Below are 60,948 nucleotides of genomic sequence, written 5' to 3' on the forward strand. Positions count from 1 at the left end.
AGAGAGCTACCAAAATTACATCTGATAAAACATTGTATTTTCAACACTGTTTGCATAATGACCTAAGAAAAAAATATCATGACCGAGTGTATCCACTAACACTCCGAGTTCCAGGATATTTTACACGGAAAACTGTAACTGATAAAGATTTCAAATTCCTTTTAGACTGTTCACTGTGATGCTAAGTTTTAGTAGACACAACACAAAGAAAGAACAAAATTTCTTTTTAATAACTTTTGCTTGAAAGAGAAACAGTCAAGAACTTTCTCGGTGAGGCGGGCATTGACGCAAGACAGAGATGCTGACCCACGAGCGTAGCAGGTGCACGTAGCTTGGAAACAAACGGGATGCTTTGGCTGCCAGGGTGAGCAGGTGCCATCTCGTTCTACTTTCAGATTACCCGCAGATTTGGGGGAGATCTGTCAATGGACTGTAATAAATGAGACATGACAGTACAGGAGCCGCTCAGCGAATGTTACTTCAGCAGCTGCCGGGCCCGAGAAGTGTCTTGGGAGAATCTTGCACACCACACGTTTCCTGCAACACTCTTGCTATCAAAGTCTTGCCCGTGAGTGTCCTAGGTCGTTGACACAAAGGTGCCGCGTTGCGAGGTGAAGAGGCCCCGGCCCCGGCCCAGGGGAGGACGGGAGCTCGGGGCTCGCTCCGTGCTGGCCGCTGCTCACTGGGCGGGCGGCTGGGCCTGCAGGTGCTGTAGCAGCTGCTGGCAGAGGGCAGGAGAGCGGTGCTTGTGGATGACAGCCTCTGTCTCTCTAGCCAGGAGCTCAGGGAACAGGACACTGCCTGCTTTGAGGACCTCTGTAAAACAGCAAAACGCCATTAACACGCCAGAAATAAACACGAAACCAATTCCCGCTTATGAAAAGGGACTCAGCGGCCACACGCTACCTAACGACAAAGGGTCAGATCTCCACGCGACCAACGAGCCTGTGCACGTACGTGCCTAATAGCAGAGCGCCAAACCGCGTGAGGCAGGTCAATCCACACTGTGTCTAGAGACGTCCACACTCTCTGTCAGAGATGGACAGACCCGGCCAGCAGAGAACCAGCGAGGACGCGGCTTAACAACGGCACCACCCATCCCTGGCTACGACGGGTATGTGCAGACGACTCTGTCCAACGGCATCCGAATACAAGTCCTTCTCAAGGACTTGTGGCACACTCACCAGGACAGACCACGTTCCGGGCCATGAAAAGCACCGCAACAAATTAAAAAAACACCAGTCCTACGACGTCTGCTCTCAGAACACAACGGAGTTAAACCAGAAATCGATGAAAGAGACGTAAGCCGGAAAAATCCCCAAACACGTGGAGATTAAACAACACGTTTCTAAATAGCACAGCAGTCAAAGAAGAAATCTCAAAAGAAACGAAAGACTATCTGAACTAAACGAAAATGAAAACACAACTTAACCCAAAATCGTAGGACGTGGCGAAAGCAGTGCCTGGAGGGGACTCACAGCATCGAGTGCCTGCGTGAGGCACGCAGAAAGATCTACAAGTCGATACTCTCCTTTACCACCTTAGGAAACTAGAAAAAGAAAGGCAAATCCAAAGTAAGCAGAAGAAAGGAAGTAAGAATTCTAAAAGCAGAAACCAATGAAGAAAATCAACAGAACCAAAAGCTGGCGTCCTCTGACCAAGTCCTGGACCGCAGATGTGATGTGACCCCGACGGGGTGGACGAACCCCTTCCCTGAAAGACACTCACACAGGAATAGACAATCTCCACAGACCTACATGGATCCAAGAAACCATCAATAATTAATAACCTCCCCAAGCAGGAAGCACCAGCCCCAGATGGGTTCACTGGTTCACCAAGCTTTCAGGAAGAAATTACACCAACTGCCTACCATCTCTTCCAGAGGATAGAAGCTTCCGAACTCACTCTACGAGGCCAGCATGACCCGGATATAAAACCAGACAAAGACATCACAAGAAAAGGAAGCCACGGATGGTTACCTCTCATGGACACAGATGCAAAAATCCTCAACAAAATAGTAGCAAATCGAATCCAATAGTGTTTAAAAAGAATGATGCATGAAGCCCAAACGCAAGATGGTTCAATATCCCAAAATCAATTAATGTAATCCATAGCATCAATAGGCTGAAAAAGAAAATCATATGGTCACATAAATAGCATTCTGACAAACGCTGGTACCCATTCATGGTAAAAATTCTCAGCAAACTAGGAATAGAGGGGCACCTCCTCAACACGATAAAGAAAATCTATAAAAAACCTCAGAGCTAAAGTCATACTTAATGGCGAGAAACTCAAAGCTTTTCCACTAAGATCCCAAATTGCCACTCCTTTTCAACATCGTACAGGAAGTCCTACTGAGTACAATAAGAAAAAGAAGTAAAAACTAAACCAAAGGTAGTATATAAATGAAAGAAAAAAGAACAAAATAAAACAAATGGGACAGCCATTATGTGAATTTCACGTTCAAGGATAGGAAAGCTCAATATTGTCAAGATGTCAGTTCTCCCCAACTTGATCTATAGATTTAAGGCAATCACAATAAAAATGCCAGCAGGTCATGTTTCAGATACTGACTAAGTGAATGTAAAGTCCCAGAAGAGCCAACGCAACACTGAAGGAGAACGAAGTTGGAGAACTGACACATTCTGACTTTCAGAGTTTCTACAAAGCCAGAGTAGCGAAGACAGTGTGGTCCTGTTGAAGGAACAGATAGATTGATGGGCCAGGACAGAGACCCAGACGCAGACCTGGTCACCCAACAGGGCACAGAGGCTCCGTTCCAATAAGCGGAACCGGGACGAGTGGGCGTCCACGTGCCGGGGGAAGAAAGAATCTAGACACAGACTTTACGTCCTTCACAAAAGCTAACTCAAGACGGATCACGGACCTAAACGTGAAACTGGGCAAAGAATGAAAAAGTACAGGACCCCTGGAAGAGAACGCAGAAGAGAACCTAGGGGACCCTGGGTGTGGCGATGACTTTTGGACACAACACCGAAGGTAAGACCCACGGAAGAAGTAACTGATGGGCTGGACGTCATTACCTTCAACACTCGTGCTCCACAAAAGGCAGCGTCGAGAGACTGAGAAGGCAAAGCCTGGGGCCGGGAGACAGTTCACAGAAGGCACATCTGATAAAGGACTGTTATCTAGATGCACGAAGAACTCCAAACGCTCACCAACGTGAGAACAATCCAAGCAAGAAACGAGCCGAAGACCTAACGACACCCCAGCAGGGAGAGACACAGAGCGCAGACAGGCACCGGACACGAGGCTCCACGTTGCACGTCCTCTGGGAAACGTGGAACAAAACAGCAAGGGGACGCCAGCACGCGCCTGTCGCAAGGGCCACGGCCCACAACACGTCACAGCGGACGCTGGCGAGGACGCGGAGCAGCAGGAATCCCAGGCCCTGCCGGCGGCAACGCGGAACGGGGCAGCCGCCTTGCGAGACAGGTTGGCGAGACTTGTGACAGGACTAGTACGTTCTCACCACGCGACCCCGCAATCGTGCCACTTGCTATCTACCCGAAGGAGCTGAAGCCTTATGTGCACACGTATATTTACAGCAGCTTTGTCCGTAACCGTCCTTCAGCAGCCGGACGGGTGAATAACGGGGGTCCGTCTAGACAGTGGATTATTCAGTGCTGAGAAGAAGTGAGCTGTGAAGCCACGAAAAGACGCGGGAGCACCGTAAACGCGTTAGCAAGTGAACGAGCCGGTCTGGGAAGGCTTCATACTGTAGCACTCTGACTCTGTGACACTCTGGAAAAGGCCCACCTATGGAGACGGTGACAGACCAGTGGCTGTCGGGGTGGGAGGCTTCAGGCAGAGCACACACGGCACTGGGACTATTCTGTGTGGCTCTGGAATGGCGGGCCCGGGTCACACGTCCGTGCGCGGCCGCCTAGAGAGAGCCTCACGGAACCTGGTCTCTGGGTGGTGCTGGCCTGTCAGTGTGGGTCAACAGCCGTGAGGGACAGTGCACCGCCAGTGGGGAGGGTGATGCGTGTGCGGGGCAGCTGGTAAGTGGGAGAGTTCTGTACCTTCCTCTCAATTTAGCTGTGACCCTAAAACCACTCTAAAAAAAAACAAAGTTTTAAATAGAAAGTTGTTACAGCATTTAAATCCATCGGATGTTGCTGGGTCAGCATACAATGGTCCCAGTGTAGACAAACAGAACTTAAAAATAATCTTGGAGGGGCGCCTGGGTGGCTCAGTCGGTTGAGCGTCTGGATCTTGATTTCGGCCCAGGTCACGGTCTCACGGCGTAGTAGGTTCGAGCCCCGTGTCGGGCTCTGTGCTGGCAGGCAGGGCCTGCCTGAGGTTCTCTCTCTCTCTGGCCCTCCCGAGCTTGCACTCTCTGTCTCAAAATAAATATACTTAAAAAAAAAAAAATCTTGGAGTTGTTGGTGGACCACAAAAGTCCTCCAGAATCCCCAAGGGTGATTTATGTGTGTCATTTTGGCCTTAGAAACAGCAGTTACGTTAGTAGATAAACTGGCCCAGAGATACGGTCAACCCTGTCATCACACTGACTGACGCCGATTCATTCAACAAACACCTCCTGCAGGCCCGCTGTGTGCTGGGCTCCGTGGATACGGCAGGCAACAAACGTGTGTCCAGGGACCCTTCGCACTGTAGTCTGAGAGCAGCCTCTGAGAGTCAGAAGGAGGAGGGAAGCCGGGAGCAGCACGCGAGAGTCAGAAGGAAGAGGCAAAGCTGGGAGCACATGAGAGTCAGAAGGAGGGGACCAGCGCGCAAGAGTCCGAAGGAGGAGGGTCCAGCACAGAGTCAGGAGGAGGAGGAAGGCTCAGAACAGCTTGTGAGAGTCAGGAGGAGGAGGGAAGGTTCAGAACAGCTTGCGAGAGTCAGAAGGAGGGGAAGGCTGGGAGCAGCCCGCGAGTATCAGAAGGAGGAGGAAGCCAGGAGCAGCACACGAGAGTCAGAAGGAGGAGAAAGCGGTACATGAGAGTCAGAAAGAGGAGGGAAAGCTGGGAGCAGCACACGAGAGTCAGAAGGAGGAAGAAAGCACAGTGTTCCTGGTCACCACTACAATGGGCACGGTGGGGGGCTGGGGGGGGGACTCTGGTGGGAGGGGAGGTGGCAGGTGCCGTGGGCCGAGCACTGGAGTCATCCAAGCCATCTTGCAGGAGTGCCCTGGCAGATGCAGGCAGGGGTGGACGGAGACAAGCCGACTTAGCAGGTCATTGGACTTGGCTCCGAGGTTTCTGCCGTCAATCACGAGGAGGACGGAACATTGCTGGTGGTAATGGGGACGTGGTGGGGGAGCAGGGTGGCCAAGCGGGGGCAGTGGCCCCGGGGGTGGCCTGAACGTTACAGCTATTGTGCCCGGCAGACGCTCGTGTCCTCTGAGCACCTGGGTATGTGCGTGTCTAGATTCTGGGGCAGACGTCTGGCCCGGACTTCGGTTTGGGGGACCCCGGCACATGGGTAGCATCTGAAGCCAGGAGAGAGACAAGGTCACCAAGATGCCGTGTGCAGAAAGCAGAGGCCAGAGGGACGCAAGGCAACCCTGAGCCCTGGGGGTGGCGACCATGGTCCCGTCGAGTAATGCCATGCCAAAGAGTCCCGAGCAATGAGGCTCGGGCAGCAGGCTCTCGGCACCATACAACAATGGCTCTTGGGGGGGGGGGGGGGGTTAGGGACACGCGGGACCAGCCGTTGGAGTGGACATGGAGGAACTTCGCCTTGTCAGTGGGACAGAAGCACCATCATCGGTCAAGAGGTCCCCAGGCGTGAGGTGCTGAGGGGGCCGGCAGGGGGAGCCAGTCCTCCAGAGGGAGGCCGGCAGGGGGGAAGGCCAGTCCTCTGGAGGGAGGCGGGGAGGGGGAAGTCCAGTCCTCAGGAGGGAGGCCGGCAGGGGGAAGGCCAGTCCTCAGGAGGGGAGGCCGGCAGGGGGAAGGCCAGTCCTCTGGAGGGGCCGGGAGGGGGGACGGCCAGTCCTCCAGGGGAGGCTGGCAGGGGGAACCAGTCCTCTGAGGGGAGGCCGGCAGGGGGGAAGGCCAGTCTTCCAGGAGACGTGCCTGGTCTGCTGGAGCAGAGCAATTGGGGCGTTTGGAGCTCAGGACTCTAAACCGGCCGGCTGGCCGCCGGGACAGCAAGGGCGGGATGTGCTAAGTAAGAGCTGGCGTCGCATGAGCACCCAGGTTAGGGGCATGCCGAGGTCAGGTGCAGGAGCAGAGGAGCAGAGTGGTCGGCCTGCCCCAACGTCTCTGCCACTTCGAGTCCCACCAGCTCTGGCAGGCAGAGGACACGCACGGGGTACACGCTGGTCCCCTGGGTCCCGGACCCCTGGCCTCCGCAGCAACCAGGCTACAGGCCAGGAAACAGACACAGCTGTTCTCTCTCTCGCCGGCGGGGCGGTGGGGGTGGGGGGCAGAGAGGAGAGCGAGGTGGGGTCTGCGAGGACCCGGCCCGCCGGACCCAGCCCACGCACTGGGAACGGCCGCGGAGCCAGCCCGACACTGCCCAGCTGTCGCCCACACCCGCTGGGACGGCCCTCAGGGGTCTGGGAGTCAAAACTGTGTCCGGACTCCCCCGGACAAGGCCGCCCACTCGCGCTGCGCACCAAAGCAGGGCGGGCAGCTGTAGGGTCGGTGAACCTTCTGCTGCCAAGTTCCCTCAAGAATGTCCTCGATAAAGCAGTCGAGATTCTTCCGTTAGATCAGTTCTCAGGCAGCCCAGCTGAGTCGTGATCATCTCACTGACTTGACACTGTCTGCCTTTCACCTGGAACGGTCAGCTCGTTAACGTTCAACGAGACTTGCAGCAGAGGCTGCACCCGGTCTCTCTGTCTCCGGTTGGCCCTGTCTCTGTGTTCTTCCTGGCCTCCTTTCTTGACTTCCTTTGGGTTATTGGAGTATCGGTGGGAATTCCATTCAAATCTACTTCTTGGCACAACGCTGTTCGTGCTGCTCTGGGGACGACACCCGATGTCCCTGCTCTGCGGCATCTGCCGTCGGAGTGTCCTGTGTGGTGGGGCGGGGGCACGGCGGGGTGTGCCTGGGTCCCCAGGACGCCACTTCCACGACAGCACGAAGACTCAGGTTCCTCGCACTTGGGTACCAGGCAGGACACCGCCTCAAAAACGAACAGGGTGACGGTACTTGCGGCCAATGAGAAGATTTAAGCTTTCAAGCAGAAACCGCAATCACGGTAACTTGTTTCCAACACCGTCAGCTGAACGGCTTCCTGCAACTTTTCTTCCCGAGACTTTTCTGAGCTCGATGCCGACAAACGTGACTTCTGGACACGGCCTGACAAAACGGCAACGTGCAGGACCGACCAACAGGCGAGAACGTAGCCGGAGTCAACCCTGCAGGACCCTGGAACGACCGCCTGGGCAGGTCGGGGCGGTATGAAGGCATCTCTGTGGTTACACACAACGGGTACCCCCGCCTCCGACAGCGTACCCGTCCGGGGCCAGGTTCCTTCACACGCTTCCCTGGACAACATGCACCACGGCCCAGAACGCGGAAGCCGCAAACGCCCAGCTGCTTCTACCGAGACGCGCGGAAAGGCAAAGCGATGCTCCTCTGCCTGCGTGTTATTGTTTTAGAAACTACATCTTCCAGGGCACCTGGGGCTCTGTCGGTTTGGCTTCCGACTTCGGCTCAGGTCATGCTCTCACGGTTCGTGGGTTCAAGCCCTGCGTTGGGCTCTGTGCTGACAACTCAGAACCCGGAACCTGCTTTAGATTCGGGGTCTCCCTCTCTCTCTACTCCCTCCCCCGTGCCAGCTCTCTTTCTCAAAGAAAGACACTAAAGAATAGACACTAAAAAAGTTTTAAAAGAAGAAGAAAACCTACGTTTCAAAACCACACATTAATTATGTTAATATATGATGGATTTATAGTCATTCTAAACAATTAACAGACACCTAAGATTTTTCTCCACTGTAACTTCTACCGCGGTAAGTTTCAAGGGCTGTAACCCACCAGGAGGAGGCCAGTCCACAGAGGCCCTGAGGCCGTGGCCCTGCCCCCCGCCCTCATGTGGCCAGCCCGTGACTCGGCTGTGAGGAGCCGCGTCCACGCTCTGGGGACAGCCTTCACAACGCAGCACACGTGGTGGAGACTCCTACCTAAAACCGCATCCTGGACAGTGCCGTCCGGGTCATCGAGGTACACGAGGAGCTCTCTGTACAGGAACTGAAGGTGGCTCTGGTAGCAGGACTTCACGTCGTCGTCGCTTCTGACACACGCCAGCCACGTGACCAAGGCGGAGGTGGCCGCGAGCCTCACTTCGTGGGAGACGTCGTCCAGACGCTTCAGGAGCTCTGGAGGGAGGGCCGGATGGGACAGTGAGACAGAGGCCGGCACAGACGGAGCACTGGAGCTTCCAGAGTGGGGACCTGACCCCACCCCTGGGGCACCCGCCCTCGGGCCATGGTAAACCCATCCTGTGGGGAGACTGGTGCTCGCGTGCCAGGGGCTGGGGGCGGCTCCCGGTGTGCCGGACCCCCTGACTGCACTGGCCACAGGGTGGACCCTGGGCCGGGTGGGAGGAGGGGTGGGCAGGCCTGAGCTGCTCTCCCTGTCTCACCTGCCAGGTGCCCCGGGCTCTCTGTGGCTCCAAGATGCTCCGTCTGTCACCATGGGCATCACACCCTGGCTGCCCGTCCCCTGGATGTACACACCGCCCTCCCAACTGGGCTCTGGGGACAGAGCTCGGGGCCCAGTGACATGACCCCCACCACCTGTATCAGTGTTGTTTCTGCTGAGCTCTGGGGCCAGACCACTCGGCTGCTGAAAACAGGAACCACCTCTCCAGTCAGCAGAAACTCACCGTTCACCGGTGAGGTTTTTATCAAATGTATACTTTTCTCCCCCAAACTGTGAGAAATCCCTGGCCCTGTGGCCGGGTGTCTCTGGAGACTCAGCAGTCGCTCGGGCACTCCATGAACAGGGCAAGAGGTAGCCGGGGGTAGGGAGCAGGGCTGCAGCCCCAGGTGGTGGGAGGCCTGGCCCCCGGAAGTGAGCAGGCAGGACTGTGGGCTCGTGGCACTGCGGCCTCCTGCCGGGCACTAGCTCATGGCAGAAGGGCTTTCCTAAGGGTCTGGGCCTCACCCAGTCCTGGGACGGCAGCCTGGCGGGCACACCACCACCCGAGTCCCGCAGGGACTCCTCCCATGTCCTCACTCCCTCCGGCTCAGGCCGACTCTGGCATGGCGTGTTTTCCTCTGACGGTAATTCCCGAGTTTTAAGAAGTGGCCTGGAAATTCACTTTTGTGATTGGGGTCAGCCGTCACGTGCAACTGTGGGCTTGGAACAAAGGGTGGCTCTCTTGGGGCCCGTGCTGGGTGCACATGCATCCTCCACACGACAGACCTTGGGGCGTCCTGCCCTCTGCAAACACATCGCCACCCAGGGCCCTGAACTGGTCCCGAGAAAGGAGCCCGCGAGGAAATCCTTTTGCATGAAAACAACCCCCAAAGCCCAGATATGTGCAATCTTTTCGCTGGCTCTTTTTAGACACGAGCAAAATCCCAACGGACTCTGACAGTCACCAACTGACTTGGCGCAAACAGAACTGTAAGGGTCCCCGGGAGGAATACGGTGTTTGTTGTCACAAAAGTAAACACAAAAAGTGAAAAGACTTGCAAGAACGCGTGAGAAAGGGGACTTCAACTCTGGATTTCAGCAGCGGCTTCCTGCTCAGCATCAAGATGCACCACCTGCAGTTCCGGAATATTCTGAGCCACCACCTCTGCCGGTATCAGCCGTCCATCCCTCCCCCTGGAGCTGGGAGCGCTGGAGCCCCTCTCCCCGCAGACGCGTGTCTTCCTCTCACGGCGTCCCGAGTGGACTCCGCTCACGAATCCCGTCCCCACCACGCTCCGTCTTGTGCACCCAGTAGCTCCAGCTCTGAATTTCAGGGACTTTTCATTTCTGGGACTTCTGAAAACCACCTTTTAGGAATCGCTACATCAGCTAAATGCTGCGGCACAGAGGACAGCCCGGTGCGGCTATGACGGGCCGTGGAGACCAGCCACAGGTGCGCCCACAGACGCTGCACGCCCCACCTGAGGCTGACCGCCCCCCTCCTCCTCCTCCTCCTCCACCTCTCCTACCTCTTCCTCCTCCTCTTCCTCCTCCACAGGACCCTCCCTCCAGTTGGCGTGCGCAAGCCTAGAGCGTCTGCCGGGCTCCTTCTTATCTGCAGCTTCGTCCCGTTTGCGTTTTTGTCTGAGCTCTGAGCTGGGCTCTAGAACATCTATCCCTGCAGCGTTGGGATCCTTGTTCTCCTCCTCAACGCGGTTTTCTCTGTGTTCTTAGGAATCCTCTGCGTTTGCTACTCTGCTCGAGGCCGGGGTGGGGGTTGTTCCTCTGCTTCTGATCTGGGACTCGCCCGGTGCTGGGGCTCCAAAGAGGCGGAGACGCAGGACGGAAGGCACGGCCGCCGCAGAAGCTCTTGCCGCGCCCGTCCTCGCACCCTGGCCTGGCTGCAGCGCCTGCTCTGGGGTGGGGGTGCGGGGCCCCACTGCCTGGGCACGGGCTGCCTGCCTCGCTCTCTCTTCAGTGACGGCTCACCGGTCACGGCTGCGTCTGGACTCCTGGCACCAGGCCGACCGAAGTCCAAGTACCAGCTTCCATTTCCCTCTAGAAGAAACAGACCCACACAGTTTGGGAAAGAAAAGCATCGTACCAGGATAACCTTGATGAGCTTATCGGCATCAGCCACACCACCGGAGGTCTTTAGAAACGTGTTGATGATTTGGCACGAAATTAATCGAGTCATCTGGGAATCTTCTTCCAGGGGTTAGAATCTGCGGCATCAGTGTCTCCTGAACTTTCCGGATCTGTAATCGGAAGACAGAGGAGGGTCCTGATCGGCTCTGTCCCGGAGGTGACAGCGCTGGTCCCTCACTGTGCACACACTGCCCACGATGGAAGGAGCTTGGCTCTCGTACAGATATAAAGGAGTCTGGAATGTTTTTAAAATTTTTATATGAGAACTCAAACCTTGATTTTAAAATCTAGATGACTTAGGGCGCCTGGGGGGCTCAGTCGGTTAAGCGTCTCACTTCGACTTCAGTTCGTGTCACGATCTCGTGGTTTTCAAGTGTAAGCCCCACCTTGGGCTCTGTGCTGACAGCTCAGAGCCTGGAGCCTGCTTCTGATGCTGTGTCTCCCTCTCTCTCTGCCCCTCCCCTGCTCGCATTCTGTTCCTCTCTCTCAAAAATAAATAAACGCTAAAAAAGAAATAAAATCTAGATGAACAGTTGAACAGTTTTATTTAACTTGGTCAGTGGACAAGCCCATCGCTCACAAAGCCGTGGAGACAAGCCTACAGCCTGCTCCTTGCTAGCGTGGCTGCATGTTGTGTCCATACAATTTGGGGGACGTTTTAACTCAAATCATGGTGGTTCACGTTTGCAACAACGTGGATGGAACTAGACGTATCACGCTAAGCGAAATAAGGCAGTCAGAGAAAGACAAGTATCACACGATTTCACTCGTGTGGAATTTAAAAAACAAATGAACATAGAAGAAGGGAAGGAAAATAAGATAAAAACAGAGAGGGAGGCAAACTGTAAGAGACTCTTAAATACAGAGACAAACTGAGGGTTGCTGCGGGGTGTTGGTGGGGGGGATGGGCTAAATGGTGCGAGGGGACGTTAAGAGGGCACTTGGTTGGGACGAACACCGGGTGCGATACGTAAGTGATCAATCGCTAAGTTTATTCCTGAAATCACTATTACGCTACATGTTAACTAACTTGGATTTAAGTTTAATAAATAATAAACAAACCTACTTAAAAAAAACTCATGGCAGTTCAGTGGCCCAGGAGGTGGAGCTCACACACTAGACGAACACCTGGCCGGATGCCTGCAGACCTGGGACGAGCGCAGAGCAACAGCAAGGCCTTCGACCGCTGCCCCACGCCCCCAGTTTCCCCGATCTCGTTGCGCAGGTGGAGTTAACAGTAGCACAGAAACCCGAGATTGCCCAAGCTCAGGTAGAGTTCTGTGCATACGTTCTCTGCTCCGTAAAGAGCCACGTTCAATACATATCAATACATACACCTAATGGCAGCCCCAGGTGATCAAAACAAAATGCTACGGGTCACGATGGCCGGTGGTGCCCTGCCCTCGCCCGCGGCCCCCAGGCTCCCTCCCCTGTGGTTTTCGGAAAGCAGTGTTTGGTGGCTACACGTGTGTGTCCCCACCCCCCGCCCCCCGGCAGGTGTCCCTGGGAGCCCCACCTGCTCGTCCGCAGGACTCACTGCTTGATGAGCGCCCAGAGGCAGGACACGGCTGCCGTGCGGATGGCTGCAGCCGTCTTCCCTGCGTGCCACTGCAGATTGGGGACCAAGATGTCCTTCGTCACAGTGTCGAGGTAGTGGTGAAAGTGCCTGGGGTGGAGACACGAGACAGCAGGTGAAGGGGAGTGCGCGGGGCAGAGGGGAGCCGGGATAGGAGGACGGCTGCCTCCCTGGGACGGGAGCCCTCCCTGCAGGGGAGTGGTGCCCGGGGGAGAGCCAGCGGCCTTCCCAGCTCCCGCTGGCCTCTGCTGGGCCTGCAGCCTCCAGAGCACCCCTCCCCCCCCTGCAGGGGTGAGGCTGTAGGGGCCCCACCCATCTCTGCTGGGCTCTAAAAGAAGGAGACGTGAGGTCACCGGGCACGTCGACCAGGCCAGCAACGTCATTTGCACGTGTGGCCATCCTACGCACACACACCCGACACCCCCCCCCGTGGGCACGCTCCCCTCCGCACCCAGGGCCCGAGCGCCACGGTCACAGAGACGTGGACGTTCCTGCCAGCAGTCTGGGCACTTGGTCTGGATGCAAACTCACACATCCCGCTGTGCCGGGCGGCTCGTGCTGTGGAGCCACACTCTGAGCACCCCGTTGAGAGGCACCCAGAGAAAAGCCCACTGCGCTGCCACCGTTAGACCGAAACACGTCTGCTTGAACGAGTAATTCAACTTATTTCTGAACCTTATTCCAAAGTGTATTTCAAAGGTGGCTCACGTCTCAAATACCAGCTGTTCTGGAACACCGAAAAGGTGCAGTAGCCTCCAAGGCGAGGCCAGAGCTGCGTGGCACCGAGGCTCTCCCTGCACCCTGCCCTCCGGCCTCTGCTTCTGTCCCTCTCTGCTGCCTGGACCCTCACTCAGGGACCGTCCCTTCTGGGGAAGGCTCCACCTGCTTGCTTCCGGCAGGGGGCATCCAAGAGCCAGAGATGTAGGTACGCGGCAAATCTGGTTCTGGACTCGCACACACACGCACACACATGCTCGCTCACACACACCACACACACACACACAACACACAATTAGGTTTTTAACGTGCTTTAATTTTTACACAAAGGGCTGCTATTTCCCGCAAAATGATTTACAAGGGGGCTCTGTGGAAAGACCCAACAGTCCTGTCCTCTGAGGCGTCAGGTGAAGTGGCTGGAAAAGCGAGGACCGCGTGCCGGCCAGGCTGCCGCTCTGCCGGGGAGACGGGCAGCGACCCAGGGCCCGTCAGCACTGCGCTAAGGCCCAGCACCTGACTTTGTGGAGCAGCTCCATTGCGCAAAGCAAGGTCCCCGCCGGGGTCTGAAGACAGACCTCCTACCGCTGCTGGCGCCCCTCCCCCAGTCCCCGGTCGACCTCCAGGAGCGGGGCAGAGCCCAGGTGGTGGCCAGCAAGGTCGGTCGTGTCTCCAACAGACGCCCCGGGGAGCAGAGGCCACGTGATTGGGGGGTGCGAGGACTAGCAAGAGCAGTGACCAAACCCAGGACAGGTGGGGCCGGCACCAAGGGCCCACGCTGGGGCGCCCCGTGGAGGGAGCAACCCGTCCACGGAGGGTCCCCAAAACAGCACCTCCTCAAACTGAGGAGCCCGACTTGGCGCTTCAGTAGGACATCGTGAGGCAAGGACCCAGGGCAGCCGATCAGCGCCCGTGGTTCGGCCGCCTCGGCCTCAGGTCGGGACCCGCGGGCGGCCGGCGAACACGTTCTGGCAGAAGAGGGTCGGCGGTGCAATCCCCAGGGCTCCCCGTGCGCCGGGGGCTTGTTGAGGCCCCTCGCGAGGTCGTGGGGGAGCACAGGCTGCGAGGCGCCAGCTGGCCCGCGCCCTTGCGGCTTATCCACGGCAGCTCCCCTGCCGGGAGGCCTGCGGGCACCATCGTCTCTTTGTGGCCCTTGTAGGCTGGAAGCTCGGGCAGACGAGCAGCAGGCAGGATTCCCTGCCCGCGGACGGGCCGGCAGAGCCCGGGGAGAGGAAGGAGCCCCCGGGAAAGGTCCCAGCACACTCGTAGCATGGCAGGACGCGCTCCTTCCGAGGGGACAGGGTCCCCACACGCCTTACCGCCCACCCAGCCGCTGGGGGCCTGGGGGCGAGGTGCCCCACGCGCGCCCGACCAGCCAGGGTCTGCCGCCGGCCCGTCATGGGTTTTGCTGCCCTAAGTCCTTGCTGGCAACAGGGTTTTTTCCTCACGCTTTAGCCACTAAGGGCGATCCAGCACGTTCTCTGTTAGGTTTTCAAAGGTACCAGAGGCGTTAAAACTGAGGAACAGCTAACGTATAAACCATTAACAGTTAATGTTCCCTACAACCTCTTCGTTCGATGGAATTTTAACGGCCACGTGGAAACGACGTGAACTTCGTGTCTGTCCGGGCGGGTGCTCGCTCCCGCGGCCAGCGCCAGAGCCCGGGGGTGAACCCAGCTCCCACCTGAGAGCACCCGCAGAGGCTGGGAGGCCGGGCACACCTACCCCTGGGAGTCGACTGTCTGCGTTGCGCTCAGCAGCACCCGCGACAGGGAGGAGAAGAGCCGCAGGCGCATCTGCGGGTCCCGGGCGGGCTGGAGGCAGCTCCTGAGGACGGGCACCAGGTGGGGGAGCACTTCTCCCAGCGCCGGGCCTGGAAAACACACAGCTCACGGTTCCCACGGCTCCCTGCTCGTGGGACGACGCAGCCCCCACCCCGCCGCCGGGTCGGCGCCGGGTGCCGGGGAGGGGCCGTGGGCGCAGGGGCGGTTAGGGCCCGTCCACCACCTTCCTCTCCTTTCTGGATCGAGGGTGTCCCTGTAAAAGCAACACTTAACCCCCAAATCGTGCTAATTGTTCAATACGGCGACTTTCTGTTTCCTCATGTTTTCTCAGATTCTTAAAAAAAAAACGTGACAGTCAAGCAACACTTTAAAGATCAACCAAGGTAAATATCAGGACACGTACGGTGTTTAATATTTGCCCTACACTCGGCAGCCACCGCCCTTCCCGAGCTGCTGCTGGACAGGCGCCTGCGCGGCTTCCCCGGGACGTGGGCCTCACACACGGGCAACGAGCCTTAGTATCTGGAAGGGCATCGAGTCGTGATCGGAATAAAGAGTCCCTGGGGTGCAAACACGCTCTCGGGTTGCACGGACCCGGGTCACGGAGCACCCTCCCCTCCAGGCGGGCCCCCTCCCAACCACCCTGCTCACAACGCGCTTGCTCGTCCCACGGCAAGGCCCAGATGCATTGTCGCACACTCGGCGTCAAAGCTGCAAGACGGAAACGCGAGGCCGCGCGTTAATCTGAGGGCAGGTGTGGGTGTGGGGGAGAAAGAGAAACAAAGGCAGAAGGAGGACGTGGCCCAGGGGCAGGACACTGCCAGCACCGGTGGGCACCGGGTCTGCTCACACCCTCTGGGGTTGTTTTCCTTGGAGATCGCACGGAAGACGGAGCCCCGGACCTCTCACTGCAGGAGGAGGGGAGCGATCTTCCGGGAAGAGACCACGGTCTCCCGAGGCCGCGTTTTCACGGAAGACAGAGCGCACGAGCAAGAGGAGAGAGGGGTTTCAGGGAGCATCTTCCGGCCCCTCCTATAAAGACAACCTTCCGCTCACGCGCATCACTGTCCCCTCATGCTATCCAGGCTACCAAACGCCGTTTTTGAAACAAGTCCAGTCTGTTGAACTGCGCTCTATAAAAACAAAGTCTCCTCCAGACAGCAGAGTGTCTGTCACGGCTGATGGCTAACGAGACGCGTAAACGGGAGCGTCCTACGGGAAGAATGCCGACACCGAACAGACCCGTGGGCGCACAGCGGCGTGCTCTCAGTGGGACGGCGCTGCGTGGGGTGCAGGCACCTGGCGATGACGCCACCCGAGCACAGCGCGTGTGAAGCAGGACGCTTCCGGACACAGGACGGAGAAACACGTCATCGACACTCTGAGAAACCACTTGGAAAAGCGCACCGAGGCCGCGTCCCCTCTTCCTGATTGCCGGCCTCAAGGGTGCACAGGTTTTTGGTTCCGGAGCCTTGGGACACGGCCTCTGGCCGTTTTCTAAGCTGGGGAGGGAGCTGCTGTTCAGAGTCTAAGATCTTTTCTTTTTTTTTAAGACTCATCTTTAAAATGAAACCTGTCCGGTGAGACCCTCTACGGACGTCCCAAGGCAGGGAGAAGGCACGGGTCTGAGCATAAGCTCTGCCTAAGGAACGTTCTTTCACCCACCCCGTGGCCCGGTGGGGAAGGGCCTGGAGACACTGGACAGCAGAGGCCCACGCCACGTGTGAGGCTCTGCAGGGACACTGTGGACTGTGCAAAGAAACACACTGCGCCCGAGGGCCACAATAAGCACGCCTCCGAGGCTTAACGTAAACACCGTATGCCTGGCAGACTTTCTTTTCTTTACGTTTTTGTTTACTTCGGGGGGGAGGAGCAGAGACACACACACACACACACACACACACACACACACACGCACACAAGCCGAAGCAGCTCCAGGCTCTGAGCTGTCAGCACAGAGCCCGATGTGGGGCTCGAACTCACAAACCGTGAGATCATGACCTGAGCCACCCAGGTGCCCCTGCCGGGCAGACTTTCAAGGGCCACATTACACAGTTTCGGGAGCTCACCTGCGTGGTTGACCACCACGACGAACTGCAGAAGCTCTGCTGAGTGGACGGTCCAGTCATGGTGCGACGCGGCCAGCCACTCCACGAGGGGGCCCGCGTGCTCCCGGTACAGATCCTGGTGGCCGTCGATGTCCTGTGCCGCGGCCAGCGCGTCCATGGTCTCCTGGACCTGGAAATGCGAGTCACTGGCTGGGGAAACCCCACTCCTAAGGCTCAAAAGCCCAGGGGAGACCAATCGTCATCATCAGAGCGCGCTCTGTCACACGACGGGCTAGGACGACCCGGCCGCCGCGAGCGCTCCACCTCCACCGCGGAGGACGCGCGACACGACAGAGCCCCTGGAGCGCTCGCGGGGGCTAGGACTGCAGGGGCCCGTCTGACGGCTACTGTTCACGCTGGGTCGGCGCCATCTGGACGGCAAACAACAGACTTGCATTTATGAGAGATTCAGCCGCCGTGCCCCCAGGCTGCACAAGGCTTCTCCTGGGGTCCTCAGGCCCCCCTGCGGTGGGAGAGCTCGATCTGTGAGGAACAAGGGCACCTGGGGGCTGCAGGGCACTGAACTGAGGGACATAAACTATGCTTGCCCGAGGCCACCCTGTGACCAGGCCTTCCGGTGGTGACAGTGATGACAGAGGTGACAGCAGGCCAGGGGATAGGAGATGGGCCGGCAGCCACCTCCCAGCAGCCTGTGCCTACAACCTGGCGGCTGCTCGGTTTCCTTCCCGTGGGTCCCAGGCACGTGGATTCGGCTCTTGCTAGTGTGTGTGGCTTTAAGGTGACAAGCCGCCTGCTGAGGTATGTGCCCTTGGGAAAAGTGGAAAGGTGGTCTTTAAACGAAAGAAAACAAAATTCAGATGCCCAAGAAAGGAAGGGGAGGGGGGGGGCTTCCCGGACACGGGGCCTGTGGCTCTGTGAGCCTCCCCGGCACGCCTCCTCCATAGGTGAGCCCCAGAGATCTGTGCACGGCTGTAGGAGGAAGACACCCCCCCCAAAAGATCCCTGGAGCCCAAGGGGAACTGGACGTCAGTAGAGCATTTAAAGCCTACACCCAGAGCTCAGAGAACAGGAGTAGTTCTGTAAAGCTGGCCTGTGATTAAACAGGAAACACGATGCTATTTTCTCTCTAGACGGTCAGTCACCTACGTGTTTACCACAGACGGGGGGCGAGGTACACGTGTCCGTCTGGTCTGTCTGCAGCTGTCACCCTGAGACACACGACAGGCGCAGTTGGAGGGAATCTGAAGTTCCCTGCGTCCCCGAGGCTGCCTCACGAGCAACTCGTCCCACACGCCCTTCCACGCTTCCGGTCAGCCGAGCCATGCAAGCCCGAGGCTTCCGTTTCCACAGCAGGATTGTGGATGGTGGTCCCACCTGCTCAGGTACGAGCACCCTCCTCAGCATAAGCTCCGTCCCCCGCGCAGCCTCACCTTGTCGCCGAGGCTGTGGCACCCCAGAGCGCCTCTATGGTCACCAGCACCTCCAAGAGCTGTAAGCTGCACCGTCTGCAGTCTTCGCGGCACACGGAGACCAGAGTCCGCACGCACAGCAGCAGGTGCTCCCGTAAAGGGCTGCCAGGAGAGCAGGGAGCACCTGAGCCAGCTCTCCCCAGCCTGTGTGCTCCTGCCCCCTGCCGCGCCCCCAGGGCCCCCCTGCACCCCCAGCCCCGGCTCCCTCCCCGCTGCCCTTCTGCCCCCAGCCCCAGCCCACCGTCCTAGCCCTCTCCCCTTCTGCCCCTCCAGCTCCTGTCTCCCCCTGCCCAGCACCCACCCACAGGACACAGCACACTCTGGCCGCAGATTAGAACACACGGACCATAAGGAGGGCATTCTTCGACGGGAGAACTTTATGGCGTTCTTTTCCAGGGGAAACTGAACACAGCCCCGGAAAGAAATGCTTAACGGTCTCTGAGTTACACTTAAAGAAGTTCTCACGCGTCAGCAACACATCCCCTAGAATTCACAAGGGAAACTGATCTGCTTGCAAACACCCAGCCCCCATCAACCTGCCCCCCAAAGGTAAGAGAAACAGCGGAGGGAGGTGGACACACAGCAGAGTCCGAGCCCACGGCTGCTGAGGCTGTGTGGGGGTGCACGGGGTTTATTCTGTTCTTCTGCTGCTGTGTGTTTCCGAATCTTCTCATGCTACCGTTTTAACAAAAAGAAAGAAATTCCGTGGCTCGGGAAGTGCTTCCTGGTGGCCGGGGAGACAAGGGGATGCCTCGGCTGGTCCGTCCAGCCGCTCCCCTCCTGGCCTCCCAGCCTCGTCATCTGTGGGCCAGGAGCGAGTGTCCACGTCTGCTTCTAGTGCGTCCCTCCACACGTCTGCTTCACGCATTTCACGAGGGGCAGGAAGGATGGGGTCGCGGTCACGGAGCAGCGCACAGAACACGGGAAGCGTGCTCACCGTGCCGCTGGCGGGGGTGGGTCCAGAGTCCCTTCTGGGGCCCTGGGGCTCATGCACAAGTGACATAAGCCACCAAAGTTTAAACAGAACTCACACGGGATCACAAAGGAGCGTGGTCTGTGCACGTGGCTCGGGAGCAGGACAGGACGAGGCCTTGAGGGCTGGGTGTCCAGCTACCCCGGGAAGCCAGGCTGGTGACTTTGCTCAAATCCTCACGTGCCCTACAGCCCAATTCCTTCTGGTCCTGGACTGAGAGTAAATGAGTTTCTGAGGACGTGAGTTCAGCGAATTTCTTTTTCGTTGTAAATATTTACCAAGGGAGACAGCTAGAGCGCGTGTGAGACAGGGGAGGGGCAGAGAGAGCGAGAGACTGAGCGAGCGAGCATCCCAAGCAGGTTCTGTGTCTGTTGCGCAGAGCCTGACTCGGGGTCGACCCCGCGAACCTAAGCCGAAATCAAGAGTCGGCGGTCTACCCGACCCAGCCCCGCAGGCCGCCCTCAGCTAACTTCTGAAGTGACCTGGACCAGATGCTTCGGGAGCGATTCCGGAGGAGGAAGTTCCCTTCTGAAGGCGCAAGCTGTTCGATTCTGGGTGGTCCTGAGGCCGCGACTCCGTGCCGCGAGGCGTCACGTTCCCAGCGGCGCCGTCCGCTGGGCAGAGGCAGAAAGGGCGCAGGCCGCACGCGGACACCCAAAGTCATGTTTTAGCCTCTGCTCCTGAATGTGTCACCTGAGGCCGCCGACTTTACTGCGAGAAAGTGCCCGGGGCTGATGTTTCGGTAACGGCGCCGGCGCCCCCGCACCCCGGGTCTCCGCTGGTCCAACGGGACCGCGTGACTTCTCCTTATGCCATCAGGCAGTTTCCTCACCTAACCCTCGAGCTCCTGTCACAAAGCAAACATTTCAAAGGGAAGGATCCGATCCCTGGGCCCGGCCCCGGCCCTGGCCAGACGCAGGCACCTGCCGTGGGTCCCCCCACTCACCCCCGCCCCCAGGCCCCGCTGCTGGACGGACACGATCGTGTCCACCCCTCGGCTGGCTCTCGGGAAAAGGCCGCCTGGGGACGTCTGCGGGAAGCACGTGCCGTGTGTCCTGGGTCACCACAGGAGCACGAGACCCTCCCCGCCTGGGGGTGGGGGCGACAGGGCTGCGTCCCTGAGCAAAGGGGAGGAAGGCGGCTGGAGGGCGTCCAGAGGGACACTCAGCGACACGGGGCTTCCTCGGCGAGGCGTCTGTGTACAAACGTCGTTGCAGAAACGACTCCTCGAAAAAGCTGGACGCTTAATCCGAACCGCGTGGCTTAAGGGACTGGTTTTCCCATGGACGACACTGAGGCATGAAGGTCGTATCTTCTCTGCAGTAAAACGTGGAAGGTCTGTGTTGGAACACTTGTGCGGGGGCGCCTGGGGGGCTCGTCAGTTGAGGGTCCGACTTCGGCTCCGGTCTCTCAGTCGGTGACCCCGAGCCCCGCTCTGGGCTCTGCACCCTCTCTCTCTCTCTCCGCCCCTCGCTCACGCACGCCCTCTTTCTCGCTCTCAAAACAGATAAATAAGTAAAACGCTAACGAAAAACAGAAAAATAAACATCTATGCTCCTTCTCAACTAGTTTTCTGGGAGGAGGAAAGCTTCTGGCTCACACATCTATAGAGGAGTCAGAAACCGTTTCCAGACCCGCCTGCATACACGTGCACAATTCCGTGGATTCACTGACTCTGTGAAAACCAGGTTTGGGAAGAGGTGAATCGTCCTAGAAGCACCAAAAGCAGGTGGAGCGGCTCACGGGCCACCTCCCGCCGACACAGCCCTGCTCCCTCCGTTTAGACGGCCTTGCACGTGGATGTGTGACCGAGCCCAGACCACCTTGTCGCCTGTGGAGCGAGGTCGGGGAAGGGCCGCGAGGACCAGATGAGCCCGCGCAGAGCACCCATGGTGGCCTGTGCGGAAGGCGTGGCCGGGCCCCAACCCCCCCGAGCGCCCCAAGCGGGGTCCCCAGGCTGGCCAGCGGCGGGCAGGCCCTTGTTCCACACAGAGAAGAGGGAGGGCAGCGCCCAGGGCTGGGGACACAGGGCTGAAGCCTGTCACCGCCGCGCACAAAGTCCTCATTTTTTTTCTCAACGGGAAACGATTACGAATCATGCCACACGGCTAGGCCCCGAGCGTCCAGACCGCGTCGGGAGCAGAGGGGGCGGACGCCATCACCGCTTCCCAGCGTTGTTAGTAAAACATCCAGGGACGCGAGCAACGCCCCGGCTCCTAGGGACGGGCTGCGGGCCACGGCGGGGCGGGGAGAGGTGCCCCCATGCCTGGCCCCGCGGCCGTCCCCGGCGTGGACGTGTCCCGCTCCGTGCTGCCCCCCACAGAGGCCGCTGGGCAGGTGGGAGGAGGCCAGCGGTGCACTTTTCAAACATGTCTTTTTAAAAAACGTTTATTTTTGAGAAAAAGAGAAAGAGTGCAAATGGGGGAGGCTGGGAAAGAGAGGGAGACGCAGAATCCACGCAGGATCCAGGCTCCGAGCCGTCAGCACAGAGCCTGACGTGGGGCCTGAACCCACAAACCTTGAGATCGTGACCTGGGCCGAAGTCAGCCGCCCGACCAACCGAGCCACCCACGTACCCCCCAACGTGTTTAGTTTTACCATAACAGGCTACTGACTGGACACATCAGAACGTGGCAGTGGGCACAAGAGACCCCAGGCCCTGGCTGCCACTGTCAGGCGGAAGCGTCTGACGGCTGGGACCTGACGTCATAACCATCCGCAGCAATGCATGCCGGGACCTCATCTGATAACAATGTGCGGCGGTGCTTCCGGCCCGGCTATAACCATTCGTGGCACTACATCCGGGACCTGACGTCATAACCATCCGCGGCGATGCGTGCTGGACCCTCATCTGATAACCATCCGCGGCGGTGTGTCCGGTACCTCAACTGCTGGGATCTCATCTGATAAACCATCCGTGGGATGCGTGACGGCACCTGATGCAATAACTACCCGTGGCGGTGCGTGACGAGACCTCAATTGATAACCATCCGCGGTGGTACGTCCGGCCCTGACGTCATAACCATCCGCGGCGGTGCGTGCTGAGAGTTCATCTGATAACCATCCACGGCTGTGCATCCAGCCGGCTATAACCATTCGTGGCAGTAATCCGGGACCTGACGTCATAACCATCCGCGCGGCGATGCTGGCTGGACCTAACCTATCTGACAACCATCCGTGGCGGTGCGTTCTGAGGGCCTTATCTGATAACCATCCGCGGGGGGGTGCGTCCGGCCCTGACGTCATAACCATCCGCAGCGGTGCGTGCTAAGAGCTCATCTTATAACCATCCGCGGCGGTGCGTCCGGCCCGGGACCTGACATCCTAACGATCCGGGCGGTGATGCGTGGTTGGGACCATCTGATAACCATCCGCGGCGCAGTGTGCCGAGGGCCTAATCTGATAACCATCTGCGGGGATGCGTGCGGCCCTGACGTCAAAAGCCATCCGCGGCGTGCGTGCCAGGAACCTCACATGATAACCACCCACACGTTGCTTCCGGCCCGACGTAATAATCATCTGCGTGGTGTCTGCCGAGACCTGACGCAACAACCATCTGCGACAGTACATTCGGCCCTGACGTAATACCATCCGCGGCAGGGCGCCCGAGACCTGACGTAATAACTAGCCGCGGCTGTCTGTGCTGGGACTTGACGCAATAACCCCTGAATCGCTGCATCTCCGGTCCTGACATCATAACCATCCGCAGCAGTGCATCCGGGACCTGGACGCAGGAACCATCCGCGGGCGGTGCGTGCTGGGACCTCGTCTGATAACCATCCACGGGATGCGCCCAGCCCTAAGGTCTAACCAACGGCGGCGGTGCGTGCCGGCCCCTCACCGTGATAACGATCCGCAGCGGTGTGTCCGGCCCTGACGTAATAATCTGGGCGGTGTGTTCGAAGGACTGACGCAATAACCATCCGTGGCAGTACATCCGGCCCCTGACGTCATAACCATGCGCAGCACTGCGTCTGGAGCCTGACATAACCATCCGCGGCAGTACATCCGGGACCTGACGCAGAAACCATCCGCGGCGGTGCGTCCTGGCACCTGACACAGTAACCCCCGCCATGGCGGTGCCTCCTGGAACCTGACGTTATAACCATCCGCGGCACTACTTCCGGGACCGGATCTAATACCGTCCGCGGCAAAGCGCGGACAGTGTCCGCAGGGGGCGCTGTCCACCCCTGACGACGCGCTCCCCCCGCCTCCCTTCCTACAACTTACATTTTCAGAGCCTTGACAGATGTGGGGCCGGGCCAGCTCCGTAGCGATGAGCGTCAGGTGCGGCCGGAGGGCTTCCCTAGGGCAGCCTCTGACGATGGACGCAAGGATCAGGAGGCCCGAGGGGGAGGGCGACTTCTTCAGCGCGGGCAGGACCAGCTTCAGAAACACCTCCGGGCTGACGAACGCCCCGACCAGCTCGGCAGATCGGGTGCACTGTGCGAGAAGAAGAGCCGCTGGCGGGCTGCTCCCGGCCCTCCCGCGGCTCCCTGCAGGGCCTCCCGGGCCCTCCCGCGGCTCCCTGCAGGCCTCCCGGCCCTCCCGCGGCTCCCTGCAGGCCTCCAGGCCCAGCACAGACAGGGAGGTCTGTGCCTGGCGTGTGTGCCACAGTTAGTGCCCACCGGGTCCCACACCCCTTGGCTGCTGCCGGTGACCCAAGCTTGCTTCGAACAAACAGCCACTCGCTGGCACCACCGTGCCATGGGTGCCACTGGGCAGTCGGGACAGCGGGCCCTAGGGCATCGGGAGGAGTGAAAAAAGCCGACCTCTAAAGGGCACACTGCACGATCCCATCTACGCAGTATCCCCTGGTGACGGAATGGGACGACCACCAGACTGTCAGGTCACTGTTGCAGGCCCACATACGTCCGAAGTGAGGTCCACGTGGGCTGTGGCTTGGCAAGGTGGGCCAATCAGGACAAGGGAAGTAAACCTGAGGCTCGACTGGCTGCACACGGGGTGGCGCTAACCGCCAGCCGTCACAGGCCAGGCTGCACCCCTGCCTGGCTTTCCCTGCCTGGCTTTCCCTGCAGAGCCCGTGGGCGTGACGGCCATCAGGGCCAGGGAGGCGCCCTCCTGCCCAAGCTAGACTCTCAGGAACAAGCCCGTGGGCGGTGTCCCCCGCTCGCTGGTGGGATCCGTGCGTCCAGAGCCGTCGCCTGCACGTGCTGGGAGCGCAGCTGTGGGGAGCGGCAGGCTGGAGCCTGCTGAAGAGGGACCCTACGTGTCCCCCTCCGCGGGACCAGAAACCAGACATGGGTTGTGCAGGGGCTGTGAGCGAGGGCGCGGCTGCCCAGACCCCAGGGGATCTCAGGCGACGCGAACGTTATCTTGGCCCTCCCGTTTGGTAAAACCCACAGACCCGCGGCCTAACCAGGGCGAAGTTCGCAACCCGTAGCCACAGCTTCCGTGACCGGAAGAGGCAACTCACGCTGCGGACCACGGCCCTGTCGTCGTCGGCACAGGCCCGGTGCAGGGTTCGCAGGACGACCTCCAGGTGCTGCGTGACGTGGTCCTCGGCGTGCAGCAGCAGCACCGCCAGCAGCTGCGCGGCCTTCACCCTGGTCCCCGCCACCCAGTCAGTGACATCATGACAGATGGCGGGAAGGATCTTGGAGAGGTTTCTGAAGACGAGCTCCCGACAGCCCAACCCGGGGCGGTTGTCTGCAGGTGGAAAACACAAACTGCAATTCACAAAGCACGTCTCACGACTCCTAGGGAAGGTCATTCGTCACACGTCCCTTGTTTGAGGTGCGCCTGCAAGTCCCATTTCATCTCGAGATCGTAAAAACGCAGGCTGACTCTGAGGACGGAGATGGATTCGCGTGGCCTCACTTGGCTTAAAAGATTTGTATGGCGACCGAGGTCTAAGTGACACACGACCAAGTGCGCCGCGTGCCTAACCCGATGTGTTCTGGCACACGGATACACCTCCGCACCAGCGCTGCAAGCAGGATGCAGCTACCCGTCGCCCCAAAGCTTCCGGAACCCCTGTGGCGCTCCCGGGCTCCCCACTCCGCTTCCCGTCGCTGCACACGGGCCGTCTCTAAGCAGGACCGTGAGGCTCACACCGGCTTCGCCGGCTCCCGGCCCCCTTCCCCCATCCGTGTGGCCGTGTGCCTTCATCCCTCTGCCTGTCCGTCACCTGCCGGGACCTCGGGCTGCTTCCCGGGCTGGCTGTGGCCAAGAAGGTTGCGTGGACGCAGCGGCCGCTCCCCGGGGGCGGGGACCACGACAATACTCCACCGAACGGGCAGCGGCCTCACCCCTTCCAAAGTGGCCGCGCCGCTTCGCATCCTGCCCCTGGGCGTGTGGGGGGCCAGTGCTCAACGACAGCCACTTAGAGCGGTGTGGAGCCTGCTGTGGTTCCCCGTTGCTTCCTAAGGACGCGGCGCAGCTTCTTCATCTTCCGTGGTGAGGCGCTCTACAAAATCTGCCCACTAAAAAATCTGTTCTTGTATCATCGAGTTCTGAGCGTTGTTTCTGTATTCTGAATGCAGCCCTTCAATCTGCAATTTGCAAATCTTTTCCGTCTGTGGCTGTTGCTTCACTCTGTCAACCACGTCTTCCACGGAGCACAGGTCGTCGTTCTGGTGAAGCCCACTTCCGCCCACGACGCTTCCCCACGACGTGCGAGAGAACGCCCCAGCCCCGCTCACAGAGGTTTACAGGCTTAGGTGCTACATTTAGGTCCAGGATGCAATTCAGGTTAATTTTTGAAAATCACAGGAGGAACGGACCCAAATTCATACCCAATTATGTGCAAATCCAATTCTTCCAGCACCAATGCTGAAAGACCATCCTTTCTCCGCCAAATGGTCGCGGAACCTGTCAAAGATCAGCCGTCCACATGCGTGGGTGTCTACTTGTGGACACGTGACCCCGGCCCTGCCCCCCCCCCCCCCACCTGTGGGTTGGCCCCATGCAGTCTGGAGTTCTGTGCTCTCACTCTGCAGATTGTTCTGGAAAAGGAAGCGTTAGCCTTTCAACTTTGCTCTCCGTTGTCAACGTTCTGGCTGCCCTAGGTCCTCCGTATTTCCATGTGATCTTAGAGTAACTTTGTTAATTTCCACAAAAACAGGTTCAAAGATTCTGATTAGAAGTCTGATCTTAAAAATTTTAAACTCTGTTCTCAAACTATTCCGAAAGTAGAAGAGGAAGGAAAACTTCCAAACTCATTCTGTGAAGCCAGTACCACCGTGATACCACAAAAGAAAGAGAACTATAGGCCAGTATCCCTCATGAACACAGGTGCAAAAGTCCTCAACAGAATATTAGCAAACCGAATCTAACAGTACATTAAAAAACTCACTCACCACAATCAAGTAGGAAGGATTCCCGGGCTGCAAGCATGGTTCAATATTCAAAAATCAATCAACGTGATACATTCCATTAATAAAAGGACAGGTAAGAACCACATGATCATTTCAATAGATGCAGAAAAAACTTTTGACAAAGTACAACATCCATTCGTGATAAAAACCCTCAACAAAGTGGAAGTAGAAGGAACAAACCGCAACATAATAAAGGCCATATATGAAAACCCCAGGGAACATCATACTCCATGGGAAAAAAAACCGAGAGCTTTTCCCTAAGGTCAGGACCTAGACAAGGACGTCCACCCTCACCACTGTTGTTCAGCACGGTACCGGAAGTCCTAGCCTCAGCAATCAGACAACACAAAGGAATAAAAGGTATCCAGATTAGTAAAGAAGAAGTAAAATTTTCACTATTTGCAGATGACATGATACTATATATGGGAAACCGGAAAGACACCACCAAAAAAAACCCCTGCTGGAACTGATACATGAATTCAGTGAAGTTGCAGGATACAAACTCAATGTATAGGAATGTGTTGCGTTTCTATACACCAATAATGAAACAGCAGAAAGAAAAATTAAGAAAACAATCCCATTTACAATTGCACCAAAATACTAAGACACCCAGGAATAAACCTAACCAAGAAGGTAAAAAAAGACCTGTATCTGAAAACTATAAAACATTAACGAAAAAAACTGAAAAGGACACAAGGAAATGCAAAGACATTCCATGCTCATGGATTGAAAGAACAAATATTGTTGAAATGTCCATACTACCCAAACCAATCTACAGAATGAAGATTTTATTAAGTATTCTTGAGACCCAACATAGAGCCCAAACTCACACCTCGAGATCAAGAGTCGCACACTCCACTGACCGAGCCAGCCAGGGGCCCCAGCAATCTACACAGTTAATGCAATCCTATCAAGATACCAACAGTATTTTTCACAGAGCTAGAGCAAACAATCCTAAAATTTGTATGGAACCACAAAAGACCGCGAATAACCAAAGAGCCATCTTGAAAAACCAAAACAAAGCTGGAGGCATCACAATTCTGGACCTCAAGCTGTATTACGAAGCTATAGTGATCACAGCAGTATGGGATTGGCACAAAAACAGACACGCAGATCAATAGAACGGAAGAGAGAACCCAGAAATGAACCCACGATTATACGGTCGATTAATCCTCGACGAAGCAGAAGAAAATATCCAGTATGAAAAAGACGCTTCAACAAATGGTGCTGGGGAAACTGGACCACTTTCTTACACTATGCATAAAAATAAACTCAAAATGGATTAAAGACCTAAAAATCCTACAGTAGAACACAGGCACACAGGCAGTAACTTCTTTGACATTGGCTGTCCGTAGCAACTTTTTCCTAGATATGTCTCCTGAGTCCATGGAAATCAATAAACTACTGAGACTATATCAAAATAAAAAGCTTCTAAACGGTGAAGGAAACAATCAACAAAACTAAAAGGCAGCCTATGGAATGGGGGAAGATATTTGCAAATGACATATCTGATAAAGGGTTAATATCCAAAACATATAAAAAAAAAAACCATATCCAACTCAACACCTAAAAACCAAACAATCCAATTAAAAAAGGGGCAGAAGACATGAACAGGCACTTCTCCAAGGACGACATCCAGATGCCAACAGACTCGTGAGAAAGTGCTCGTCATCACTGATCATCAGGGAAATTACACATCAAAACTACAACGAGGTACCACCTCACAGAACAGCTAAAATGAACAACACAAGAAACAGCCAGTGTTGGCGAGGATAGAGAAAGGGGAACTCTCACGCACTGTTGGTGGGAATGCAAACTGGGGCAGCCACTCTGGAAGACACTACGGAGGTTCCTCAAAAATTAAAAATAGAACTTACTCTACGATTCAGTAATTGCACAAGAACACTAATTCAAAGGGGCACATGCCCCCCCACGTTATGGCAGCGCAATCAACAACGGCCAAGCTGTAAAGCAGCCCCAGTGTCCACCGACTGATGAACGGACACAGAAGATGTGGCGTCTGTGCAATGGAGTATTATTCAGCCATAAAAAAGAGTGAGATCTTGCCCTTTGCAACCACACGGATAGATCTAGGGAGTATTATGCTAAGAAGGTGAGTCGGTCAGAAAAAGACAAATACCAGATGACTTCACTCATGTGGAATTTAAGAAAACAAAACAAAAAAATGAACAAAGGCAAAAAGAGAGAGAGCGAGAGCGAGAGAGGCAAACTATGAAACAGACTCCTAACTAGAGAACACACGGCTGGTCACCGGGGGGTGGGGGGGGGGGGTGGGGGGGTGGGGATGGGGAACAGGCGACGGGGAAAAGGACACAGCTGTGATGGGCAGCAGGTGGTGTGTGCAGCGTGAATCACTACTCTGTACGCCTGAGAACGTTACGCTGCACGGTAACTAACCGCAATTCAAACGAAAACTTCACGAAAATTCAAAACTCTAAAGGCAGAAAGGAAACTGAGATCAAAGTGCAAAGGCTGTGTTTTGGAGAAGCAACAGTATGCGCCGTGAGGCCCCATTTCCAGGTCTTCCCGGGTACTTTTCTGTGCTCGTGCTGTATTAGGAAATTAGTTCCACGTGACTCCTTGTTGGCTGTTGAAATGAGCCTGCTGTAATTTTGCCAACAACAAATAAACGAGAAATACCTTTCTTCCTAATGATGCATCCAGTGTGGGAAGCCTGTCAGATGAGGGGACATGAAGCAGGGTGGCAGGTGACAAGGGGCCACGAGGCATTTTCGCAGAAACACGGGGCCTCACTACATCTGTGTTCTGAAGCCTACCTTCCTGTGCTGGTTAATGGAGCAGAAATGACCATACTCTTCCGGACCAGGGGTCCAGGAGCCACATGTGGTGTGCTGCCTCTTTCTTCAAATTGAGTGACAGCGGGGGACGCGGCTGCGCCTGCTCATTTACTATTGTCTAGGGCCGCTGTGACATCACCACAGCGAGTGGACCAGCTGTGGCACACACGTGGCCTCCCAAGCCTGATCTACCGACCGTACGGTCTTTCACAGAAAGAGTTGGCTGAACCCCATTCCAGACTCTAGAATGGCAATTTCCAGCCTGGTAGCTGCTAACCAACATGGCTGTTTGAAGTTTGTTAGGCTTAAATGAATTAAAATCCAGTTTCTCGGTCCCCGGAGAACATTTCAAGTGCTCAGTAGCCGCCCACAGCTGGCGGCCGCTGTCCCGGACGGCAGAGAACACCCCGTCTCGGTACAGTCCTCGTGCTCAGTGCTGCACTGGAAGACGCGAGGAGAACCCAGGCTGTGGTCTCAAGCAGCAGATGGAACAGAGCACCGTCATCTACGGACTGATCCTTGGTGACCTCGGTGTCCTCGATTTGCAAAACGAAACAGCCAATCGAGTAGCTGGGGAGAATGAACTAGGCGGCCCGGGGGGATGGCCAGGGACACGAAATGCACCAGGGCACACGCCTCTGTGCCTGGCTGTTCCCGGCGCTCTGGGACACACGCTCTCCCCACGGCACATGCAGGGCCGCTCTGGACACGCAGGTCTTCGTGGTGTGCTGTGTGCTCTCCAGCCCCAGGGCCATGGGCGGCTCCCGTCCGGTGGCTCTGCGAGCACCTGTGGGTGCAGGCATTCTAATCCCGGGAGAGCCTCTGGGTCTGGGGGCACAGGTGGTGTGTCCTTTCCTTACATTTAGGTCCAGGCTGTGCTTAGACAGAGACAGGGATACAGTGAGGCACATTCAAACAGCTGGCACCTAGAAGTTTCCATAGCTGTTATCTCCAAAACGATCACTTTGGCGGAAGTAAACCCTCCCACTCCCTCTGGGTGTGTGCATCCCCGTGTGGCCTCCTGGAGAATATATAAACGAAGTAAACAGGATGTGAGGGAGAAACGGGCCTGGGCGAGTGGCAGCCTGTGGCCGGGGCGGCCCCGGACCTGGCTCTACCCTCAGAGCGCCCACGTCCCAGATGTTCAACTCAGACCCGACCCCAAACTACAGCCCCTCCAGCAGTCCGCCGTCAGGGTGCTGGGCCTCCCCGGCACCTGCGTCCTCGGGTGCCGCGGCTCCAGAGTCCCATCACGCGAGGGCCATCCCCGGAGACCGAGCCCTGAGCGGGGCAAGAGGCCGTCGAGCCACCATCTTCTGGACCGTGGGGCGGGAGCCCCCAGTACATGCTCACTGGACCCACCGACAGCCTGCTAACCCTGACACGCCTTGCGGGCTTCGCGGCGCTGCCGAGCTGTGGTCTACCTGCCTTGGAAGCTACTCGCGGCCCTGTGCTCGGAGGGGCTCCCCCCAGTGGTACCCCCGCCCACAGAGCCCCGTGCTGCTGGCCGCCAGCCCCTCCCCTGCCCCGAGTCGGCTTTCCCCGCCTACCCTTCCACCTTTTCTAGAGGGCCCATGTGACCGAGCCTGTTCACTAAACACGACGTTTCTGAGTCATTCATGTCGTAGCACACGTCAGAACACTCCTCTTCGTGGCCAGGTGCTGCTCCACAGTGGCAGCAGACACGACTTGTGGACACGGGAACCAGCTGGTGGACCCTGGGTGCTCCCACTTTGGGGCTGTTCTAAACGATGCTGCTGTGAACACGCACGTCCGTGTCTTGTCGAGCATCCTCCTGGGCTGGGACGGTGGGGTCACGTGATCGCGTGGGAAGTGCAGGTTCATCTGGGTTGGGACAGCGGGGTCACATGGCAACTGCGTGTTTAGCACTTGAAGACGCTCCCAAACTTTTCCAAAGCAGCGGCACCACTTTTCGCCTTCGCACCGGCACCGCGTGAGGCTTCTCTTTCCCCACGTCGCGATTACTGTTGACTTAGGAAACCACGCGAGCGAGGTCAGCGTTCCTGTTTGTCCTGGAATCCGGGGAAGCGCCCCGAGGCCTGAGTGATCGACTCGTGCCCAGAGTCCAGACTGCAGCTCAGCCGCTATCTTATCTTGTCCCTGAAAAGTCCCGGGCACGCAGAGGCAGCTCAGGCGGACAGAGGGCGGCCGGCGTGCTGGCTCGGCCCCACAGAACCAGCCGCCGTTACCAGCCTTGCTCGACCTTACAGCAAGCAGGCCAGACAGAGGCTCGTACAGCCTATTTGTTTTCATAATTGAAACAGAATTAACCGACGGCCACAGACAATTGCTTCACCTCGCTAGAAACCAAACGTGAAGGTCAGGAGTAACACGGCAACCTCGTGTCGCCTCCGGGGGCGACACCGTAAAGGTGGGCTGCGAAGGAGGGTCAGAGCCAGCGGGGTGTCAAGTCTGTGCGCACGGGAGGCAGACAGGCTCTGGGAGTGGTGACCTCTGGGTCTGAGGTCAAAGTTCAAATCCTGGCTCAAAGCGCAGGTGTTCTGTCTTCCCTGTAGGTGTCCTTGATTCATCCCGAGGTCGTTTTTCCCACCAGCTGACCTGGGGCTTTATCATCGGGCTGGGTGGGTGCCCGGGGGCTGCCGGGCCTGTGGGTGATGCCCCTGGTGCAGACGCAGCAGCCGAGACCCATCCTGGGGGAGGGAGGGGCGCGGTTTGCAAATGGGCAGAGCGCCCCCCACCGTGCTGGAGTTTTAACTCAAGGAGGGGTCGACGCAAAGCCTTGACTAAGCTGGGCCAGAAGCACGCAGAACGTTATTTCGGCTTAGTTTTTGCACCATCAGGCAAAGCGCAATTTAATTGTGGGCAGAAAAACAGCTCAGCGGCTTTTTAAAGCGCGTATCTAAGTGTGCCGCCAGGTCTGCCCTGAGCGCGTGTGGGTTTATGAGGCACCACAAACAGGCAGGGTGACACTCGGGCTTCTGCACGAGGTTCCCGTGGACGCGGCTCAGAGTCGACCAGAGACCGCCCCTCCTCAAGAAGTGCAGGGGGCGGCGGTCAGCGGGAAGGCTGGGGAGGGTCACCAAGGACACACACCCGTGTCCTAAGCCCCAACCTGGCTCAGGCGGGTGCCGGTCCTGACTCCCTGCCCGTGGACCAGCCGCTCCCTGCTTTGGGCCTGGGCACCTCACCTCCGATAAGGAGAAAACCATGTTCGCCCAGCCTTCTGAGCAGTGGGACCCCGCCCGTGTCCCGGAGCCCCTGCTCCCCAGCACCCAAGGCTCCAAGTGGCTGTGCTGTGCGCCACGGACCCTCGCTTGGTTGCACACGGTGCAAACCCGCCCCCGCCCCCCATGCCCGCCCATCTCTCCTCCACACAATGTGACTTTCCTGACCACTGCCACCTCTCCAGATACCTGGACGAAACAGGCAAGCAGAGCAGGTCTGAGCTCTGCAAAGAACACGAAAACCCTGAAGGGCGTCACCGTGAAAGCGCTCACGTTACGACGGTGTTTATTCAAACGGAACTCTACTTATTTCTAAGCTGGGGAAAAACCAACTCTGTTCTCTCTTGCGTCAAAAGGTCTGGCAAGCCGGTCACTGTCACGAGGAAATGCTTTCCTCTTCGCTCAAGCGGCACCAAGGACAGCAGTGTTCACAGGAGGAAAATTTCCGGGAGAAGGGACTCCGGAACCCACGGTTCGAGGGCGCGACGGATGGGCATGTCCTCTGCAAGCACGAACCTGCACTTCTTGGTTCAGCGAGCGGCTGACTCCGGGACGTAGCTGGGTTCTAAAAGTGGAGATTTATTTCTGTGCTGCAACAGGACACTTGCGTTTGTCAAGCTAATGGCAAACCGTGTGGTGACGAGGACGGCCCATGCTACGCGCACCTGGTCCGAACCCCGATGTGACAGGACGCAGGTCCCTCGGCAGTGAGCCGTGCACCTCCTCAAATCCGTCCGTCCACTCACGGAAGCACGGTGTCAGGGACAGCGAGAGGCCCGTGAGCAGGAGGGGGTCTCCTTCTGCGAGTCAGAGTGAGCGGAGCAGGCCCCGCCAGGGCCACCGGCCACGGGCAAGCTGGGGACTCCAAAGGCAGTCCGGCCAGAGAGAAGGGGCGCAGGACACAGAGCCGACAGAGGCCCATGCCCAGAACGCGTGAGGAATCCTCACAACTCGACAGTAAGACAACAAACAACCCAATTTAACCCGGACGACAGATCTGGGCACTCGACCCAAGAAGACGCGTGGATGAGCACGGGGCGTGAGTGCACGACAGATGCTGAAGTCAGATTAGAGCCACGACACGCCCGTGAGGACGGCCGAACAGCAGACCCAATGCCACGGCGTGTGCTGACCAGGACCAACAGCGACCTGCCCCCTGCAGGTGGGACGCAGACACACAGCTGAGAGACAGAGAAACAGAGAAACAGAGACAGAGAGAGAGAGAAGACACAGAGAGACACCCAGAGACAGAGAGACACGGAGACAGAGAGAGAGAGAAAAAGAGACTGAAACAGAGAGAGAGAGAGAGAGAGAGAGAGACAGACTGAGAGAGATAGAGACACGGAGACAGAGACAGAAAGAGACTGAGAGAGACACAGAGAGATTGAGAGACAGAGACACAGAGAAACAGAGACAGAGAAGAGAGAGACACAGAGACAGAGACACAGAGACACAAAGACTGAGAGACAGAGACACAGAGAAACAGAGACACAGAGAGACAAAGAGAGACTGAGACAGACACAGAAAGATAGAGACACACAGACACAGACTGAGAGACAGAAAGAGAGCGAGAGACAGACAGAGAGACAGGGAGAATGGCAGCACCCACTCCCTGGGGCTTAACCGAGAGAGAACATAGTTCATGCAGAGACCCGGACGCAGGTGCTCAGACAGGCCTTAATCGAAATCACCCAAACCCAGAAATGACCTAAACATCCTGGCTCCAGCGGTAGGTAAACTGAGGCATGTCCACAGAAGGAGATGCTCCCCGAGGCAGGAAGGTAGGCCCCCACCCTAGGGAGCCTTCTGTGGGAAGGGCGAACGTGCAAACGGAAATGATCTCACGGCTGTGTCACGAGTCGAGGGGAGGCAGGCGGCAGGGCCTGGGGTGGCTCGTGAAATCTGATGTATGAAATGGTGTAAAAAAAAAGAAAAAAAAATCTTAAAACTTAGATTTGAAAGTCTAATTACAAAAAAGTAATTTTAGGAGAAAAATGCTAGCAATCTAACAAAATCTAGTGCCCATACCGCTAACCACGATTGGAATTTGTCCCAAACTCGTTCCGGTGGGACTGAAGCAAGCCTCTGGGAGGTGGCTGTCTCGGAGCCTGAGAGCCACCAGCCTGCGTGCCCCTGAGCCCTGCGTGACCCGGGAGATGACCCAGCACTGCGCCCACACCGGACAAAATGTCCCTGCAGCGGGAGGACGGCCCCGCGTGCACGCGGGTAGCCGGGGGAGGGGGGGCAGGGCGACAGGCTGACCACTCCTGGGCGGAGACCCATGTGACACGTGGGGAGCTGTCAGCCAAGAACCTCAGGTTTGCCCAGGGCCGGGGAGGGAGGCGTCCCGACCTCACGTCCCAGGGCGGTCGTCATTTCCCGTCCGCGGTGAGAAGCCGGCCGGGACGGCCCGTCGGCAAGCGGAGTGTGGTCTCCCGCCGGGCCAAGTGGCGAGATGCTGCCTCCGGGCAGCGGAGGGCAGGAAGGCCCCTTCGGAGCTCGGCTTCCTTCACAGGCGACGAGGGCGCGTTTAAAAATAAAATCACAGCGAGCTTTACGTCGAAGGTCCAAACTTTAAAAAGACGCCGCGCGGTCAAGCTTTACTGAGGCAGAAAAACCCCGCCAGCCGCTGAAGCTGGCCCTTTCTACAACCTGTGTGATCCCCCCTGTACCAGCTGAGCACACACCGGAAGGGGTCACGGGGCTGGGAGCCTGGGGGGCCGCTCCCAAGCCGGCCTCGGAGCCCCCGTCACGGCAGGCACAAAGCGCAAGCACCTGTGTCCGCGCGGCCCCCACGCCGCGGGCTCCTCGTGGCCGCCATCGACCGACCGCGCGTCTTGACCACCGTGGCCCTCGCCAGCGTTGTGTTTGAAGGAGACGCGCTGCAGACAGACCGCAGCAGGAAAGGCTGCGTCCCCGGCGGAAAGTGCTGCTCGGCACGTGGGTCCGTGGGGCAGGGAGGAGGGATGGCTCCGGGGATGGCTCCGCCCGGCCTGGCTCGCGTGCCCGGGACGCGCCGACGACGACACATGCGTGCTCGCGGTGTGGCAGGGAACCGCCGGGAGGCTGTGGGGGCGCCTCTGTTCTGAGCGCGCCCCTGGCCCGGGCCCTGCTCCTCCCCTGTAACTGCATTTTGGGTGCAGTTCACAGGTCCTCTTGTAAAGTGGCAGCACCGCCTGCTTCCACGATTCCCGCCACGGCCAGCAGCCGCCGCCCACGGCTTCGCGGCCTGACGTATCCCCAACACCCGCGGCGGGCCCAGAGGGGAAGGCCCCAGGGAGGTGTCCTGGGCCGGGTCTCCGGCACGCTCTACTGTGCGGGCCCGCGCCCCAGCCCCGCCACAGAACCCCTCGCCCGCCCGGGCGGCCCACACTCACCTGGCGAGGGGTGGTGGGCTGGAGGGGGCGAGGCGAAGTCCAGCTTATCTTTGAGGTCGTCTTCGTTCTCCCTCTGCCACTGCAGGCCCACCTTCTCCCAGAGGCTGGCGGCTGCAAGCCTGTGGGACAACACGCGCGTCAGGCAGGCGTGCGGAAGGCCGGAGCCACGTCCGCCCCCGGGGGCGCTGGGAACTCCGAGGGCTTCTGACGGCTCTGCTCACGGTGCTAAACCCAGATGGACTCCTTGACGTGCCTGAAGCACCGGGACCTCTCGACTATTTAAAAGCCGCAGACGCGTCCCGTGGGACACACGATCCCACAGCAAGCAGGACCGAGGGGACGAGGCGGGCTCCAGGAGGGACTCCGCAGCAGACACAGCACCGCTGCTGTAAGTGACAACTTCGGAGGGGCCCCTGACGGTCCCGGAAACACGGGCACCCGCACCCGGCCGGCCCAGGCCTCGCCCAGAGCGGCGGCCACCAGCATGAGCTCCGTACTTACGCGATCTCAGGGATGTCGTCCTCGAGGTTGCTAAGCAACAGCGGGATCAGCTTGTGGAAGAAGGAGTAGCGGTCCCGCAGGTCCAGCAGCCAGCCCCCCACCACACAAGTCACCGCCTGCCGCACCTGCACGCGAAGGAAGTGGGGGGGGGGGGAGGGCTTCAGCCGGCCACAGGACGTGCAGAGGGAACCCGCCACGCAGACCCTGCAGCGAGCTCGGGTGCTGCCATCCTGGCCCGACGCCCGCCTGGGGTCCCAGAGCGGCTCTGCCGTCCACACCGCGGGCTGGCGGAGGAAACGCCAGGACCGCCCCATCTCGTGGGCGTGAGCCCGCGTCTCCCGGGCTCTGGCCTGGTCCTCTGCTGGCTGCAGCAGGTCCCACGGGTCTCGCCGGCAGGGCCTTCGGTGTGGGAACCCCCCGGGGCTGGGCGCTGTCTCACCGCGGGTGTTCAAATGGGCCGTGGGCGAGCCCCCGCGAAACGTCAGCCTGCAGAGGCCACACCGCCGAGGCCTCAGGCCCCGGAGCGCGAGGGCCTCCTGAGGAGGCCAACAGGGGGCCCCTGGTTCTGGCCGCGTGCCAAGGCGGCCTGCAGGCCTCTGCCCACTTTGCCCGCCACAGGGAAGAAACGAGGTGCCTGAGGCCCAGCTCCCTCAGAACAGAACCTGGGGCGGGGACTCAGCCAGCCTGGCGTCGTGGGAGGAGAGTGGGATGGGCTGAGCCCCAGCCTGCGCCCGATCCTGGGGAGCGCGGGAGCGCCACCGCCCCCCTCCGAGGGCTGTGTTACCCCGGGCAGGCGGCCAGGGTACGTGCCCACCGCTGGGTGGGGCTGTGCTTGCAGGGTCCCCCGGTGGGTGTGCCGTAGCAGTGACGCCCCCGCCGCTCACAGGTCGGGGGACCAGCGCGGGCAGCCCACGCTCACGTCTAGGCACCTGCACCGGGAGTGGGCCCTGCGGCCGCCGACCTCCCTGAAGCTCACTCTCCCTTCTCTAAAATGGGAGGACAGGACGCTGGCTCCCGGCCAGGGCTCCCGGCCAGGGAGGAAGGCACCTGGGGCGGGGCTTGACGCACAGGAAGGCCAGGCGCCTGGCTCTCTAACCCCAGCGGCCCGTGCGTGTAAACAGGGCCGACCAAGGGAGGGGCGGTTGGGGCTCCGCGCTACTGTTGAGCTTCTCGTGAAATTATTAACAGTCAAAACTGCAGCTAAGGATCCCGGAGAATCTGAGACGTTCTCCCAACGACCAGAGGCCCCGGTACCTACAAACGGACACCCACAGCCGCCCACGCCGACTGTGCCGCCGAGGACAGAAGTGGCATAGAGCAATCTTTCCGTGAGGTCCTCCTGCGTGACCCCGGGGCCCCGAGGGACTCCTGAGGAATCAGCGTGCCTCAGGGCAAAAGCACGAGCAGCAGGCGAGACCCCCGAAGCTCAGCCAACGCCTTGAGCTGGTGGCGCCCGAGAGCCTGTCTGACGAGGGCCTACCTGCCACCCTGCTGGGTGCCCGAACACGGGGAGCGACTGGGGCCTCTGCAGGATGGCAGGCGCTCGGGACCACCAGACTCCAGGGGGCCGGCCCCTGCAGCGAAGGCGTGTCCCGGCCGCTGGGGGTCAGGGACCTGCCGGGACCCTCCGGAGACCGTCCGGCTGCGCTCTCCCGACAGTCACTGCAATGTCCCCCAAGATCCAGGCATTTTGCAGGTTGGAGACTTCAGGTGTCTCCCCTCGTGAGCTGGGAGAGCCCGAGGGCCGGCCTCCCCCAGCCTCAAGCTGGTGTCGCCAGAAACCTGCCGATCCCCATCATCACGAGACAAATTACCCCTTTCGGCTCAGGAAAACGGCACTGAGCAGAGTTGCCAAGTAACAGTTTGACTAAGCAGGAAATCTTTCAACTAAAGGAGAAAAAGCAGAATGAACCGAGAGTTCTTCCTCTCCGAGTCAGGCTGCAGACTGGGGAGTGGGGCTGGGCCAGAGAGACCGGGCACCAACAGCCAAGGGGGAAGAGCCGTGTACTTAACACAGCACGTGAACACGGAAGAGAACATCCCACTCTCCTTTAACTGGAGCGTCTCAGGGACCCAGTGAACCGCCCGGCTCTTATAAGGAGCCCGTTTATTTCCGTACCCTGTTCTCAGCAGAGGCTAATAAGGCCGACTCCTCAGCAGACTGGCACTCGTCATCCCACCAGACTCGAAAGCAGTTGGAGGAAGTCACCTTTCCCTGGAGCTTGAGCAGTTCACGCTTGGGGGCTGGGGGTCTTTCTGTCCAGGGCCTGAGTGTAATTAACCGTCTCACGCGAAATCGTTCTGCAGCACATCACGGCCCGTGCTCACCAAATGCCTTGAATTTTACGCATCTTACGTCATTTCAAGTAAGCCCCATCTTTATAATAAAAAATTTTTTTAAATTAAAAAAAAATTTTTTTTTAACCTTTTTATTTATTTTTGAGACAGGGAGAGACAGAGCATGAACGGGGGAGGGTCAGAGAGAGGGAGACACAGAATCTGAAGCAGGCTCCAGGCTCTGAGCTGTCAGCACAGAGCCCGACGCAAGGCTCTAACTCACGGACCGCGAGATCATGACCTGAGCCGAAGTCGGACGTTTAACCAACTGAGCCACCCAGGTGCCCCAATAAAAAACGTTTTTGGGGCGCCTGGGTGGCGCAGTCGGTTAAGCGTCCGACTTCAGCCAGGTCACGATCTCGCGGTCCAGGAGTTCGAGCCCCGCGTCAGGCTCTGGGCTGATGGCTCAGAGCCTGGAGCCTGTTTCCGATTCTGTGTCTCCCTCTCTCTCTCCCCTCCCCCGTTCATGCTCTGTCTCTCTCTGTCCCAAAAATAAATAAACGTTGAAAGAAAATTAAAAAAAAAAAAAAAACGTTTTTAATAGTATCAACACAATAATATATTTTGTTATTTTATTTAAAAAATTTTTCAGTAGGCTCCACACCTAGCACAGAGCCCAACGAGGGGCTCAAATTCACGACCCTGAGGTCAAGACCTGAGCTGAGATCCAGAGTCAGATGCTTAACCAACCGAGCCACCCAGGCGCCCCTCAACACAATATTTTAATAACACAGCAAATTCTGTTTCAAGTATACAGTATTTAAATTCAGTTAAAAAAATTAGCAGAAAGGGTTTCAACTAAACCTGTAACATTTTTAGTTCTTAATCCTGAAAAAGGTTCAACATAATATTTCCTAAGTATGCATTAGACCTGAATAGCCGCTGCATCTGTTGCCAGTTTTCCTTCATTTTAACGTCAGGGGCAGGAGGCGGGAAGCAGACGGGGAAGGCGGGAAGATCACGAGGCGGGAGGCGGAAGGTCACGAGGCGGGAAGCAGAGGGGGAAGGCGGGAAGGTCACGAGATGGGAGGGGGAAGGCAGGAAGGTCACGAGGCGGGAGGCGGAAGGGGAAGGCGGGGAGGTCACGAGGCGGAAAGTCACCAGGCGAGAGAAGGAGGGGAAGGCGGGAAGGTCATGAAGCGGGAGGGGGAAGGAGGGAAGGTCACAAAGCGGGAGGTGGAGGAGGAAGGCGGGAATTCCCGGTCATGAGGCGGGAGGGGGAAGGCGGGAAGGTCACCAGGCGGGAAGGTCAGGAGGCAGGAAGGGGAAGGCGGGAAGGTCATGAGGTGGGAGGCGGAGGGGGAAGGCGGGAAGGTCACCAGGCGGGAAGGTCAGGAGGCGGGAGGGGGAAGGAGGGAAGGTCACAAAGCGGGAGGTGGAGGAGGAAGGCGGGAATTCCCGGTCATGAGGCGGGAGGGGGAAGGCAGGAAGGTCACCAGGCGGGAAGGTCAGGAGGCAGGAAAGGCGGGAAGGTCATGAGGCGGGAGGCGGGAGGTGGAGGGGGAAGGCGGGAAGGTCACCAGGTGGGAAGGTCAGGAGGCAAGAAGGGGAAGGCAGGAAGGTCAGGAGGCGGGAGGCGGAGGGGGAAGGCGGGAAGGTCAGGAGGCGGGAGGCGGAGGGGGAAGGAGGGAAGGTCACGAGGCGGGAGGCGGAAGGGGAAGGCGGGGAGGTCACGAGGCGGAAAGTCACCAGGCGAGAGAAGGAGGGGAAGGCGGGAAGGTCATGAAGCGGGAGGGGGAAGGAGGGAAGGTCACAAAGCGGGAGGTGGAGGAGGAAGGCGGGAATTCCCGGTCATGAGGCGGGAGGGGGAAGGCGGGAAGGTCACCAGGCGGGAAGGTCAGGAGGCAGGAAGGGGAAGGCGGGAAGGTCATGAGGTGGGAGGCGGAGGGGGAAGGCGGGAAGGTCACCAGGCGGGAAGGTCAGGAGGCGGGAGGGGGAAGGCAGGAAGGTCACAAAGCGGGAGGTGGAGGAGGAAGGCGGGAATTCCCGGTCATGAGGCGGGAGGGGGAAGGCAGGAAGGTCACCAGGCGGGAAGGTCAGGAGGCAGGAAAGGCGGGAAGGTCATGAGGCGGGAGGCGGGAGGTGGAGGGGGAAGGCGGGAAGGTCACCAGGTGGGAAGGTCAGGAGGCAAGAAGGGGAAGGCAGGAAGGTCAGGAGGCGGGAGGCGGAGGGGGAAGGTGGGAAGGTCAGGAGGCGGGAGGCGGAGGGGGAAGGCGGGAAGGTCACCAGGCGGGAAGGTCAGGAGGCGGGAGGGGGAAGGAGGGAAGGTCACAAAGCGGGAGGTGGAGGAGGAAGGCGGGAATTCCCGGTCATGAGGCGGGAGGGGGAAGGCAGGAAGGTCACCAGGCGGGAAGGTCAGGAGGCAGGAAAGGCGGGAAGGTCATGAGGCGGGAGGCGGGAGGTGGAGGGGGAAGGCGGGAAGGTCACCAGGTGGGAAGGTCAGGAGGCAAGAAGGGGAAGGCGGGAAGGTCAGGAGGCGGGAGGCGGAGGGGGAAGGCGGGAAGGTCAGGAGGCGGGAGGCGGAGGGGGAAGGCGGGAAGGTCACGAGGCGGGAGGCGGAGGGGAAAGGAGGGAAGGTCAGGAGGCGGGAGGCGGAGGGGGAAGGCGGGAAGGTCAGGAGGCGGGAGGCGGAGGGGAAGGCGGGAAGGTCACGAGGCGGGAGGCGGAGGGGAAAGGAGGGAAGGTCAGGAGGCGGGAGGCGGAGGGGGAAGGCGGGAAGGTCACCATAATGGCAGAGCACACGGGGACCCCATCTCCCCTGCGCACAGGTCCCAGATCCTCTCGCTCCTGCGGTGAAATCGAGACCCGCCACCAGAGAGTACCCTGCTCCACAAGAGCGACAGGCTCCCCGTCCCAGGCTGTTCTGACCGCACGCAGGACTCCGACACCCGCTCGGTGCCCCGAGGCAGGACTCCACCCCGGGGTCTGCAGTTCATCACATCCCCTCCCACAGCCTCGAAAGTCCCCCAGAACCGGTGGGGCGCACCGTCCTCTCCTCAGGCACCGCTCCGTCCCCGCACCCATCACCCCTCAGCACCAGTGAGGTCCTGGCAGGGCCGGGGCAGGGCCCGCCCGCTTCCCTGCTCCACCGGGGAGCTGGCAGAAGGCGGGGCCTGGGGACGGCCCGAGGCCCGGCCTGGACGCCCGCTGGGCCGGCGGCAGCGGTGCAGGCGGGCCGGCCGAGCTCCAGAGCTCCAGCCTGTCCAGCCTGCCTGAGCCAGCCATTCCCGGGCAGGGCCCCGCGCGGCACCCAGGCAGGTCCCAGGCGCTTCCGTAACGGGGTCGGCGCGTCTTGCCCAGACCGCGGAGAGCACACACAGTCCCAGCTGCTGGCTGAGACGTCATCACCTGCAACCCGCAGGGGTGCGTGAAGACGAGGCTGACCCCAGGGGCACCCGAGGGCTGTAGAGGACACGGAGGACTACGGCCAGGGGCAGAACCCCGGCCGGTGCCTCCCCTCGCGGTTGGCGCGTGCGGAGGACGGGTTTCAGAGGAAGCCACCTCAGCCCTGCCGCGCTGGGACACCCTCTTCCCACGTGCTCAGACATGTCCCGGAGACCTGAGGTGACGGACCTCCAGAGCAGGAATTCCGGGACCTACCGCCCACGTTCTGAGCCCCCTTGCCCCCGGGGCACGCTCCGTGCCCCTCTGTGCCCCGCTTCCCCACCCGTGAGACGGGGGTCCTCACGGTCTCCTCTGCACGGGAGGCCACACAGACCGAAAGGGTCAATTTGGGTGAAGCACCTCTAGTAAGTTACTTCTGGCAGCCACCCGCCCTGCAGTGTGGTGACCCAGGATACGGTCCGGCAAAAGCCGTAGGACAGTAGCTGCGGGATGTTTTGCACAAGTTACGGAGCAGGCAGAACCTCACCTTCCGCGTGGAGCGTGGTGAGATCCGGACACAGCCCCGGGCTGTCCACGGGACCGCGGGTCCGCAAGAGGCCCGGCCCCTGAAACCGCAGAAACACCCGCGGAGCCCGGGACCACGAGGGCCTGAGACCCCGTGCAGACACATAAGGGGTAGCCAGTGACTTCCCTACCAACTCACCGCGAGGAACTTGTTGGGCACCCCGCTGACAGGGCCCCTCATCGGCGAGAAAGCTGGCGGCCAGCTCCAGGTTGGATTGGAAATCCTACCTCGATCGGTCCTGGAAATTGTGCAGAGCAAATCAAATCCCACCGGGAAGAAACGAAAATAAACATAGCTTTAACAGCGGACAGTGTTTCTGGAATACTAAACCACAAGAAAGAGTTGCAGCCCCAAGTTCTGGAAAACTCCGTCAGCAGGGAGGCGGAATGTTGCCCCTGACGGCAGCAACGGCCGTGCCGTTCTCAGGGACCTGTCCGTTGACACGCAGCCATAGGGTTTGCAGGGACCCGTCGACACCCATCCTCACAGGTCCACGCTCACGGGGCCTGTGACACAACCAGGCTGTTTACGGGAAGCTGCCGACTGATAGTAGCACTGTTCACACAAAGCTGTCGTACGCAGTCGTCATGCTCCTTCGAGGAAAGCTCCTCCACCTGCCCTCGCGCCTCGAGTCCGCCTGGCACAAGCCGGGAGGGAGGCCGTCCCGGGGGTGGCGGCACCACCGCCTGCCACCGGGATCCAGCTCGGCCCCCGCCTCCCGCAGCAGGTCTCCAGTCGAGGCCGGTCTCCGGTCCAGGCTGCAGCCGACCCAGCACCCCGCCCCCTCCCGGGGCAGAGCCCGCTTCTGCTCTCGGTCCCCACCTCCCATGCTGCCCGGTGCCGACCCCATCCAGCTCACGGGGGGGGGGGGGGCAGCGTCCCCAGTCACCCCCGTTCAGCGGCCCGCAGGTTGTTGGGAGCAGGGAGGGGCTCTCTGTCCCTGGGGTGTAGGGACACGGCCTGAAGCGACATCCTGGGCGGCTGGCACGTCACACCCGGACCCCGGTGCGGGACGTCACAGGCGGGCAACTGAGGGGGGCTTCTATCCTGGCCCCTAGAGCCCTGAGGGAGACTCGTCCTGCCGAGAGGCACCTCCGGTCCCCAAGGGGCGCCGGGGCCACCCCCAGCCCCTCTGCCTCCCCAGGAATCCAACAGCAAGTGGTAAGAAGTTCTAAGCCGTCCATACAACCCCAACAGGCATCGGGGCCCCTTCTGTGCACGTGTGCACACGTGCCTATGGGCCACACTGAGACGCCGCTTCACACCCGGCAGGACGGCGACAGACACACACAGACCCCGGAGAAGCGCCGTGGGGACGTGGAGGGGGCGGACCCCTCGCGCACCGCCGCCGGGAATGCCAGGCGCGCGGCCACCGCGGAGAATGGCCCGATGGCTCTTCAACAGGCTAAACGGACAGTTACCGTACGACCCAGCACCCCCACTCCTGGGTCTACGCCCCGGCCCCAGAGAAGCGAACGTGGGCTCAGACACCTGCGTCCCCACGTTGGCACAAGCGCCCGGCGACGGGTGAAGGGACAGAATACAGCCCACCGCACAACGGTGATCCCTCAGCCTCACGGAGGAACGCAGCGTGACCCCCGCTCCAACACGTCGCGCAGCGGAAGAGCCACCAAGACCACTCGCTGCCCTGCTCACGGGCGGCAGGGAGTGGGGGCGGGGAGGAGGGGGGAGGGTGCGATGGGAAGAAGTTGTGGTTAACGGCGGCGGTCCCACCGCGTCGTGAATGTACCTCACGCGTCCGAACTCCATCTCAAAAGCGGTAGAAATGGCCTACTTTATGTTACGCGTGTTTTACCAAACACTCTAAAAATAACATACCAAAAACGCCGAACATTTAAGTGAGTGATTTGCACACTATGTGAGTTGTAGCTCCATAAAGCTGCGTAAAAAAATAAAACCAAACAAAGCAACTTGGAAGGGAACTGAAGCGAGCCTGCGGCCAGGCGGCCGGATGGTGCCGGGCAACACCCTCTAGTGTCACCACACCTGGGCCCCGGGGGCCAGCTCCGGCGGGGCCACCCTGAGCGTGCAGCACCATTTCTAGACCGCAGGGGACACGCGAGCAGCTGGTGTGAAGGGTTAAAGGACACGGTGTGTGGACAATGGGGGGAGGGGCCGGCACACAAGTGCTCCCCCATCGGGACAGCAGGGGCCAGGCGGCCATAGCACCAGCTTTTCAGTCCTTGGCCACCTTGGGCCACCTCATGCCCCCACGGCCACAGGCAGGGGCACTTTCTAACCACTCGGGGACTTTCGCCAGCAACCGCTGCCCCTCCCTCCCCGGGCGACCCCCTCGTCTGTCTCCTCCCTCCCCTAAGTGATCCCCTCCCTGTCTCCTCCCTCTGGGGGGCGGGTGGCTCTCCTCCCCTTGTTGTTGCCAGGGGTCTTCAGGTTCTCTAAGCAAACTGTGGCCTCACATCCATGACCCAGCCTCCCACCTGACTTCTGCTGACAGAAAAGCCAGCATTCTGGTCTCGGTCTGTCTCTCTCTCGGTGGGTCCCAAGGCCCAACAGAAACATGACCCCGACACACCAATTCTGACCCTCCTCCTCCTCCTCACAGGTCTGGTTCACCAACCGCTGGGGTTCATCAATCCGCCTCGACGGACATGCGTCTCACAGACGCCTCTGAAACTGCACGCTACACACAGTTCGACTGTTTTCCAAGGAGGAAATACTCCCGTCCCACGTTCCCCCAAGTGAAGAACAACGAACGTATTAAAACAATTCAACTCTCCCCGTTTTCCCAGAGGCGTGAACTAAGACCACCCAATGACGGCGAATGATGCAAGATGTCCGGGGCAACAGGTAAGAGTTTTACAGAAAAAAAGAAGTTACAAATAGCGCGTTCCTGGTGAAGGGGGGGGGGACCACCTAGAGGAGAAACTCGTTACCTGGGGGACGTCATCGAAGAGCCTCTGAGCAAAGTGAGGGAGGACGTCGTCCACCGACTTCCCGCTGCCAAACTGGATCACAGAGCCGGTGGCCTCGATGACAGCCACCCGCACCTTCCAGTGCTGGTGTGAGATGCTCTGCATCAGGGGGCCGATCAAGGACTCTGACTGCATGTGGAAGTGGTCTGTGAGACAGGGGAGGAACCCAGTTACCTCCACGGGCTCCTGGGAGGACAGGCCCCCTCCCCCCCCACACAGTGTCCCGGAACGCTCTCTCCCCACCCAGGTCCCTGCTGCCGGCCTGCCGAGCACAGGTGTGTGCCCCCTGGCGCCGGGAGAGGCACAGGACTGGCGTGTGGCCCAGACGGCACGAAAGGAAAAGGCCAGGGGCTTGACTCCCTCTCGGCCGAAGGCAGGAGCTACGAGGAGAGTGTGAGGCTGACAGCAGTGGCACTGGGTGTCCGAGAGGGATGCCAAGCAAAGGAGAGAAACGGAGCCTGGAGGACGCTGCCCAAGTCCCCACACTGGCTGTGCCTCGAAGCCAGATGGCTGGTGCTACACAGGGAACAGGGCCGACATCACTTGGGGTGAAGCCACTCCACTTCCTACTTGTTCGGGCCTCGCACAAAATCAGAACTGGGATGTCTCTGACAGGTAGGCCGGCCCGCTGGTGTGGGAGTTCTGACTTCAGTTCTGCCGCTGCTGGAGACGCAACCACAGACGGCTACTTCGGTGATGCTGTAGCTGAGTTCTTTCACCCTGAGGGCCTCAGATCAAGGCGGGATATTGACCTAGCGCTGCCCAGTGTGGTGTTGATCCAGGAGAGGGTCCTCACGGGGAGCCGGCAGAGTAGAGGGTTTGGAGGAGGGACATCCTTCAAGCACAAGGAACCGTCCCTCGCTCGGAAATGAGTGGGCACCCAGGATGCGGGCAGGCACTGCCCCACCCTTCCAGAACTTACAATCCAGTGAGGGAACACGCAAAGGCTGCAAGGCAGAAGCCGTCACCCTGGCTGACACACAGACCAGGGAGCGAAGTGGTCGGGGGTCAATGAGAAATGTGTTAAAAGCTTGTAATTCCCAATGGCTGTCTCCAGCCCAAGCCTCAAACCCAGCTCTCTTAGAATTCTGTACTATTTGAATCCAAACTTGTCACTCACAGTGGAAATCTTGACGGTCCCTAATGGCAAGGGGTGAAAAGAAGCCTCATTCATTCTTCTTTGTCTCCTGTCCACCCAAACCTCCTTCTCCCTCATCCCCCACCCAGTTCAACAGGACACCCTGCCGGCTCCGTGTCCGACATCCATCCATCCATTTTCTTCCATGTCTGTTAGCGGACCGCTCGCCCCCACAAGTCCAAGCCAACCATCATCTAAGTATGGATTAACTCTCGCCCCAACTGACCTTCTCATTTCCCCTTGCCACCTTTGGTGATCAATTCTCTGAGCACCACAGTGATCTTTTAAACATCAGAACTGGGGTGCCTGGGTGGCTCAGTCGGTTAAGGATCCGACTTCAGCTCAGGTCATGATCTCCCAGTTTGTGGGTTCAAGCCCCGCGTCGGGCTCTGTGCTGACAGCTCAGAGCCTGGAGCCTGCTTAGGATTCTGTGTCTCCTTCTCTCTCTGCCCCTCCCCCACTTGTGCTCTGTTTCTCTGTCTCTAAAATAAATACACGTTAAAAACAAAATCAGAATCTGAGCCTCTCCCGCCCTTTCTCCACACCCCCCGCTGGCTCCCCATTGCATTTAACACTAAATTCAAACCTGCAGCGGCTTCCCCCCTTTCTTCCCTCCAGCAATCTTGACCTCCTTTCTGCTCCTCAGATCTACCAAGTTGTTTATTCCTCAAAGCTGGTTTCCTCCAGACCACAGATCACAGATCTTCAACCTCTATATTTCCTCCTACAGGAAGCCTTCCCAACGGGACTAAGTAGAGGCCTCCAACCATTCCACATCCCAGTCTGAGGCAGTAAGGAGAAGTTAACTGGGGCAAGATCCTGCAGAAACAGCTACTTAGAAAAAGGGAGTGTCCTGATCAGATTAGAATTCTTAAAATACTGGAGAACGAATTAAAGGAAAACATGAGAGAAGCGGCCTCTCTCCATTTAGGAGGACAGCGCTCCGACCCAAAGAGGGAAGACCGATAGGCTTAGCGATGGGGACGAGGCCTGGGAGCCCGCAGCGGTGAGTCTCGGAGCGCGCTCCCACCAGCGCCCGGGTTCGCCACGCGGGTGAGAAGCAGTTACCGGAACGCGCCGCGTCCCAGACCCTCTGGGCGATTTCGGCGGGGTTTCCGCGACTCTGCATTTTGCGAACCACCGAACGACAGGAGCGGCCGCAGCTTCGCGCGTCGGGGACGGCGCCCGTGCCTGCCCGCACCCCCACCCCGACCCCCGCGCGAGACGGGCACCTGGCGTGGCGCGCGCCAGGCTGGCGGCGCACTGGCAGCTCTCGCGGCGCACGGCGGCGAACGGGTCGAGCAGCGTGCAGCGCAGCACCCTCACGGCGTCGTCCAGGTGGGGCGCGAGCGCGGCGCCGCCCAGGCGCACGGCCAGGCCGAGCAGCTGCACAAGCGCCAGGCGCAGCTCCTCGCAGGTCTCGGGCGGCCGGCCGCGCTCGGACTCGGGGCCGGCCAGGCGCGCGACCAGCGCCGGCAGCAGGCGCGGCAGGGCGTCGCGGGGCCGCGCGGCGCGCCGCAGGCCCAGGCCCAGCAGGTGCGCCGCCAGCGCGCGGCAGCCCTCCGCCGGGTCGGCCAGGCAGCGCAGCAGGCGCGGCAGCAGCAGGCGCGCCCACGGGCCCTGGAAGCCTGCGGCCGCGGCGGCGGACTCGGCGGCGGGCTCCTCGGGCCACGCCGCCTCGATTGCGCGCTGCAGCGCCTCGAGCGCGCGCCGCCGGCTCAGCTTGCTGTCGGCCTCAAGCCCGGGCAGCAGGCGGCTCAGGGCGCGGCTCAGCTCCGCCGCCTCGGCCGTCTCGGCCGCCTCGGCCGGGCCCGGAGGCGCCGCGGCCTCCGCCGCCACCAGTGCCGCCATCTTGCCCGCGTTGCCCGTCGCTAGGGGAGACCGGCGCTTTCACGACGGCCGCGGCGCGGATTACGGCTCCCCTTCCGGTTGGTCGCGAATGCAACTTTACCGGCAGCGCTGGGCGCGGACGGGACACTTCCGGGAGGGGCCGGAAACGCCCCGGGTTCCTGCGCGCTCGGGTCTCAGCGTAGCGATAGGAGGCGAAACTGGTCCGGGGGAATGAATGGCGAGGGGACTTGATGTGGACAGGTAAGGCCTGCCCGTGAAGTGACAGCACCGGTGACCGGGCAGGGTCAGTGAGAGGAACTCCGCGGAGGCTCTGGCGGGAGAGCCGGAGAGGGAGGGAAACGGCAGGGGCAGAGGCCCCGGGTGGGGGTGCTGTGGTTTGAATTGTCTCCCCCAAGTTCGTGTATTGGAGTCCTAGTCCGGAGAACCTCAGAACGCGACCTTATTTAGCGATAGGGACCTTACAGCGGCTATCAGGGTAAAAATACGTCACGGGGGCCACGGTCCCATGCGACTGCCCCTATTGTTGCATCCACACGACTCCTGAAACAGAATGCTATGGGCACCAGTGACAGTCACAACAAAGTTTATTACAGTGAGAGGCAAGGCCGACCGACCGGGACCAACACTCTTGCTAAGAGTGCAGCCTCGAATAGCCGGGGTAGGGAGTTTTTATAACCGATCACTGGCCCGAACAGCCGGGGTAGGGAGTTTTTATAACCGATGACATCGTTTTATCATCACCTGGGAACAGAACAAAGAAACAGTTTCTAGATGAGTTAGAAACAGTTGCCTAACGAGGTGTTGATTTTAGACTTTCTGCCTCTAAGTTGCAACCAGTGGATCTCCTTGACCCTGCCTCTGATGCTCTTTTCTTTGAACTTTTGTTTCCTTAATTGGTGAAGCCTAATTTACAAGAGTATGAGGCCTGGTTTACAAGAGCAAAGCAAGGCTGTTATCTCTTAACCTTCAGTGTCAACCCAAAGCTGTTATTTGTCAAGCTAAGCGTTAGCCCTACACTACAGTTTAACCCTTACACTATGAAGGGCGGATTTTGGAGGTGAATGCAGCACACACGGGGAACACCACGTGAGCAGGCCAGGGACACCGGCCCGGGACAGAGCGGCCCAGTGGCCTCGGGACAGCGGCCGAGGACAGAGCCGCCCTGCAGCCTCCGGACTGGGTGGCCCAGCAGCCTCGTGACAGCGGCCCAGGACAGAGAGGCCCGGCAGCCTGGGGACAGCGGCCTGGGACAGACTGGCCTGGCAGCCTGGGGACAGTGGCCCGGGACAGACCTGCCCCAGCAGCCTGGGGAGGAACCATCCCTGACTTCTGGCCTCCAGACTGTCGTGGAAGGCACCCGGTCTGCCAAGGGAGCCCATCAGGGAGGCCCCGAGGCTGTTCTGGAAGCTCCTTGTGGCTGCAGCCCAGGGACCCAGGGAGAGCAGCAAGGGGGGGAGGGGGTCGGACCACCAGGGCCTTTATCTTAGACTGATGGGGACACAAGGAAGGCTGCAGGGGTGGGAGAATTGGCACCGGAAAGGCTTGCACTTTTCTGAGCGTGCTTTGCTGCTGTCGGGGGAGTTGGGGGCAGTTGCGGCTGTTTGAAGGTGAGCTCTGCCCCAGATGGGAAACAGCAGGCAGTCGACTTAGGGTGTTGCGGCCTCCTGCTCCAGGAAGCGTGGTGCAGACTCACTGTTCCTTGCTCCTTCCTGTGGAATACCTTACCAGTAATTCCACAGTGATGGGAAAGGACAGGCCAGGGTCCTCAGCACTGGGTGGTGGCCGCACAGTGGGTTCCCTGGGTTTTCTTCTTCTCTCTCACAGGTTCCCAGAATAGGTGCCAGAGAGGCCTGCAGCCCAACCCAGAACTGCCTGCAGGCTGTTGAGTTTGACTAAACTCGTCTATGATGTTGCTGCCTCTGTGTCCGTGGAGTGTAGCCAGGCAGCCTGCAGGGGCTTTGGACCAGCACCAGCCCCTCCCACGCGCACGTGTCCTAGAATTCCTGCAGAGTCCCAGTCAGTGAAAGTTCTGGTATAACTCTCCTACAACCCTTGTGATAAGCACGTTCCCCTGACGCCCAGGGAGCCCCTGCAAAGCTGACCAAAGCCCTGCTCTTTTTCACTCAACTTGACCGACCCGGCCTTAGCCCAGAACCCCCAAAGCACTCCACGGACCCTTTCTCTGCTTGTGCCCTGCCTCGACCTCCCCACATGCTGTGCTGTGTACCCCCAGGACCTGTGAGTCATAAGCGCCTCTCGTGTACTTTCCCTCCCAGTCCTTGTTGACCCCTCAGGTTCTGCCTGTCAAATGTTAATTTAACAGTCACAGCACAGGCAAGAAAATTGCAGGACGAACCACCAGTTTCTGGCCACAGGACTGGGAAACACATCACAGTTAAACTTCTGAAAACCGAAGAGAAGAGAAAAAATGTTATACGTAGAAACGATGCATGGCCTGTAGGGGAACAGCAGCATGAGTGACAGCAGGTGTCTTATCCTACATCACAGAGGCCGGGAGGAAGCGGCATGTTGTTCAAGCATTGAAAGAGATTGAAAGGGAAGTGAATTCTCTACCAACAGAACCGTCCTCAGGAGTGAAGGAGGAATGAAAATATTCTCAGACAGAAGCAGACTGATAGAATTTGTTGGTAGCAGATTTGCCCTTGGTGAATGATTACAAGGAGCTGTCCAAGAAGAGGAAAATTGTAACAGGAAGGCAGGGACCTTCAGAAAATTAAGAATAGAATGGGTAAGAGTGGAAGGAAACATGACTGACCGTCTTTCACTTCGTAAGTTTCTTTAACCATGGTTGATGCTTGAAGCAGAAAATAACACTGATGTGGGTCTCAGTGTATGCAGAGGAAATATTTATAATTATATTTGGAAAGTGGGAAGGATGAAGGGACATAAGTGGCAGTAAGGTTTCTACACTGCAGTCGACGTGGCACAACATCGATACCAGGGGACCTCTAAGTGCCGTGTGTGTGTGTGTGGTGGTGTCTGGAGCAGCCGCTGAGAAAACTCAACACGGTGGTAGAGGCAGAAACATTAAATGGAATTCTAACAAATGTTTCAGGATCTCACAGGGCACAAGAGAGGAAACAACCACGATTAATGAAATGGCAGACAGAAGCCCTAATATGTCAATGACTACTTTAACGTAAATGGTCTAAATGTACCAGTTAGAAGACAGAGGTTGGCAGAGTGAATAAACTGAGACCCGACTCTGCGTTCTCCACTATATGCTGAAGCTCATTTTGGCCACAGGGACATGGGTAGATTGAAAGTAAAAGCATGGAAGAGGATATATCGAGTAAACATTAATTTTTAATAAGCAGATAGACTCTATTAACGTCAGCCAAACTAATCTTCGGAGTGAAGAAACTTTCTCAGAAAAAAACAGGGACGTTACCTAATGATAAAATGACCAATCCCAAGTGCACAGGCACCAAATGACAGCTTCAGAGCATATGAAGGACTTTATACGAGGACTTCTTACCCACTCTCAGCAGCTGCTAGAATTACTAGACAGACATTCAGCAAAGATACACAAGAGCACCGTCCTCAACCGACAGGATTAAGGGACCCTTGTGGAACACTCCCCCCAACAACAGCAGAGCACACATTCTTTTCCAGTGACCGTGGAACATATTCTAAGAGAGACCGTATCTTGGGCCATAAAACAAAATCAATTTAAAAGAACTGAAACCATACGGAGACTCTGTTCTCTGAATCAAACTGAAAATCAGTAGCAGACAATAAGAAAATCTTCAAACGTGGAAACTCAGCACAGGTGTCCTCAGAGATACAAAGGAATGAACGGCTGCTCTACACAAGGAGCTGGTGACTCTAGGGAAAATGTCCTGAGTCCAAAGGGCAGTCATTAAAGGGTGAGTGCAGCGAGATCCCACTTACGTGACGTTCGTGAAGTGACAAGTCCAGCTCTTCGTGGTCTCCGGGGTTAGGGATGAAGCTGGGAGTGGCCATGATGCACCGACGGGGCAGTCGTGTGTGGTGACGGTACTTAAGCATTGTGATGGTGGTGGTGGCGGCCACTCGGATACACAGACGGCCTCTGCCCTGTCTCCTTCCCGAAGACACACACCCAGACCGAAGGGAAGGAAGTAAACCGCTGATCACAGGAGCAGCCCAACGGAAGGGCCAGTGCATCAAAATAAGTAAGACATGCCCATAAAAGAGGTGAAAGTCTTTATCTTGGTGGCGTGACACCGGGAACAAGAAGAAGGTGCCTAAAAGAGGTGGATAGAAGCAACAATGCTGATATCTGGTTGATGGATGCCCTAGAGAAAGGGGTCATAAATGCGGGGAGTAGCCAATATTTGAAGGGACAACGGAGACAAATTTTCCAGAGTGTAAGAGAAAGGACCATCAGGTTAGATCTGCAGAGTACCAAGGAGGCACATATTTTTTTTTAATTTTTTTTAACGTTTATTTATTTTTGAGACAGAGAGAGACAGAGCTTGAATGGGGGGGGGGGTCAGAGAGAGAGAGGGAGACACGGAATCTGAAACAGACTCCAGGCTCTGAGCTGTCAGCACAGAGCCCGACGCGGGGCTCGAACTCATGGACTTGGAGATCATGACCTGAGCCGAAGTCGGACGCTTAACTGACTGAGCCACCCAGGCGCCCCGGAGGTGCACATATTGACAGGCTATGGAATCTAAGAATGTCAAAAGACGAACGTGGAGAAGACTGCCAGAGAAAAAACAGATTGCTTTCAAAGGAACAGGAATCAGACTGAGATCAGATGTTGTTACTCCACCGCTATCTCCGTTACGCTTCTTGCCCACATAGAGTACGGGAGGTTGATTTTTTCCCCCCAGTAGCAAAATACGTAGATAAACCTGAACCTGGTAAAAGAAAAGGAATAATAAAGGTTAGAACAGAAAGTAATGAAATAGAAAAACGAACAGTGGAGAGTATCAATAAAACCAAGAGTTTGTTCTTTTACGAGGCTACGAACGTTGATAAACCTCTGTTAAGACTGACAAGGGGAGAAAATGAGACAGCACAAAATACCGACATGCAGTGGAAAGGGGTTATCACTACAGGTCCTGAGCAATAAAGAGACACTACGAGGAGCATATGAATCACTTTATTCCCCCCAAAGTAGATGAATTGGTGGATTCCTAGGAAAATGTGGTTTACTAAAACTTATGCAAGAAGAAATAGGAAGGCAGGAGAGTCTGGTACCTAGTAAGGAAATTGACTTTGTGGTTTAAAAGCATTGCGGCGCCTGGGTGGCTCAGTCAGTTAAGCGAGTGACTTCGGCTCAGGTCATGACCTCGCAGTCGGTGGGTTCAAGCCTCGTGTCAGGCTCTGTGCTGACAGCTCAGAGCCTGGAGCCTGTTTCGGATTCTGTGTCTCCCTCTCTGCCCCTTCCCAGCTCACACTCTGTCTCTCTCTCTCTCAAAAATAAACATTAAAAAAATAAATAAAAAGCTTCCCACGGTAATGGCTGGAAGCACAGGTCTTTATTAACTTCAAAACATTTAACTAGGAAATAACTCTGGGCCTAGACTCTTTGACACCAGGAAGAGGGAGCATCTCTAAACCCATTTTATGAGGCCAGCATCATAACCTTGATCCCACACGGTGACAGGGACATTACACAAAAGGAATATTATAGATCAGTCTCTCTCATTGAATACAGATGTAAAAATCCTAAATAAAATATTAACCAACTCAGTCTGGAAATCAAGAATTTAAAAAGAATAATACACTGTGACCAGATTGAACTTATTCCAGGAATGCAAGTTAATTTAACATGAAAATGAATGTAATTTACCACATTAAAAAAAGCTGAAGAAAAAAAAACTCATGGGATCATCTTGGTGGGTGCAGAAAAAGCATGTGATGAAACGTGACACCTGTTCATGACAACAACTTGGCAGATGAGGGATAGAAGGCACACCCACAAATACCCACTTAGCAAATGTCACATGAGATGCAGAGGACAGGTTCCAAAGACAGCTGCTGACATTCCTCCCATGCCTGCACACGGATCCAGCCTCGTGTTGAATCTGAGCTGGCCTGCGAGCTCGCCTGGTCCCTGGAACGTGGCAGGAAGCGTGCCGAGCTGTCTCCATGCCTGGGGGAGGCGGTTACTAAAACAACAACAACAGAAAACAACACGTATTGGCAAGGACGCGAGAAACCGGAACCTTGGGCGCTGCTGGTGGAGGGCCGCTGTGGAAGATGCTCTGGCGGCTCCTCAAAAAACGAAACCCGGGACTCCCGTAAGATCCACCACGTCTGTGTCCTGTTACACAGCCTGTAGAGGTGGACACAGGTCAGGCAGGTCCCTGCACGCCCGTGCTCCCAGCAGCCGAGCGGTGGAAGCAGCCCGAGTGTCCATCACGGGTGACGGATAAACCGTGGGGTACTGTCGAGCTGCAGAAGGAATGAAGTGCGGACGCCGGCCACCGTGTGGCTGAACCCTGAAAACACGATGCTCGGTGAGAGCCCGACATGGAAGGCCACGCAGCGTAGATTCCCCTTCTGTGAGGTCCCTGAGGCTGACGCAGTGGCCGGTGGTGTGCCCTCTTCTGGGAATTCTGGATGTCAGAAGCCCTTCCGACGCGGGAGGGGGCAGGCCCCGTTACGGAGTCTGGGGAGGGTGGTGGGAGAGCGAGAGAGGGGCAGAGCTAAGGGATCCCTCTCCTTCCCCACTGCTCGCAGCAGGGGCGCCTCGTTGGAGGAGGCCATGCTCCTAATCTCAGTCTGGTTTCGCGTTTTCATCATTTCCTGGTCCTGGACGATTACGACGACTGAGCTGACTCACGCTGGGTTCATATCTCAGCTTAACCTTAGAACTTTGAGACTCTACGTTTGAGCCAGAACGAGATGGCACTGTCCACACGTGCCTCTCGGGGCAGAGACGGGACTGCCTCCACTAAATAGTTAAAGAGGCAGGAAGAGGTAAGGAAAACGTGATTTCCACGTCTGTTCCCGGAGTCTCGCTTGTTCAGTGTCCTGTGCCACGTGTTTTAAAGCGTGTCATTTAAGCCAGTATAACAAACCGACTTTAGCAAATAATTCGTGCTTGGTTGATTCGTTCGTGATCTCATCCAACACACGTGGGCTGTTTGACGTTTCTGGGCATCGGGACACAGCAGGCAGTCAAAGCAGATGCTGTTGCTTCTCACGGAGCCGACAGCTGGGAGGGGAGGTGCCACGTGCAGTGGGGGGCAGGGCGGAGGTGTAGACGCCCCCAGGAGAGACTCTGGAAGTGGGGTCCGAGGTGGAGGAACTCAGGCACAGAGGAAGGGAATGCTGGTCTGAGGGCCTGGGAGCAGAGGGAGGGAGGGGGATGGGGACCTCGGCTGGCTTGAAGGCGTCACTGGCTTTGCCCCTGGACCGGCCTGATGGGAGACGGTGGGGCACGTGGGCAGGGGCAGGGTTACTTTGCAGAAGCAGATTCGGGGCTGAGGGGCAGGGGGATGACCAGGGCATTCTGATTTCTGGCTTGGACAGGGTCACAGACAGCTGAGACCTCCAGGATCCAGTAAGTCAACGTGGCGTAGCCTCCGTCCCAAAGCTCACCGGCTCGCATGAGTTAGGAAGTCCGTAGGCTGGGAGTGGTCTCCAGCCCCTGATGGACGGGCCCCCTCGAAGGCTGGGGCCCCGCTGCGGAGCAGCTCTCCTCCTGGCCAACTCCAGCGTCCTAACTGGTGTGATGGTGGGCAGTTTCTAGCATCCGATGTGTGGCTTCACCCCTCGGGCGACACAGGCCCTCAGGGAAGCTCGGCGGCTGTCGGACGTTGGGTGCATGTGGTGGCGGGAGGGCCGCTGCTTTTAGGCCCTGCTGGTCAGGCCGGGCACCGGGGAACTGCTGGTGTCAGTGTCTTCGTGTCAGGCTCTCCGGAGAAGACCCACCAGCGCTGGGGGAGGGCGAAGATGGGGCCCCCGGCGTTCCGGTGAGGGGCAGGGGTCCGCCCTGGTTTGGGTCTCTGCCGTCCTGGACCCCCAGTCTAGAGACCGTCCTCCTCCTCCGGGGCCGCAAGGCCAACTCTCCCCCAGCTCCAGCAGCTCTCCCTTCCAGGGGATCCGGTGAGACCACCTCTGAGGCTGCGGGGGTGGCGGTGGGGAGGCCTGTGGTGTGAACCGGGCTCTTCGACAGGTTCTGTCTGCCAGCTCACAGTTCAGTAAGTCGACGACGGCTCTCCCGTCCTCGTTCGGGCTCCCAGACTTTTGTGAGGGTCTCCCCTGGGGTTCTCCCCGTCCCCGGGGCTTTGCGCCTTTACAACAAAGTCCCTTGGAGCACCTGGGTGGCTCAGCCAGTTGGGCGTCTGACTTGGTCAGGTCATGATCTCACAGTTTGTGACCTTGAGCCCATTGTCAGGCTCTGTGCAGAAGCCGCTTCAGATCTGCCCGCCCGCCCCCCTGTGCCCCTCACCCGCTTGAGCTCTCTCTCAAAAATGAATATTAAAAAAAAAAAATGCCTTTATTGTGATTTTAGTGTGGTTTGTGGAGGAAGCGAAAATAACAGGTGTTTTGAATTCCCTCTTTCCAGGAAGATTTTAAAAATTTAATGTAAAGAAAATCGATTACTTTTGAATGGTTAAGACACGCATTTGGTGCACAGCTCGAATGGCACTCGAGGACACGGAACACAGAAGGGCTCCTGCCCCCGCTCGCCTCAGAGGCCGCCTGTGTCCTTCGGTGTCCCTCTGGAGGCGCCATGCCTGAATCCGCACGCGCCCACATGTACGGCCACCCCTCAGCTGGCAGCGCACGTGCCAAGTTTCACACCGTGGTTTTGGTTTCTGCTCAGGAACACGCCGTGGGGATGGGTTAGCGTTAGCGCACTCAGGGCTGCCACATGCTCTTTAAACGGTCTTGTGGCACCCCGCGGTCCCGTGGGCCGCAGAGTATTTCGTCAGACCCTGGCGATGGACACTTGGTTTTTCCTGCCACTCTGCTTATCAGGAGTTTCTGTGCGCCCGGAAAGGTATACGTTTACCCACGTGCAGAAAAACGCACCCATCGGGACAGTCACTGCGGTATTGATTTGTTATCAGATGATTGATAAACCTATCGAGGTAGGATTGCTGGGATCTGGGCATTTAACGATTTTCCACGGGTGTGCGCAGAGGCCCCTCTGTGCACACCCCCACCAGAAGTGCAGGGGCCCGTTTCCCATGCCCCCACCACCTGCAGTCGCCAGACCGCAGGGCCTGTGTGAGCCCGACAGGTTAATCTGCACTGGGTGTCTTCATGCAGAGGAAATCGGCCCTTTGTGACGGGTATCGTGAATTTATTGCGTGTTTTGTTTTTATTTTGAATGTGTGAGGGTTTTTTTATGCACAGGCTTTCATTTTTACAGAGTTGAGTTTATCGATTTTCATATTTATGGCTCCTGGATGTATGATTAGAAAGGCCTCCTGTGACAGGGCGTCTGGGTGGCTCAGTCGGTTGAGCGTCCAACTTTGGCCCAGGTCATGATCTCACGGTTCGTGGGTTCGAGCTCCACGTCAGGCTCTGTGCCGACAGCTCAGAGCCTGGATCCTGCTTCGCATTCTGTGTCTCCCTCTCTCAGCACCCCTCCCCCCCCCCCCCCGCTCTCTCTCTCCTCCTCTCTCTCTGCCTGTCCCCTACTCATGCTCTCTCAAAAATAAAAAATAAATGTTAAAAAAAGCAAGGCTTCCTGTGTCTGGAGATGATATTTCCCAAACGTTACTTCTGTTGCTCGTATATCATCTGACCCATCTCAAGCTTATCTATACAAAGAGAGACGCTGGGATCCAACCTAACTTTTTTCCAATTGACTTTACTTCTTCCCAAACTATTAAGTTGTTGTCATCCCCACAAATATGCAACGCCACCTTCGTCACGTACAGAGTCCCTGTAAATATTGGTTTGGGTCTATTTCTGGATTCCTCGTTCTGATTCTCGAACGTCTGTTCTTTCCTGTACCCTGTTCGTAATCTTTTAACGTATCTTCCTATGTGGCTCTGCTGAATATTCCCGCCTCCTGAGTCGGCTCGGGCTGCTGCTATGACAAAGTTATCACAGGCCGGGCAGCTTGTGGACAGCAGACACTGATTCCTCACGGCCCCGGAGGCTGGACGTGGAGAGGAAGAAACCCCTGTGGTTCCGGCCAGGCCGCTGCTGGCCGTCTGGTCACCGCATCCTCGCCGGGCTGCGGGGGCGAGGGCGCGCCCCGGGTCTCTTTCGTGAGGGCACTGAGCTTGCCGTGAGGGTCCCGCCCAGGACCTAGCACCCCACGCTGGGGGTCGGGATTTGAACAGGAGTTTGGGGGGCCGCAAACGTTCTGTCTGTGGCATTTCTGTAGCTGCGTTCTCATCCAGCACCCACCCGGACGTGAGGCTGGGCTGCTTCTCCCTGGCCCCCACCCCCTGCCCGGGACTCAGCTGTCCACGGAAAGAGTCCCCGCAAACGCACTGACTGAACAACACACCCGATTATCCCGTGGCCCTGTGGGCCTGGGGTCTGTGGTCTGTGTTCTCACCGGAGGCCCCACGGGGTGTCTGCTTCCAAGCGTGGGCTGTCACACAGCAGGGCCACCCCAGGGAGCGTGGGTGATCAGACTTCACAGACATGTGAGAAAACTGGTAGGAAGTTGTGCATCCCAGACCCACCTCACGAGCCATTTAAAAGCTGAAAAATCAAGGAGCGCCTGGGTGGCCCAGTCGGTTGAGCGTCCAACTTCGGCTCAGGTCACGATCTCACCATTCACGGGTTTGAGCCCCACATCGAACTCTGTGCTGACGGCTCGGAGCCTGGAGCCCGCTTCGCATTCTGTGTCTCCCCCTCTCTCTGCCCCTCCCCGGCTCGTGCTCTGTCTCTCTCAAAACTAAATAAACATGAAAAATAAAGCTGAAAACTGGATAACATTGTTCTTGCAACGTTCTCCTGCTGCCTCCTTCCCAAGGAATCTCTCTCACCGAATGCAGCTTCTTCAGAAGGACAGGGTTTGGGGGATGCTTCCCGCCTCCTCTCCCCCTGTGGCCCGTCTTCTGCACCCCTACAGGGCCCCTGCCTGTGTGTGCTCAGGGTGGGACTTAGAGCCCTCCCCGAGGAACTGCTGTGGCCCTAGGAACAATAACCACTGGGGGTCATGGTCACTGGCCCCTGCTCCCTGCTGGCCTCCGTCCCAGCTCCTCACCTAAAAGCTGCACTCGAGTAACGTCCACCCGTTTGAGGCGTAAGGGCCGCTCCAGGAAGGCTCTGGCACCCGGCTGTCCCCCAGCGAGCAGGTCAGTAGCAGTCAGCCACATCCTCCGCCCTCGAGGCTTCTGCACGCTGCCCAGGACACGGTGCCTGTGGAGAAGTCAGACCATGGTGCCCGGCCACGTCTCCAGAGGCCAGGGTCGAACGAGTCATTTTCCCTTCTGCACCCAGAGCATGTTTGTGTCTCTGCCCCGCAGACTGAATAAAGGAGGGAACAAACAGCACCGTGCCTATTTGAGCTCTCAGCATTAAGCAGGCAGATTCACATAGTCCCACGAGGGGAGTCCACGTTGCCCCCACAGGTGCCCACCTCCGTGCAGGGAAGTGTTCCTGCAGGAGAAACACTCCGGTGGTTGAATCTTGGCGGGAGAGTGGAGCTGACAGACCCAGGGGTGGTGCTCGGGAAAGAACGTGGCTCTGAAGTCGGGTCTTTGCAAGGCTTGGTCACCCAGGTTCTAGGGGTAAATACCCCCCCCTCCCCCAGAGCTCAGATTGTCGATAACCTCTGCTGGGGAACACAGTAGGGCTGAGCATGTAGCGGGGGGCCTCCCTGTGGGTGGAGGGGACATTCTCAGACGAGCACTATTTACGGGGCTTGTGAACGAGCCACCTGATACCAGCCGTTTGTTCCCGTGGAAGGCGGGGGCTCTTGGACACCCTACAAGAAGCCAGGATTTATCACTGCCCAGGGGGGAGGTGACCTACCCGTGACTGTCAGCATTGTGGGTGCTCATGGTTTCACACCCCAGCTCTGCGAGGGACATTCCCGCTGTCCTCACGTAAGCGCATTGGCTACTGATTGTCCAGTTGGCTGCCCAGCTGACCCCTGACCTCCCCCCACATTGAGGGCAGGCGCTGGGGAAGCGGAAAGGAGCTCCTAGCTTCTCCACCTGAGTGTGACCTGTTCCTTTACCTTCACGTAGGCAAGAGAAAGTGGGGCCAGCGTCAGCCCTCCTGGGGGAGCGCACCGGGTGAGGCCGGCCTTGCTGTGATGTGCTG

General features: G+C 58.1%; 1 protein-coding gene and 1 long non-coding RNA gene across 3 annotated transcripts; both read right to left on the reverse strand.

Moving 5' to 3' along the window:
• Positions 1-8,216: 8,216 nt before the first annotated feature.
• Positions 8,217-48,732, reverse strand: DNAAF5 (dynein axonemal assembly factor 5). 2 transcript variants are annotated; one of them, XM_030301577.1, is made up of 12 exons: positions 48,114-48,732; positions 45,705-45,889; positions 36,543-36,667; positions 36,042-36,160; positions 24,737-24,969; positions 23,530-23,742; positions 18,288-18,428; positions 16,858-17,026; positions 14,730-14,877; positions 12,231-12,380; positions 10,671-10,824; positions 8,217-8,301 (listed from the first exon to the last, which is right to left on the reverse strand). In XM_030301577.1, the coding sequence occupies exons 1-10, from the start codon at positions 48,730-48,732 to the stop codon at positions 12,248-12,250; spliced, it is 2,085 nt and encodes a 694-aa protein (XP_030157437.1). In that variant the 3' UTR covers positions 8,217-8,301; positions 10,671-10,824; positions 12,231-12,247. The 2 variants fall into 2 exon arrangements, with proteins under 2 accessions (XP_030157437.1, XP_030157438.1); XM_030301578.1 differs by lacking the exon at positions 18,288-18,428.
• Positions 32,914-33,892, reverse strand: LOC115504548. The gene is made up of 2 exons (XR_003965712.1): positions 33,330-33,892; positions 32,914-33,229 (listed from the first exon to the last, which is right to left on the reverse strand). It is a non-coding gene; the product is annotated as an uncharacterized LOC115504548 (long non-coding RNA).
• Positions 48,733-60,948: the final 12,216 nt, after the last annotated feature.

Source organism: Lynx canadensis, chromosome E3, assembly GCF_007474595.2.
Source record: "Lynx canadensis isolate LIC74 chromosome E3, mLynCan4.pri.v2, whole genome shotgun sequence".
Lineage (NCBI taxonomy): Eukaryota > Metazoa > Chordata > Mammalia > Carnivora > Felidae > Lynx > Lynx canadensis.

What these genes read in the sequence shown, in the direction of transcription:
- DNAAF5 (XM_030301577.1), bottom strand. Translation starts at nt 48,732, where the DNA reads ATGGCGGCACTGGTGGCGGCGGAGGCCGCGGCGCCTCCGGGCCCGGCC. An exon ending in CCTGGCGCGCGCCACGCCAG is followed by an intron (nt 45,890 to 48,113) that starts GTGCCCGTCTCG and finishes CCTGTCTCACAG; the next exon opens with ACCACTTCCACATGCAGTCA. An exon ending in TCTGTCAAGGCTCTGAAAAT is followed by an intron (nt 18,429 to 23,529) that starts GTAAGTTGTAGG and finishes CTCTCCTGGCAG; the next exon opens with CCCTTTACGGGAGCACCTGC.